Genomic DNA, 72089 nt, shown 5'->3' with positions numbered 1-72089 from the left:
TGTGATATTCTCAAGGCATTCCCTTCTCCTTCTTTATCAATTCTTTTTCTAATGCTTCTAAGTTACCTATTTATTCACCTTCATGGATTGCTTCGAAACCCGATTTCCTTCTTACCTTATTCCACAAATTTTTTTATTTTTTTGAATTGAAGGGGTTTCCACTTATGCAATCTCATGGGTTAGGGGGAACTTTTTCTTACACTTCTTGACCTCTCCTTTTCCTTTTTACCACACCCCCTACTTAGGATTTTGTCCTAAGTTGGCTATTCACTAAATAACAAATTAAGAGGATTGTAGGTAGTGGATCAAGTAAGGTCTACGGTTCATCAAGGTTCTCCCAAAGAAAGATAAGGCTCAAAGGGTGTTCAAAAGAGTTTCACACACTCACGGGTAGGCCACAAAAGAGGTATATGTCAAATTTGGCTCACACTCTTTAAAGTTGCCTAAGATCATTTCAAGAAGACACCTTTCTAAATCAATTAGACTAACAGGGAAAATTCTAGGTTTATTCATGCATGGTTCAAAGCAAGCAAATCACATAAGGCATCAACACTTAAGTCAAACTAGACTCCACACTTTCGCTAGTGTGCAACAGTCATTACAAGAGAATCAATTCGATAAATGGCTAATCAAACGAGATGCAATGAGTTCACATATTGTCTATGCAACTTCATTTGGCCTCATCATAGCCATACATTCATGTTCGTTCAATTTAGAGCACTATTCAAGTCATCGGTAGTGATCAAAATCGAGACTTAAATTATTACAAAAGAACAGCCACTTACAACTCACAAGGGGTGGAAAAAATGAGCGAAAAATTCAAAAAATTTCGGAAGGGTCAAAATCATTTTGCAATTAAAAGTAAACGGAGCCACGAACTCAAACATCCACAAAAAAGCAGTAATTAACACAACTATACACAGACAACCCAAATGTACACCAAAACACAAATCATAAACAGCACACAAAAGTGTGGCCCTCACCCTACCACTAATAAAAAGCAATTTTTCCTCAACAGCAGGTAATACGGAATCCAAAATGGAAAATATAATAAGAAAGTGCGGGAGGTAAAGAGGTGATCATGGTTAATAGGTCGCTTCATCTGTCTGGGCATCATACCCGGAGTATTGTTTGCCTCTGCCTTGGCCTCTGTAGCAAGATTAGCTGCAATCATCTGATCTATCTCATGAGCTGCTCCGAAGGCCCGTATTGCATTGACAAAACTTCGAGCCCATGAAGGCACATTAGGGTCGATGGAATTAGTCCCTTTGCTCTAGCTTCATTGGTATATTTACTTTGTCTGGCTAGCTCTGCTTTCTTTTCTTCGTTCTTGAACTCTCGTGCTCATATGTGCCAAGGTGGATCAATTCTCCCTGCGACTTTTGATCTAGCCATTACTGCAAAGACTCCGAGGATAAGTTAGATAGCTCTTCAAACAGGAGAGAAAGGGTGTTTCTGGGTGTGGAATCGCTTTGCCAAGCTAGTTGGCGAAGTACTTATCCTGTTAGGCCAATCATTGAAATAGATGTACAACTGATACAAGGGGGCAGACAAAGGGTGAGCAAGGGATCTTTCGACGAGTCGCCGAATACATTTTGCGAATTAAACTGACCGCCGAAAATCACAAATTGATTAATACATAAAGTATTCAGTTAAAGGCAGAATGGGGGCGTTAGGTGAACTGCCGAGCAGTTCGATAGATTTTGTTCATCTCACCGATCAGCTCAACGTGTCTAGTTTCAACCCATCCTTTCAAATTTCACCCCGCAACCCTAGATAGTGCAACTTACGCTTATATAACTTGATTTCAATGAAAACCCAAAGAAACTTCTGTTCTCACCACTTAAGAGTTCACTTCAAAGCAAAGTTAAATGGTAGTCCCTCAAATCATGTAGAAAATATCAAGTCTTAATCGATAATACATACATTCCTAGTGACTCAGTGACTCAACAGAGATTTTCTACTGTCAGTGATTATGCAAATGAGTAAAAATTCTAATCAAATAACTGATGAGTTTGATTACCAACCTTTGATGCCGAATTAGATAGTACTGGCTTGCTAGGCAGCAATGTGTGAGAAACATGATTGCTAAAGTGTGAGTGTGCGTTTGTGAAAAGGGACAAAGTGAAAGAAAGTGAATGAAATGGAACTTCTAAACATATGACTTGTGACCGTCCAGTTTCTGCTCGTTCGGCGATGTCAGTGGATCTCGCTCAATCACTCGGCGAAACACCGAATATTTAATGTCCTCACCGAATATAACAGAGTTTTCAGTTCAGGTGAGTAATGCATTGGTGGTCTTTATCGAGATCGCTAATTGGATTGGCGATGCGTCGACAAAATTCATACTCCGCCGAGTTTTACAAACTCAACCTTTAAGATGTATTGCATCAAATGGTGGGAATGATTGGGTGCACCAAAATCATCGGCGATCCACCAAACTGAACTGTTGCTCGCCTCCATACATCTTTTCAAGCACTTTCCTTACTCAATCTGTTCAAACAGCACATGATTATTTTATCAAGATAACAAAAATAAATGAGTAAATAGTTTTGGGTCGCTTCCTAAACAACACTTTAGTTAACGTCGCGGCACAATGCAAGTTAACCTTTAGACCTGACTCTTTGGGTTAGCCATAGTGTCACTAGGCAAACCCCCTTGTTGTCTCTGATTGAGATGAGACAACAAGTGATCCATTTGGGTCTCTAACTATTGGATTGATACTGAATGAGAGGTGACAGTCTGGCTGAGGGTAGACACATCTTCTTTTATACTTTTTAGCATTTCATCTGACCCTTCAACTTTGTTTAGGATAAGCGAGAGCATATCCTCAGACCTACCACCTTCTAAATCCTTGGGCTTCTAACGCTCGTGGGGAGGTACATATCTATCATTCTCCCCATCCTTTCAATTTGGATTACGGTCCCTCCATTCACGATCTTGATCCTTCCAGCCTTCGTCTCTAACCTATTCTTGATTACCACCCTACCTTGGGTAGTTTGAACGGTAGCCCCCTCCTTGGTTAGCTAGGAAATTTACTTCCTCGTCATATATGGCTTCAAACTTCATATCCTTAGGTTTCGCACCCTCGACTCCCACAACATTGACACCACGGGCACCAGCCCCCATGATATTTTTAGATAAAATGTCAAGCTGCGTCATGATCTTAGCCATGGTTTTGTCTCTATCATTATCTTTTTCAATCTACTCCTTGGATAGCTTAAATGTGACCGGTGAGACCTAGTCTTCTCGAGTGTACCACGCCTTGTTGATGGTTGTCATCCCATCGAGAAGTTGACCTGCTACTGCGTATGGTTAAAGCATTAAGCCTCCAGGCGAGAGTTGGTTAGCTACACCTTAGTTCACCGAGTCTAGACTCCAGTAAAAGTATTGAAAGAGCACATTATCAGGAAGACCATGGGTTAGGCATTGTAGCACCAACTTCTTAAACTGGAGCCAAGTTTTGTGAAAAGGCTCTCCATTCAGATGCTTGAAGCTTTGGATGTTATCCCGAATAGTCATCATCTTTGGAGGAGGCAAAAATCGCACATTAAATGTGGTGACCAGCTCCTCCCATGAAGTGATTGAATTTCTTGGTAAGTCATCTAGCCACTTGCAAGCTTCCCCCATCAATAAGAAAGGGAATAGTCTTACTCGAACTGATTCCTGAGAGATGTTCTTGAATGAGAAAGAACCACACACATACACAAAGTTTCGAAGATGCTCATGTTGGTCCTCATGAGCCAATCCATGGAAACACCCTTTTAGTTGCAACACGGTGCTTGTTATGTGGAACACCTCATTTCCCTCTGCTGGAGGTAGACAGATGGCTCGGACACTTCCCATGAGATGTGGATCATTGATGTTGGGCTCTAGGATATTGTTGAGGTTACCAATGTCGTCCTGATGGCCCACTTGGCTCCCATTACTACCGTTAACACTCATGCTTTCTGAAATATTTACACAATCAACAGAATAAAACCAAAAAATAAATTAGTGAAATACAACTAAGAAGAACAAAAATTCTACTAATCTAAAAAATTTCAAATAACACCACTCCCCGGTAGCGACGCCATTTTGATGCTTTCGTGACCAACGACACTGACCTACGGTATGAGTGTCTATGATCGTCGATAATGCAGTAACCCAACTAAAGGTTGGGGTCGTATCGCAAGGGAGTGGTTTTGAGAATTGACAGAAAAATAAAATTTAGCTCTAACTAATTGTAGCTAAAGATATTAACGAGAAAAAAACATGTTAAATTAAAAGGGGTGACACGAAAGTGTCAAATATGAATTTGCGGGTTTTGTCACAAGTAGTAAAAATAGCAAAAATTAACAAGAAAATAAAGTATGGGGAAATGTTCTTAGGGTGTGACCGCAATACAAGTTGAGATAAGTAGTTGGGTACATGCTTTTGAAAGGAAATTTGTAACATAATAGTGAATAGGCTAAGATTTAAATGGAAATAAGTTCCATCTCGGGCAACTTACCCCATTTCAAATGCGTTCCTCTCGGACACCCATTTGTCGCATGAAGACCAGCCTATGCCTTATCCTACTCACTCTCTCGAGCTGAGTGTTAGGATATGGGACTAGGGCTCACCCTCTCGGGCTAAACCTCATGTCGACCCACTCTTTAGGCCATCAGTCTAGTGGTCTTGGTTTCGGGACCTCCCTCTCGGGCAAGCCGAAAACACATGGGTGACTTTGTATTTGTAACTACAAACCGTTTAGATTAAACCAGAACCACTAGGTGAAATCACCATTAAACTACATCTAACCTATCAGCAAGCAAGACCCAACAATAATATCAACACATATTTGCTAAATCACACCCCAAGAATGGGGGTTTTTAGCCACACATCAAGAAATAAAAAAATACACCTAAAATGATAGTAAAATCAAATGGGTATAAGAAATTAAACCTTGATTTAAGCAAAGGAAGAAGAATGGAGAAGACCCACTTCCAACTTGGGGAAGATGAAATCCTTCTTTCTTCAAGTCTCCCTAAAACCCTCTCCAAACTTGAGAGAAAAATATCCAAAAAGTACTATTTTATTATGGAAATTAAAATAAAAGTTTGACTCCCTAAAATTAATAATTAGTTTAGTATTTATAGACTTCAGAAAATAGTGTTGGCGGATCTTTCGGCAAAGTTAGTTGATATCGCATAATGACTTCGACGATTCGCCCTTCATCTGTCTCATCGCCGTTTCGTGCTTGCCTTCCGCATGTTCACGTTCTGGACCATTGGGCAGTATAGTACTGCTTCGCGAAACTATTCGGCGAAGTGCCGACTGCTCCTTTCATCGCCTTTTTAATCCTTCTCCTACAAGGCTTCGCATACTGGAACAAATGGGGGAGTAAATCCCTTCAGCGAATCGCCAAGTGTACTTGGCGATGCTCGGGCTTCAGCTTCTTTGTTCTTTTTAGTCTTTTTGTTCCTTTTTGTGCCTAATTGTCCATGCTTTCACTGAAACTTCCAATACCTAAAACTTAAGAGTTTTCATCAGATATTTAGACAAAATAAGCATTCGAGGACACTATTCTTATCAAAATAAAGCCCTAAATGAGTCCAATTTGTGGACTCATCAAAGCATAGGCAATCACCTTACCATTTTGCATAAGCACACATCCCAACCCAACTTTAGAGGTATCACAATACACCACAAAACCATTTGTACCTTCCGGTAAGGTCAACAGCAGAGCAGAAGTAAGTCTATCTGTCAACTCTTGGAAACTTTTCTCACAAGCTTCTGACCACACAAACTTAGTCTTCTTGAGTCAAAGTCGTGTAAGGAGAATCAATGGAAGAAAACCCCTCAACAAACCTTTTATAGTAACCGGCCAAACCCAAAAACCTTCAAATGTCAATAGGAGTTAGAGGTCTAGGACAACTATTGACTGCATTCGTCTTCTTTGGATCTACCTCAATCCTCTTGCATGACACAATATGATAAAGGAAAGCTATGGACCTTAACTAAAATTCAAACTTGCTTAACTTTGGAAAAAGTTGTTGGTCCTTAAGAACTTGAAACACAATTCTCAAATGGTGCACATGTTCATTCTCACTCCTTGAATAGATCAAAATATCATTGATAAACACAATCACAAACATGTCTAGGTATTGCCTAAACTCTCTATTCATCAAATCTATAAATGTCGCTGGAGCATTTGTCAACCCAAACGACATAACCAGAAACTTGTAATGACCATACCGAGTTCGAAAAGCCGTCTTTGGGATATCTTCAACTCTCACCCTCAATTGGTGATAACCCGAATGAAGATCAATTTTAGAGAAATAACTAACCCCTTGAAATTGTTCAAACAAGTCATCAATTCTTGGAAGAGGATACTTGTTCTTAATGATCACTTTATTCAATTAGTGATAATCGATGCACATTCTAAGAGACCCATCCTTTTTTCTAATAAACAACATGGGAGCACCCCATGGAGAGATACTTAATCAGATGAAACCCTTGTCTAACAAATCCGTCAATTGTTCTTTCAACTCTTTTAACTCGGCTGGAGCCATTTTATAAGGAAGAATAGAGATGGTTGTGTATCTGGAAGAAGGTCAATACCAAAATCTATTTCCCGCTAAGGAGGAATACCAGGGAAATCATCAAGAAAAACTTTTGGGAACTCATTAACCATGGGAACCGACTCAAGAGAAGGGGTGTCAGAATCTACATCTCTCACACTAACCACATGGTAAAAATAACCTTTTGAGACCATCTTCCTAACTTGAAGGTAAGACACAAATTGACATCTAGGCATAGAATTTCCCGCTTTCCACTCTAAGATAAGCTGATTCAGAAATTGGAATTTAACCACCCGAGTTCTACAATAAATAGAGGTGTAACATGTGTGCAACCAATCCAAACTAAGAATCACATCAAAGTCTAACATGTCAAGCGGTACCAAGTCAACAAGAGTGACTCTACGGGATATGGAAACAGGACATCTTCTATAAACCCTCTTAGCCACCACAAAATCACCAACAAGAGTAGAAACAGAAAAAGGTTCTAATAACACTTCCAGAGGAACATCAAACCTCGTTGCCACATAGGGTGTCACAAAAGATAAAGTAGCACTGGGATCCAAAAAGGCATACACATCCATAAGAAAGACATTTAACATACCGGTCACTACATCCAGGGAGCTCTCTTGGTCACCTCGGGTTTGGAGAGCATAGAATCGGTTTTCCTTTGGAGCATTGAAGTTTGAATCTCTAGGAGGAGCTTGCTTGCCCTCTCTTCCTTTAGCCGTAAGCATTGGGCAATTCCTCGCTTGATGACCACTCTTACCACAACCATAGCAACAATTCGTGACGGCTAGGCACTTACCCTCATGTTGCCTTCCACATTTAGAGCAATTTGGCCTAGCCAAAGAAAAACCACCTCAATTTCCTCCGGGAGGTTTAGGGTTGGAAACCCTATCCTTGTTAACCCTTGGAGGAGTGCTAGAGGAACCTTGGTTGGAAAACCTTTGTGTAAACCTTGGTCGACCTTATCCATCTGACCTAGTATAAGAGAAGTTCCCATAACCGGTCCTAGCTCTTTGCACCTCCCTATTATTTTCCTTGAGTTTCTCTTCTTCCATTTGTTGGGCATGCACCATGAGACGTGAAATATCCATATGTGGGATAAGCATTGCCATACGACATTCTTTGACTACAATGGGGGCACTCCCATCACAAATTTATTCATCTTAGCCCTTGAATCTTCCACCATAGTTGGAGGATACTTGGATAGTTAGGTGAACTTTACAGAATACTCATTCACACTCATACCTCATTGACGAAGGTTAATGAACTCTTGCATCTTTGCTTCCCTCAACTCTATGGGAAAGAATCTATCAAGAAATATTTATTTAAATAATTCCCACTCTATGGGACCAACTCCTACCGACCTGCCCTCTTTCCATTATTTATACAACACTTGAGCAACACCTTTCAATTGGTAACTGGCTAACTCCACCTTTTCTACCGAAGTTACCCCCATAATAGCAAGTACTTATAGACCTCATCGATAAATTCTTGAGGATCTTCTTCAACATTGGAACAATAAAATTATGGGGTGTTCATTCCTGTAAAATCCCTCACTTTTGAAGTCGCAGATTTCACATTAGGGTTCATGAGAGCAATAACCTCTCTATTGGCTTGAGTCGTCACGACTTGAGCCAAAACTTGAAGAGTCACCCAAAATTCCGCATGAGTAACATTCTCAACCATAGGATCAACCAGATCTTGAGGAGGAGATCCTTGTTCCACATTGTCACCCTCCATCCTTCTATCATTAGGCCTTCTAGTATTCATATCCTGAAGAACTTAGGTCAAGGATTAGGAGAGATATCTTATAGAGTTACACTCGATGGCACGACTTAGAGTAATGAAGAAGTGGAATTTTCTAATCATCTTGTAGCCTCTCACTCATGAATGTGGCGCGCTTCATACTTATGAACAAGAATCTACCAGACGTGGCTTATGAGACATCATCCTAGGATCATTCTAAACCTTGTGCTCCGATACCAAGTTTGTGACGACTCAGGGGTACCACCTAGATGTAACATGGTGTATAGAACCCCGAAGGACTCCATAAAAGACACTTAATTCTTATAACATAAGCAATGTAATAATAAGAGTGAATACCACAATTCAAGTCTAAAAATTTTCATAAAGGAAAGCGGAATTCTGGACAGTTAGTCTCAATATAGCCATCCATTACAATCTTTTAAATGAAATATGGCTTAGCCCATACAAAATGTCCGAAAAAAGAAATTACATGAAAGGAACTACAACATAAGAGAAAATCGTCCTCAAACCATGAGGACTCACCAACAAGCTCAAAAGATACTAAAGTCCAAGTTATAGCTACTAGAACGATCACCTCGAGAAACAGACCCTACACTTGTGGAAAATATAGGGAAAGTAGGCATTAGTACAAAAATGCACTAAGTATGATAGTCATGCATAAAAACATTGAAGACATGGATAAAGGGACATTTCATTTGAAAGCATGCAATTTACCAAATTTAAATATCACCATAAAGAGATAGTTGGGAAACATAGTTCATAACATTATCTTTAATGCAAGCTAGCAACATGTTTAATGCTTTTGAACACTTACTTGATACTTCTTCAAGAATTCCTTAGTTCATTATTAAATTTCTTCTTTATGTGGGAAATAAGACTTAATCGACATGAGACCATGTGAGCTTTAACGTGGAATACAGTGGCTCCCACACAGAAAAGGGTTGGTCTACTTGCCTAAGGTAGAACCGATAACTCTTAGCTTAGGTGGATCCATTAGCTAATATCCTATGAGGGGACGTAGTTTATGGGATAAGGATATTGTTGCTAGAAGACCGGCCTATCTATTGGAGCTCTTCCATCTCAAGAGGTTGCTTCTAGAAACCAGGCCCTACTAAGGAGAGCTTCCAACTCACACAATATCCACTTGGTGCTCAGCCTTAAATTTTCACAAATTAGTTAATTCTCTATTAACGTCATTACTCATGAAAGGGTGCCCTTGACCTACTAATTCAAGATACAACATTAGAATATTTCTTTTTAGTTACACATGAAAGGGTGCACATGGCCTACCGATTCAAGGTACATCATTATGTGAGAAAACCTTTCACATCATGTTCATTATGAGTTCATGATAATAACCTTTCAATCAGACCACAACAACAACATCATCATTAACACTTCACTCTCAAAGTGTACTCATAGCATTTACATAGATTTCATTAAAACATGTATAATCTCATACTTTACCTCCTTGAAGCTCACAACTCACTTTCAATCAACACATATAGAATCTAAGCATTAGACATGGAGATAATTATAATTCAAGTAACACAATCAATACATGCATAATTTCATAACATTCTTCTTGCATCAACAAAGACCCACATCACAAATTGCAATTGAGTAATATGGGGATTTCATGGATTCTTGGGGATTCATCATAAAACCCATTGTAAATTATCAATTCATACATAATAATACATAATCGAACCATTATAATAGTTTAAGCAGGTTATTGCTTCACCACCACAAGTGGCACCATGAGGCGTGGTGACCACCATGAGCCATGAAGGCTCTTGTGGCTTGGTGAGCAGTGCGTTGGGAACTTTCGGCAACCTTAGTCCCTTTCCCTTAGCTCTTTCCCTCATGCCCTTTTCCCTAGGCCACCTTCATGACTCTAACTCTCACGTTTAGCTCTAGTTTAGCCTACTAATATCTGGGGTGTTACACTTTTGTTTTTTCAGACTGTCTTGTTTCTGTAGTCCACTTTTGGTAGTTCTACTCATTTTGTTAGTAGCTCTGTATATATATGACTACTAGGTTCTGGGAGGGATCTCTTATTTTTATGTATATTTTGTCTTATTTTCGCTCTATGATTACTGTTATTTATGTTATTGTTTTAGTTTGAGTTTAGTTTTTTGCCCTCAATCCTATTACTGGTAGTTTTGAGAAACGGGCTGGCTTGCCTACTGGTGGGTTATAGTAGGCGCCATCATAACTCAAGGAATCGGGTCGCGACAAGTTGGTATCAGATCCCCAGGTTCACCAATCTCACTTCTACAGAACTTACATCTAGTAGAGTCCTGTGGATTAGCGTAGACATGTCCTTGACCTATCTTCGGGAGGCTACTGAATGTCGTTAGAAAGATTTCTGGTTTATATCATTTTCATGAATCGTGTGTCTAATTGATTTCATAGGATATCACTTGTTTTACTGTTTCACAAGATGGCTTATACCCATGGTAGAGCGGCCAGGGTTCATGCATTGGGGCCCATAGATAAAGCCCCAGCTAGAGGAAGACCGGCGGGGATTGTCTCTTTCATGCAGGATCAACGATTGGTTGCTTTAGGTTGTCCAGCCTATTTGGTCTATATGTGAGATTTTAGTAGGGAGAGCCTTTTAGTTTAGTTAGTTCCAGTGGTTAAGGAGTTTGGAAATGTATTTTCCATAGAACTGCATGGCCTCCCTCTAGAGTGTGATATTGATTTTGTCATAGACATAGAGCTAGGTACCCGCCTATTTCTATTCCATCTTATCAGATGGCACCTCCAGAGCTCAGTGTTCAGTTTGAGGACCTCTTAGGTAAGGGGTTCATTTGCCCAAGTATATCACCTTAGGGTGTCCAATCTTGTTTGTGAAAAAGAAGGACAGCTCTATGCGGATGTGTATTGACTATAGGCAATAGAATAAGGTAGCGGTGAAAAACCGTTATCCTATACCTCGTATTGATGACCTATTTAATCATCATCAGGGTGCCACCATTTTTCTAAGATTGACTTGAGATCCGGTTAGCATCAGCTGAGGATTAGGGTAGCGAACATCCCTCAGACCGCATTTAGGACTCATTACAACCACTATCAGTTCCTAGTGTTGTCTTTTGGGTTGACTAATGGCCCTGCCATCTTCATGGACTTGATGACTCCTGTGTTCAGGCCTAACCTTGATTCCTTCATCATAGTCTTCATTGATGACATATTGGTATACTCACAAAACTGGAGTGAGAATGAGCAACATTTGAGGATAGAGCTCCAGACTTTAAGAGATGGGAAGCTTTATGCCAGGTTCTTAAAGTGAGAGTTTTGGCTTGAGAAAGTAGAATTATTGATGCACGTGGTGTCCAAGGAGGGCATTATTGTTGATCTGGCAAAGATTGAGACCGTCTGTGATAGGGACATGCCCACTTTTTGTTACTGAAGTTTGTAGCTTCATCGGGTTAGCGAGTTATTATAGACACCTTCTTAAGGGCTTCTTCACTATTGCAACACATTTGAATCGATTAAATCTCTATGAAACCCCTTTTGTGTGGTTGGAGAAGTGTGAGTTGAGCTTTCGGACGCTCAAGGAGTTGCTTACTACTGCTCCTATTTTGACTCTTCCAGTTAAAGGAAAGGGCTTAAGTGTATATTGTGATGCATCCGACATTGGTTTGGGTTGTGTATTGATGCAGCAAGGCTGGGTCATAGCTTTTGCATCTAGGTAGCTTAAGTTGCAAAGGTGCAACTACCCCACCCATGATTTGGAGTTGGTGGTGGTAGTTTTTGCACTTAAGATCTGGAGGCACTACATGTACGGAGTTTGTTGTGAGATCTATACTGATCACATGAACCTCTAGTACATTATCAACTAGAGGGACGTTAATTCGAGGCAGCATCATTGGATTGAGCTCATGAAGGACTAAAATCTTCTTATTCTCTACCATCTTGACAAAGTGAATGTAGTAGCGATGCCTTGATTTCGGAGAAGATGAGTATGAGTAGTCTAACCTTCCTTTATGTTTCAGAGCGACCTTTGGCCTTGGATATCCGGTCCAAGGTCTGAACAGTGCATTCTTCTTGACCATCAGCCTAAGGATGAAAAACAGTACTTAGGTTAACCTTCGAACCCAAGACTTTTTGGAATAACTTCCAAAACTGTGCAGTAAATTGTGCACCTCTATCTGATATAATCTAAACAGGGACTCCATGAAGTCTTACTACCTCCTGAATATATAACCTGGTATAATCCTCTGCTAAATCGGTAGTCTTTACCGGCAAAAAGTGGGCTGATTTGGTCATTCGTTCCACAATCACCCAAATAGAATCATGTTGCCTGCAAGACCTAGGCAAACCTGTGATGAAATCCATATTGATCATCTCCCACTTCCATTCTGGAAGTTCTATATTCTGAGCCGTACCACCGGGCCTTTGGTGCTCTAGTTTAACTTGTTGGCAATTTGGACACTTAGCAACAAACTCTGCAATGCCCTTCTTCATACTACTCCACCATTAGACCTCTCTCAAATCGTGATACATCTTTGTGGAACTCGGATGAATGGAATATCTGGAGCTACGTGCTTCCTCCATGATCCTTTATTGGAGTTCATCCACCCTAGGTACACACAATCTACCTTGATACCTCAATACACCATCTCCCCCTTGTTCAGAAGCCATTACTTTTTACATATGACCATTTGCCTTCAATTTAAGCAAAGTGGGATCTTGGTCTTGCTTCTCTTTTACTTGTGACACAAATGACGATTCATCCCCATTCATCACCACCACTTCTCCTTTTATGGAATCCATTAGTCGGACTCCCAAGCGTGCAAGTCTTTGCACATCTTTCGCTAACTCTCTCTTTTCTTCCTCAACATTGGCGGTACTACCCATAGACAACATGCTCAAGGCATCAGCAATAACATTAGCCTTACATGGGTGGTAAAGAATACTCATGTCATAATCTTTGAGTAATTCTAACCACCCTCTTTGTCTGAGATTAATCTCTTTCTGAATAAACACATACTGAAGGCTCTTGTGATCGGTGAACACTTCTGCAGGGACACCATATAAATAATGACGCCATATCTTCAAAGCAACCCAACTCTAAGTCATTGGTTGGGTAGTTCTTCTCATTAACTTTTAACTGTCTGGAGGCATAAACTATAATCTTTCCATTTTCCATTAATACACAACCAAACCAACTCTAGATGCATCACAATACAACACAAAATCTTGTCTACCTTCTGGTAAGGTCAAAACTGGGGCAGTAGTCAACCTCTTTTTCAGTTCCTGAAAGCTTTTCTCACAAGCTTCATGTCATTGAAACTTCACTTTCTTCTGAGTTAACTTGGTCAAAGGGGATGAAATAGATGAGAACCCCTCTATGAACCTTCTATAATTGCCAGATAAACCCAAGAAACTCCTAATATCAGTTGGAGATATGGGTCTTGGCCAATTCTACACTGCCTCTATTTTCTGAGTACCGAATTTAATTTCCTCTCTATACATAATGTGGCCTAAGAATGCCACAGACTCAAGCAAGAACTCACACTTAGAGAACTTGTCATACAACTCTTTATCTTTTAAAGTCGGGAGAACTATTCTGAGATGACTTGCATACTCTTCTTCATTCCTTGAACAGATTAGTATGTCATTAATGAAGACGATAACAAACAAATCTAAATAAGGTTTGAAAACTCTATTCATAAGGTCCATGAATGTTGCAGGCGCATTGGTCAAACCAAATGACATGACCAACAACTCATAATGACCATAACGGGTTCTGAAAGTTGTCTTTGGAATATCACATTCCCTTACTCTTATCTGATGGTAGCCAGATTTGAGATCTATCTTAGAGAAACAGGTGGCACCCTAAAGTTGATCGAAAAGATCATCAATTCTTGAATAAGTATATTTGTTCTTGATGGTAACCTTGTCCAACTGACGGTAATCTATACATATCCTAAGGGAACCATCCTTCTTTCTCACAAATAAGACCGGAGCGCCCCAAGGTGACACACTTGGTCAAATAAATCCCTTATCAAGGAGATCTTTCAACTATTCCTTAAGCTCTTTCAACTCTGTTGGTGCCATTCTGTATGGTGGAATAGATATAGGACGAGTATTTGGAAGAATATCTATACCAAAGTCTTTCTCTCTCAAGAGGGACTCCAGGAAGATCATCTGGAAAGACTTCTGGAAAGTCTCTTACTACTGAAACTGAATGAATATGAGGTATCTCAACACAAGAGTCATTAAATCGGACTAAGTGATAGACACACCCCTTAAAACCTAACTTCCTTGCCTTAAGGTACGAAATAAAACAACCCTTAGGCACTGTTGAACTGCTTTTCCAGTCTATGACTGGCTCATTTGGAAACTGAAACTTGACAACTCAAGTTCTACAATCAACTAAGGCATAACAGGGATGATGCCAGTCCATACCAAGAATGACATCAAAATCTACTATGTCTAACTCAACTAAATCAACCATGATGCTCTTGTGATTGACGAAAATGGGACAATCACGATAGACTCTCTCTGCAAGAATAGACTCACCAACAGGTGTAGAAACACTAAATGGTTCACTAAGTTGCTCAGGAATAACATCAAAATTCATTGCAACATAAGGATTTACAAAAGACAAACTCGCTTCTGGGTCTAGCAAAGCATAAACATTAGAATTAAAGACTTGGATCATACCAGTGACAACATCTAGCGAATCCTCTTGCTCTTGGCGACTGCTGATAGCATATTGGCAGTTTGATCCTCCACCAGTACCGAAAGTAGCCCCTCTAGGTGCAGCTCTATCTGGTGGAGCAACTGAAGAACACTGGGCTCTATTTCCCCCATTACCACTACCCTGCTTGTTCTTTGGACACTCTCGCATGAAATGACCATTCTGTCCACACTTGAAGCAACTAGTGGAGCCCTCATGACATGTACCTGAATGGTTCTTACCATACTTAGCGCAGGAAGAAGGGTTACTGCCCCCTTGTGCCACACTACCCTGAGAATAGGGAGGTTTGGCTCTGAAATTCTGACTATTGTACTCACTTTTGTTCTTAGGTACAAGTGCACTAGCAGATGATAGAGCAGATCCCTTATGTTTCTGTTGGAAGGATGACTTGTTGGCATTACTCTTCTACTGCCCTGACTCGTTCCCTGTCTTAGCTCTTTTGTTCTTAAACTCCTATCTATCCCTCAGCTTCCCTTCCTCAACCTGTTGCACATATACCATTAGCCTCGATATATCCATGTCCCCAATCAGCATCGCTTCCCTGCCCTCTTTTCTTGATAGACGGAACAACCCAGCAACAAATAGACTCATTCTACTCGTCATATCCGCAACCATCTCCGGAGCATAACGGGATAGTTGGGTGAACTTCAACTCATACTCATGAACACTTAGTGACTCTTGCTTAAGGGTAAGGAACTCTTGTACCTTAGCCTCTTTCAGTTCTCGAGGAAATAAATGCCCCAAGAAAGCCTCTTCAAAACAAGCCTAACTCATATGTGGTGCATCCTCAGCTCGGTTCTTCTTCCATCGATCGAACCAAATCCTAGTGACACCCTTTATTTGGTATGCAACTAGTTCCACCCTTTCAGTATCAACAACGTGCATGGCATCAAATACCTTTTGCAGCTCTTCAATAAAGTTCTCTAGATCCTCAGTAGTGCTTGAACCAGTGAAACTTGAAGGGTTCATCCTCAAAAATTCATGAATCCTCGAAGTGTCAGCCTTTTCTTGTTAATCCCCTTTTTGTTGCCCAACCTGATTAGTCACAACTTTAATTAGCATCCTAATTGCTTCCCTAAACTTACCATTGGTTACTTTTCCTTGGGGTTGCACTTCAGGTGCATTTGGTACCCCTTGCTCCTCAACATTATGCCTAGCAAGACGACCTTTGACAGCTCTTCGTGGAGGCATAATTATCTAAAAACACGCACAAGCACGAGTTAGAAGGAAACATTTTAGAGATCAAACTCTAACACACGAAATGAGTGTGAAAGAAGTGAGAAATTTTCCTAAGCATTGTAGCCTCCTAATTATAGATGTGACGCGCTTCATACCGATAACTAGGACTACAGACACGACTTCATGGACTCCCTAGGACTTTTGAAATTTGTGCTCTGATACCAAGTTTGTCACGCCCCGAGCCTACACCCTGGGTGGGACTGGCACTCGAGAACCATTGTTGGCCCTAAGCGAACCCTTGGCCTGACTTACTTACTCAGCAGAAGACTTAGACGTAAGAAAAAAATACTTTTAAAAGTAAACTGAACTGCTCAACAAACACTTAGAATGTATCAAGATAACATTCACTGGCCAAAAGTGGCAACTCAAGTCTTAACCAATAAAACAGGAAATAGAAACTCAAGAACTAACATCTGATTGTCTGTCTATGAAGCCTCTAAGCAACTGAGATGGATGTTGGGATAAAACCCACGACATCTTAATGAACTAATAATAAATCTGAGTGAAATAAAATGGGTCCTCCGAAAAGCAAAGATGCTCACCACAAGACTCTGAGTGCTCAACTGAATCAACGATATGCTGATCCTGGTTACCTGTGTCTGCATCATAATAAGATGCAGGCCAAATGGCATTAGTACATTGAATGTATGAGTATGCGAGGGGAATTCTAAAACAATGCATAAGGTTGAAAGAAATCTGAAGAACTTGCATGGCTCAACTCAATTCAACATAACTGAACTCACTTCAATATAAAGTTGTTTAAAACAAGTGCAACTTAAAGAAAAGTTGTTTAAACCATGATGTCAACTCTGTGTGTATGCAAAGATGCATATAACTCTGAAATGTATGTTAAAATACAATAAACTTTGTATGTAAGAATACAATTACTTCTATGGGAGTTTCTCTAACCCACAACCATCATGTAAGAGCTATTGTGATAATACAACATTTTGCCTCACGTTGCCAGGGCCGTCCTATACCTTGCCGAGGTTATAGAACCTACACTACTAAGTGGATCCACTAGTTTATGCTAAAAAGCACTAAAGAAATCATCTAAAACGCATGACCCTTTTCAAACCATGATGGCTACATGGTTTATGGGGGATGTGAGTTGTCTAAACTCTCCCCAATATCGGTGCTCAATACTACTCCCAAAAATACTATACTAGCTCTTATGTATAAAAACATACTTCTTTCTGTGATTTGAGAGAATTTCTCAAAGGCTATCTTGGAAATCAAAGTTTCCCTTCTTGCTTAATTGTGAAAGCATTTACTCTTTTCTGAAAACTAGCTCAAAGGCTCTTTGGAAATCTCAGTTTCCGTTCTTATTTAAATGTGAAAACATTTTAAACTCTTTGGGAATACATAGTCCCTATATACTTCTTTGAAGAAATGAACTTTAACTTTATTCTTTATTCAACTTGAACTTTAAGTCTTAAAACAAAGTTAAACACATTTGCAAAAGACTTCTTGAAAAGACTCTAAGAACTTCCTAGACTTGGCCCTTAACTTTCTTTGAATTTGAATTTATGGATTCAAGGTTATGATTCATGTTTCTTGATGATTCCTAGATGTTTAGAAGTCATTTAGAGTAGTTAGAATAAATGGAAGGTGTTAGTACACTTTAGAAGGACTTAAATAGGCTAAACGACGAAAAACTAGTGAAAAATGATGATCTGGGTGCGTCGTGGTGTGCCTCGCCAGCCCCTACTTTCTGGGCTCCTTTTGGGTGCACTGCAGGTGCGCCACCCCAACCTCTCTAGCGCTCTGGGGGCATGACGCGCCTGGCCCTCCCCAGGTGTGTCTAATGAACTTTTCAACTCATTTTCCTATCCTAAATCATTTTAAATCGATTCCTTTTCTCAATACTTTCTTAGATTCAGATACCTAAAGCATCTACACTAGAATCTAACTCAAAACAGCTCTTAACGTCGCTAAATCGTCTCAAGAAAACCCATCAATCACATGTACGTTCAAGAATGGAAACAATCCAAGAACACAACTCAAGAATATCAAATTTTAACTCTTTTATGAGGAAAATCACTAAATTGAACATTTTTAGTGCGTGGGTGAATGGACCCAACGCTATGTGATCTCACATACCTCGTAGGGATTACCCCTTGATGAAATCCACAAGCGATTCCTTACGAAGACGATGAATCTTGAACTTTCTTCTCCTTTCTCCTCTTTTCTCATTTCTCCAAGCCCTAGCATGAACTTCATCATTTCTAAACTGACTAAAATCTAATTTGACCCCAATTAATTTCCCAAAAATGAAATAAAATAATTGGGTAAGGAAAAGACCATAATGCCCTTCTAAAATCCGGATTGGACTTTCCTTATTTGAACAACCCAACTTCCAATGGGCATAACTCACTTATACGAACTCAGAATCACGCAAACTCGGTAGCATTGGAAAGATTATTCCAAGATATTTCCTATGATATCTGGAAACACACCTAAAAATCCTAAGATAGAAGGTATGGTCATTTTAAGTTGACAAAAAATCCAACTTAACATACTTAACAAAATTTCCAGATTTTATTTTCTTTCCTAAAATGACTATTTCCACTTTTTAACTTCTTTCTAGTTCTTTTTAGTTATGGGGTGTTAAAAATTGGGCACCCGTGTTGACCTTAGCATAACATTTCACCCGCAGACTGATGGTCAGTCAGAGCACACTATTCTGGTTCTTGAGGATATGTTGTGGGCCTATTATATGGATGTTCGGGGTCAATGGGACAAGTTCTTGCAATTGGCAAAGTTTTTGTACAACAACAGCTACCACTCTAGTATTTAGATGGCCCCGTTCGAGGCCTTATATAGTAGGCGTTGTCGCTCTCCGGTTGGTTGGTTTGAGTCTACAGAGACTAGGCTACATGGTACAAACTTTCTTCAGGAGGTCTTAGATCATGTGATGGTTATTCATGATAAGCTCAGGACGGCTCAGATTGGACACCAGAGTTATGTGTATCGTAGGCGTCGAGCATTGAGATTTGTCATTAGTGACAGAGTATTCCTCCTAGTATCGCCCATGAGTGGCGTGAAGAAATTTCGGAGGCGTGGGAAGCTTAGTCCCAGATATATTGGGCCTTTTGAGATTTTGAGGATATTTGGTGATGTTGCCTACCAGTTAGCTCTTCCCTCCAACATTCTCAGTTATTCATCCAGTTTTCCATATTTCGATGTTGCGCCAGTATGTCCTAGATGAGTCTCATGTGCTCCAGTATGATGGGGTTGAATTGGATGATCGTCTAACCTATATTGAGGAGCCAGTTGCCATCTTAGCTAGAGATGTGAGGCAGTTGCGATCTAAAATCATTCTTGTTATTAAGGTTTGTTGGAGTCACCGTCCAGTCGAGGAGGCTACCTTGAAGACTGAGCAGGAGATGCGGGAGCAGTTTCTCGGCTTATTTAAGCCTTCAGGTACTTTGTGACTCTTACTTTCACGGACAAAAGTGCTTTTATTAGTGGATGTTGTAATGACCCTTCAGGTCATTTTCACCTTAATGTCTTCTTTTTTTCATTTAGAGCATTCCTATAGCGACCCCAAGTCATTTATGACTTGCTGCCACTGACAGTTTGGTTGCCTGGTCGTTCGTTTGGGTTTTATGCCCGTTACCCTATTTTGGAGCTTATAAAACTTGAATAGTTGACTTTAGTCAAAACATCGGGTAAACAACCTCAAAATGGAATTCTGGTGGTTCCATCATCTCCAAAATGATCATTCTAGTCTAGTGGCATGGTCGACTCAAATCACGAGGCTTTCAGTGCGAGTTTGTGTCATTAGGCGTTTTAGATTTTAAGCTTTAGCTTAAGTTTGACCTTGGTCTGCATTCTTGATAAACATGCTCGGATTAAAATTCTGTCATCGCAGTAGCTGTGAAATGTCGAATTTGGTCTAGAAGGACCTTTAGTTCGGGTCCTAAGGATTCTGGTGTGAGTTTGAGCACTTAGATATGCTGTTGGAAAGCTTAAAGCCCTACAGTTGACTTTGGTCAACATTCGGAGAATATTTATCGTATGAGCATTTTGTCAGCGCCACAAGCTCTGGAATGTTGCATTTTGCCTAGTAGGACCTTTCGTTTGGGTCTTGAGATCTTTTTTCTGATTTTTGCGTGTCTAGATGAAAAGTTGAGTTTTAGGACTAATGGCTCCAACAAGGTTATTTCTGTCATAGCAATCTTTTTAAGGAAATCCGACAATTTTATTGAGTCTGGAATGTCAAATTTAGTGGAGTACAATATCTGGTTTATTTTTGTAGGGTCCCGAATGAATTTCGAGGGTCGATTCGAAGACTTTAAAAAAAATTAGAAAAATCTGATATCTAATGCAGGCTTTTAGCGACAAGAAAATGTATTTCTTCTACCGATCAGATCTGCCATTATTTAAAGCCAAAAATTAGCATTCAACCCTCATATTCTAAACACGATATATCTGTCATTTTAGCTCCATTTTGGGTGATTCAAAGGTTGGGTTGCTTGAAATTGGCGTGGCTACGCATTAGAGTGCTCGAGGACTGTTGGAAACCTCCATTTGAGGTAATTTTCGAATTTTAGTTCTTGTCATGTCTCCTTTTTTAGCTTTAATGGTGATTTAAATGCATGGGCTAATTTCGGGCTGTTTTGATCCCCGAATTGTGTTCCGTTTTGGGACTCAAGTTTGAGAAGTTAAAATAAGCCTTTTCGCGGAGTCAATTTTGGGATTCCCTATGGGGTTCCCACAATCCCGTTTTAGACCTAATTGTGGGTTTGTCTCCAAAAAATGCAATTTTGGTCTCCAAACGACTGTATTGATGTTGTGATTTTATTTTTGAAAGTGTGGAAGCATTCTGAGGCCATACGGAAGGGAAAAGCTCTGGCAACCTGATTTGGAGCGCGCGCAGTCGTCCTACAGTTAGGTTAGGACTTCTGTCTCCTTAGACTAAACATGCTTAAGTAATTGTATGTTGATTTGTATGAATTTGGGGTTGAATTGGTTGTTAATCATGTTAAATTCCTAAAAGCAATGCCTTAGTCCAGTTTTCGAGTATTCTGGCAGTTGAAGCATGTTTATTATATTTGTTGATAATCCTCACCTTGTGGTGTGCCTTATTTGTGATTTGGGAATATTGTTGGAGCATGTTTGGCCTTAGTCTAGGTTTAGGCTAGTGAATGCAATAGACTTGCATCCCTTTGGAGCCATTAGGCCATGTAATCTCCCCGACGTCGCTTCGAATGGTTTAGCTCCCTATACACTAATGTTGCAGACCTTAGTCTGATTGTTTAGGCCATAGCTAGGCAGCAACAGCGCTCTTGGAGCCATATATCAATAAATCTCCTATTTCCTTCATTTTTTTGTCTCAGATTCTTGGTATGGAAGCTACTTGTCGATTCTGGTTTGATATGGTTCAGGCTGGAATGATTTATTAATGGCTATCGAATTGGGGGTACTCTCCGTGATGCTGGGTTGGCCGTCGATCCTATTTCTAGATGATTCGCCTCTGTTCATGGTTCAATTCCCCCAATTCACTCCACCTGGCGTGGTTCAAGTCCACCCCTTGGTATTATAGCCTTGGTCCAAGTCCTGGCTTTCTTCAGTTGTGGCTCAAGTCCATTGCCATTTGCAGCCGCGGTTCAAGTCCACTGCCCCTTACAACTTGGTTCAAGTCCATAGCTACTCTCACCTTGGTTAAAGTCCTTGGTCATATTTATACATGGTTTGAGTCTACGATTATCCTTAGCCTTGGCTCAAGTCCTCGTTTACTCCAAATCTCGGTTCAAGTCCTTAACCCCTATCATCTCTGGACGAGCTTTAGGCATATGAATCGGTTCGGTTCAAGTCCGCAGAAAGATGTGGAAATCTTGGAAACTTCATCGAATCCTCTTATTTTATTCTAAACTCTCCCTTGTACCTATCGGGCTTATAGGAGTCCGCTCAGTTTTTACTTTTTGCTTGTGCACGAGGAACCCATCAAGGTTATGGGAGCCCGATCGGATTTAGTTAGTTATTCTCCTTTTCTTTGTGTGTTAGTACAATCGTGTTCATACCTGTTAGATTTCTCGTTCTTATTTCTGGTAGTGTTTTATATTCTCGCATTTCATATTACTTTTGTTTTTCTTGCTCAATCGGCCTATTAGTCCTACTGGGTACCTATTGTTTTGGTACTCATACTAAACTCTACATCCATTTCTGTGATGCAGATTCGAGCACCAGCTACCATCATTGACATCGAGCCTCCATCAGTTTGATCTGGAGACAGAGGTAAGCACTTGCCGTTTTGTGCCATACCAGCCTCCATCTATATATATTGACTTGTCAGTTGCTTTTTGAGACAGTCTTGTTTTTGTGGATCCGTTATGGGACTTGTACTCATTTTGTTAGTAGCTACGTACATGTGACTTTCAGGTTCTTGGATGGATCTCTTATTTGTATATATGTTTTGGCTTGATTCCGCCTCTTCATTTATGATTCCTGTTATTTATGTTATTTGTTTTAGTTTGAGTTTATTTTTCTGCCTTCAATCCAATTAATTGTAGTTCTGGGATACGGGTTGGGTTGCCTACTTGTGGGTTATAGTAGGTGTCATCATTACTCGAGGAATCGGGTCGTGAAATATATGGAGTCTATAGGAGTTAATACAGAGAAAGGGAATATGGCCACAACTTATAGAAGCACACGCCAGATGAAACAAAGAAAAGAATCGGCTCAATGACCCTTGGCACACTGCTGGCTCAGGGCTCTAGGCCTTGAACTGCTTAAGGCCAGCCTTGGCGCCTTCCTAGCGTGCCGCCCTAGGTTTCTCCCCAGCATCCCCGACGAACTGAAGTTAAATTAAGACCCCAAATTAGTTTGGATTTGGGAAATTTTCCCTAAACTCTACTTATCTTTCAAACGCAAAATCAATACATGAGAAACTTTCATACAAGTCCTTTTAAAAATAAATTTAATAAATAAATAAGGTTCATGTGATGCTAACCATAAACAATATTATAAGATTCTCAAAAACAAAGGAAATCAAAACCTCAACTCTTAAAGAACCGAATTTAATAGCAAGAACTATCAATGGATCATTTAGATGTGATGATTTCTAGCTGAAGTGAGATCTAGGGCCTGAGAAAAATTAGTACAACAATATGGGTAACCTTACTGATGAGTCAACGATTTGAACTCATTTAGGACTTTATTTGGATAGGTTTTGTGTCCTCAAATGCTTGTTTTGTGCCAATAACTGATGTAAAACCCTTGATTTCCAGGTGTTTGGATTGAGGAACAAAGCATGGACACTAACTTGCAAAACGAACGAAGCGAGCTAAAAGAGCGAAGAAATGAAGTCCTAGTGATCGCCGAATCCCTTTGGCGAGTCGCCGAATGGCCATTACCTCGCCTAAAGTTCCAGAGTGCCAATCCTTGAAGGAGAAAGTCAATTTGGCGATAGAAGGGAGCAGTCGGTGTGTCGCCGAGTGGTTCCGCGATGCAGTGTTGGATTGCCAAAGTTACAGAACTTGAGGATGTTGAAGACCAAAGGAGAAAGGCGATTAACTTGGTGAAAGGACGGATCGCCGAGTTGATCAGCAAGCCCGGCTTACTGCGCCGAATGGTCCTTCGCGACATATTTTTTGGCTACTATAAATACATTTTCAAACATTGATCTTAGGACCTTTTATCATAATCTTAGTTTCAATATTTAGAAATTTGAGTTTTGAACTCTGAGTATTGAGACTAAACTTTTCCTTAGCTTTGAAGAGTTGAAGTTTTCTATTTTTAAGAAATTGGAAGTGGCTCTTTGATATTCTTTAATTTGGACCTTTGTAAAGACGAAATTTATTTTAACCAGTTGATAGAAACACAATTTGGTAACGATTTCTATCTTTTTATGATGTCTACTTAAAAGTCCAATTCTTGGGGTGTGATTATGTCATTATGAATTGATTTAGCTTATGGGTATTGCTAATTGTTAGTTTAAATGTTGTTTAGAAGTGGTTTCATTCAGTAATTGTGGTTTAATTTAAAGGGTTGTAGTTGCAAATGCAACTCTAACTTCGTGTTTTTGGCTTGCTCGAGAGAGGGGTTTTAAAACCAAGATTACTGAATTGATGGTCTGTGGGTATTGGGTTGTCATGGGTTCAGCTTAAGAGAGTGAATCCTAAACCCTTTTACCACACATTCAGCTCGAGAGAGTGAATGGACTAAAGCGAAGGTTGTTCTTATTTGTTTGCTTGTTGGTGTTCGAGAGAAACCCACTTGATTCGGGGTAAATTGTTCGAAAGAAAATTTATCCCCACTGAAGTCTAGCTAATTCACTAATTTATAGCTATTTACTAACAGTTGCAATCACTCATTTGTCTACCTTACCTATAAAATCCTATCACATCCCAAGAACTCGTCTCATTACTTGTTAATTCGTATTATTTGTTGTTGTTGTAGCTAATAGTTGAAACCAAAACCCCCTGTTATTTGGTATTCGTATCTCCCCTAATTTGAATTATGTTTTACTCGTAAATGTATATTCATATGATTGACGTGAACATATTCGTGCTTTACTCTTGAATCTTAAACACGTACCACTCCCTATGGGATTCGACCCCAACTCATTTAGTTGGATTATTATACTTACTAGCGATCGTTGACACTTATAATTGGATGAAGTGTCCCTGATACGTTAATCACTTACATACCTAGAAAAAATAAAGGTTCTTGGTGAAATCGATGGAAACTTGAAGAACTCTTGAACCCTAGATTTTTCTCCTCTTGGAACCTTGCTCTAATTCTTCTCAGTGTTAAAGAACATGAAAAATGTTTTAACACTATTTAGACCCTTAATTAGGTGGGGAAAAACGTGGCTTAGGCCTAGAAGGGATGGGAAAATACCAAACTACCCCTTTAAAACAGTTGAGGTGCCTTACAACAAGAGGCTTCACTAAAATAGACATATCTTTTTACTCCAAATATGAAATGAAGCAAACTTGGTGGCATTTGAAAGAGGACTCAAATACCTTTAATTTGATAGGTAATGGGCCACCCAATTATTTATTTTCTCAGAGATATGATTAGTTGAACATGACCTTAAACATAAAACTGATGGGTGACTTGTACGAACCCCTCTTTAGCCCTTTATCGAAAACTGAGGTGTTACATCTATGAATAGAAATTTTTGTTTAAGCCAAAAATGGATGTCCTAATTATGTTTATTTTTAAAAAAAAATAAGATTTACTTTTGTTAAAGTAGAAACGATAATAGGTACTTCTAATAGAAACATTAAAGAAATCTTTCCGCAAAAAATAAAAAAGAGTTCTAGGTTACATAGACATGAATAGAAATGAATACGTTTAAACTGATTTTTTTATATCAAGATGAAACAAAATAGAAACCAAGCATTAAATTAATTTTTTATATCAAAGATGAAACTAATACATTGTTTAATAAACAAGATTTCAATTGGACGTCGAAATTAAAGAGAAATATTGATGTTCTATCATTTACAAACAAAAATAAATAACAATGAATGTGCAAGTACTCTAATTAAAGAAATCTAGTGAGCTTTTCTAATGTGTTTGTTATGGGTGAGATCTTCATAATGTGAAAATCTTATACCCAACTTCCTTTATTTTTTGCAAGCTAACAATCACTTTTTCTTTGTTGTCTTGAACATTCACCATTTTCTTCAACAATGAGAATATTTATGTATGTCTGGAACAATCTCTTTTTCATTGATATTTCCATGCATTATTTTGTCTTCTTCATTTTGTGGATGGAACACATCATGTGTGGATGGAAGTCATATTGTCAAATTTATCAAATTTTCAATCGAAATAGAGGCTTACATTTGTAAATACAATGGACAACATATAAAAGATAATGCTCATGATTCTAAGCATATGGCCTTCGTTAAATAGGATGAGCTGCGACTATTTTTATTTAGCAACAAAAGTTATGTCACGAATATCTATTTTATTTTTTGTTTCTATATTTTTTGTATAACTGTTATTATCGAATAGATTCCTTAATATAAGTTACCTTGTTGTTGTATATGTCATCCCAGTTCATAAGGTTGTTCCATGCATCATCGAGAAATTTTTCAGTCTCGCTCTTGTCATGATTGTGGTGTCCATTTCTTTTGTGTTTCTTTGTTGCAGATTCTCTTTCTCTTTTTTTGGATCTCTTTTCTCCAAACCCAACCTTAAAATTTAATAAGAAAATTTTGGTAAAAATAATGTAATTTTCATGGCGCCTTACTATGAGGGTAACATTTATCATTGTGTAAGCAGGGGTTATAGTGAAGTTTAAGCTAAGAAAATAATTTCTTGCATAAATAATTCAAGGCAAGAGTACATACGTAAGATGAGATTTGGATTAACCCATTTCCATACCCCTAATATTTTGAAAATGTTTTTTTTGTTAGAAATGATATTTAGAAAGGTAATTTTTGAATGTAGTAAATTAATTTGTTTTGGCTTAATCAATTTGGGAAGAATACGTTTATCAATATTACAGCAATATTTAGTGCTCAGCTAAACCTTAAAAAAGAAAGAATCTGCTTATAAAGCTTAATTCTGAAAATTCGTAACTACTATACAACGCAACAGTCTTTATTTTTTTCTTGGGAAAATGCATAAGTAGCCCCCCAGCCTATGCCCAAAATCCCTGAGACACACCGAATCTTTACTAAGGTCCTATTACCCTCCCCCCCCCCCCCGAACTTATTTTTTAATTAATTTTCTACCGCTTTTCGGCCTACGTGGCACTATCCTTGAAAAAATTGTCAACATGCGCTGGGCCCACAAGATAGTGCCACGTAGACCGAAAAGGGGTAGAAAATTATATATAAAATAAGTTCAGGGGGGTAATAGGACCTTAGTAAAGGTTAGGTGTGTCTTAGGAATTTTGGGCATATGCTGGGGGGGTACTATGCATTTTCCCTTTTTTTCTTATTATCTTCACCAAATAATTCAACTCTCTAAATAAGTAAATTCGGTTTCCCAGAAAGATAACCAAATCGGCTATCATTATCAAAGAAGATCCATGAAATATAACAACTTACCATTGACTTTGTTACTACATTGGTGTCTTGTTGAACTTCTACCTTCATGTTTTCATAACCTTGGAAAATATGTCTTCTTACATCCCCAGTAGATCGACACGTAGTGTGTTTCCTCTCATGGAAGTAAAATTGCAATTCAAGAAGAATTTCTTAATTTTCATAGAGAAATTACATTACAAATTAATAAAAAAAACATAATATAACCAAAAAAAAAAATAATTAAAATCACAAGAAACATGTTAATAATTTTGAATTCAGGCAAAACAAATGCTACCTTAATTGTTTTTGTTTAAAGACGGAAGGAAAGAGAAAATGAGCGAAACTAAATTAGCATATGCTTGAAAATGACTATCATTGCGAAGGATTACATAAAGAAAATATCATACATGTCAAAGGTACATATAAAACATTCCTTCTAAACAATAAATATAGATAGATAAATAAATAGATAAATGTGAGTGTATTTTAGGAAAGTAATAAGACAGGATATTCAGATAAAAGGAAAAAAATTATAAAAGAACATATATTACCGTTTTAGTTTTTCCATTTTGACATTGTCTCCTTTCAACTTTCCATCCATGTAGTATGTCATAATATTTGCCATTAATTCCATAGGAATCACTTGCCTCGTCTTCATCCTATTATTTGAGTCCATAATGAAATATTAAAATAGTTAGGCCTCTCCATATACTAAACATCTTCTTTTGACAATAATTTACTATAATAACTGTCAAGACCCAAAACGAGTAATGAGTGACACCCACACTTAACCTTCTAGGTTGGTGAACCAAGGAATCCAAACCATACATATATTATTTGTTAAACTTACGAAATACAAAATATAATGCGGAAGCTCAATCTTATTAAGGTAAGAAACACAAATCCACTAAACTCTACTATATGTCATTCCCAAAACATGAAAGTCATCACATCAAGGACATCTAATCTCCAAATACTATGTCTAATATTATCAAATACACCAAAATAAAAGAATAAAATAGTTTGTATCCGAAAACTTAGGACATCGTGCCTTGACCGAGAAAATCCAACATGAGCTAGACTAAATAGCTCACCTAGAACCTGAGGTGCTAGAGACTGTCTAGAGCTAAGGGCAAGTCGAAGTCGGTGGTACACTCAGTGCACTCCACAAAAGGGAAATAAAGAAAAACACAAGTAGGGCTCAATACAGGGCAACATGTACTGAGTAGATATCATCGACCGACTCAAAATAGTAAGTAATAGTATAAAATCAACTATAGCACTTAGCAGGTGATAAGCAACAAACAACATTAACAAGTGACAACGGAAGCAAGTACGTAATCAACCACAATATTAAGCACACACACGAGGACTCATGCCTCCACACCACGCTCATTTGGAAAATGGATTCATTGAGATTGAGTACATTTAGTTAATTCAATATGCTTTCCTTTAATGTTATCATGTCGGAATGTGACACCCGATCCAAAAATATCATGTCGGAACGTGACACCTAATCCAATAATACCATGTCAGAACGTGACACCCCATCCAATAATATCGTGTCGGAATGTGACAGCACATCCAATAATATACTGTTAATTCATTTGTCATTCTTTATTATCTCTTTCCACTTCCTTAAGAATATTTCACTAAGCCTTCCGTATTCAAGGCATCACTTAATAGAACAAGTTTGAGATTATTGATTTTGAGGTCTTGGGATTACAATCCAATCACAACAAAACATATATTATCCAAACCACAACAACCAAGTACATAGAAAAATTCACAATATCACTCAATGACTATCAATCACTATTAAGAGTCTATCTATCACAAAGAATAAACCATAATCTACCTCCACCAGACAACTGAAGTCAGGCAAGCTACTTCTCTAATGTTTGTGTAAATACCTTTTCCCATCATTATAGAAATGCCAATAAGGGAAAATATGGGAACGAAAAACATTTTCGTAGTATTTGTATTTTTCCCAACCTTGTCCAGATTTAGATGAAATCGGAGTCATCGAGGTGTAGGGAAATCTGGTAACAATCGGGTTAATCATTTATGATTTTGATTACATCAGTGGTTAGATAACTCGTTAAAGAATCCATACGACTTTACGGAATTGAATTCAGGTGAGTAGAACTCCTGGGATCGATCTTAGCGTAAAGGGTATTTTTTGAGCGTTGTTAGTTAGAGGTGTGTTGTGAAATGAGAATCTTGGAATTCTTGAAATAACAATTTGTCTCGTGTAACCCACTTTGGCGCTGGAATTCGCCGCTCTGGTGGGGCCGCTACAGCGGGGTGATGTCCGTTGTGGCAGGCTCGACGCGAATTAAAGTCATTTATAAACCCCTAAACAACCTCATTATGCACTTTTCAACTTTTAGAGCTAAGGAACGAACCACATGCAACTCCTACTCGTGTTTCACCATTCTTGAGGCTAAATGTAAGTTTTCACTCCCCAAATCCATTTTTCAATCTGTAGAACGTAATATAATGGATGAATATTGATGCGGGAAGGTTTTGTTATAGATTCTATGGTCGAAACAACTCTAAAATTGGATAATTGGGATCATGGGTATGATCTAGGGTTCATAGAATTGTTATAGACTTGGGTAATTAGTGATTGTTTATTGATTCACGTATTATATTGATTGTTTGTAGACCAAGAACAAACGGAACGATCCGGAAAGGGAAGGATCAAGTTTCTTAGGGTTTCAAGCTTGTTTCAAGGTAGGTGATAGTTGTGATTCTATGATCGTGTAATGTATGTTTGTTCTTGCTTCATTATGATACTTGTATATGTATGAATGTTGCAATGTTGCTCACGCTTGTCGTAAATGAGATAGATGAATGATGATTTCCATGAAATCATGACTTAAATGTATGATCTTTATGATATACTTTTGATTGTGATTGTGGTGTGTTGAATGGATCGGTTGCCACGTTCCAACATAGCTAACTTGGATCGGTTGCCACGTTCTGGCATAACTATGGGATCGGTTGCCACGTTCCGGCATAATTATTGGATCGGATACCACATTCCGGTATGCTAACTGTTTGGGTTTGGATTCCATGAGAGGACCAATGATTTGATATAAAATGTGAAGTTGTTCGTTGTCTGTAATGTTGATATATATACATGTGTTTATAATGTTGTCTAGAATTGCTTATGTTTCACTTAGTGGGATAGCTGGGTGATCCTACAAGTACACTGTGGTTGTGTACTGATACTGCACTTGGTCTTATTTTTTGTTGAGTACAGGGCATCTTCATGCGGCTATTGACAGACCTCTCTTAGGAGATCAGTGATCGTTCGAATTCAAGGGTGAGCCAATTCTTCCAAGCTGCCATGGGATTCTCTTTCGTCTATGTCCACCATTTCCGGACTTAGATATTTGTTTTAGTTAGTTCATTAGTATGGGGTTGTATCCCTTCTTGTTTAGACCTGGTTCATTGTTAGATGTTTTGGTACATTGACTTTCAACTTCTAGGTTAATTCTTCCGCATTGTTAGTTGTTAGATCTTTTGTTGAAGTTTATGAGAACTTCAGTTTTTAGCTATTATTTCTGCTTTCATATACTTAAATGCCTTAGTTTTTGTTTAGTTTCTTGGTTTGAGTTGTAGTAGTGGTTCTCCCACCGGAGAGTGAGTTTGGGTGTCAATCACGACGGTCGGGGTCGTGACAGTTTGTTCTTTCCTCAATGCCTCCGAATGTTCGCAATCTATCAAGTATGCATAATTTGTAAGTCAACGAGTCTATAGGCACCCATGTTACTATATGCCTAGCCTAGACCCGAAAATTCACCCAATTCTATAATCAATTTTCTTAAATTCAAGCCAGAGGGTAACCTTAATTCCTCCAATTAACATAAATTTAATGAAATTCATATAATATAATACACATAATATTTAATTACCTATCTCAATATGTCAAAGCTTATTTTATAATATGATAACAAAATAAAACAATTAATGTCAAACCTAGTTGATTAGTGAACCATGGCGTAATACGAAAACAAATGGCAGAACTAACATCAATCTAATGTTTAAAACTATAAGCATTACCTAACCTAATAATCAACCATAAGTAGGCATAAGGACCAATAAGAGTCGTTACTCTTAACTTTCCGAACACCACAACAGTAAGACAATTTGAAACCTTAACATTGCACTTCTACTTCCATCTTTCTTTCTCAATTCCACTAACACCTTAATAATATCATAGGATTGCTAATCATCTTCCTAATCATTATCCAACCATTATTAAATTAATGGCCATTAAAGTTTTCCCCGACATTTACGGAATTAACCCCTCGCCCCAACATTAATTGAAATCCCCTTCTTCCCAACTAACATATAATACTAGTTTTTATGCTTACATTTTATCCAATTTCACAAGAACAAAGGTCTGGCGAGATTGTACCTGATGGATTTTCCACGCCTTCTGATTGTCACCGCCCTATTTTCTATTTTCTTTTACAGATTAATTATACCCTAATTATTTCATATGAATAATTATAAAAATAGTGAAAGTGGCTCATCTAATTTTAATGCTATCTCCTTTAACCACCAAGGAAAATAATTAATAAAACTACCCCACTAAATTCATAATTGTAGTTACGAATAGTCCAAAATATCCATTTAGAATCTATCGAAAAGTATTTCATGAAATAAAAAGCTCTAGTACTCAAATCAACCAAATGGGTCGCTAAATTAGATACCAATTTACCTATCGTTCATTCTCGAATGATCAAAGGAAGGTGAGGGTAAGAAAGGGTACCTAACTCAACGTAAATATGGGGATATCTTCTGTGCATATCAGCCTCAGTCTACCAAGTGAACTCCTCAATCGGACCTTCATAGATACAATCTCCTTTGACCTCAACTCGTGAACCTCCCTTTCTAGAATCTCTACGAGCACCTCCTTATAAGACAAATTATCATCAAGTATGACCAAATCTCAACAAATAATGTAGTTTCCATCACCATGGTATTTCTTCAACATACATGAAACATCGAGTGTACTCCTGATAATATTGGAGGCAAAGCTAATTCATAGGCTACCTCTCTCGCACGCTTAAGAACTTCAAACGGTCCAATATACATTGGACTAAGCTTACCTCTCTTACCAACCCTCATCACACCCTTCATGGGTGAAAGCTTCAACAACACTTTCTCTCCCTCCATGAACTCCAAGCCCTTGACCTTTAGGTCTGCATACTTCTCCTGCAAGCTCTGAGCTGCTAGAAGCATCCCCTGAATGATATTCACCTTATCTAATAATTCCCTCAAAAGATCAGTATGCCAAGGCCTCACCTCGAGTGCATCAAAGCAATCAATTGAAAACCTACACCTTCTCTCATACAATGCCTCAAATGGGGTCATCTAAATACTTGAATGATAACTATTTTTGTAAGTAAAATCAAATAAAACAAAACTAATTTCAATAACTATCAAAGTTAATTGTACACACGTCTAAAACATGTTCTCAAGGACCTTGACACCACCTTTAGGACCAATCTTATCTCACATAACCGTAATAAAATCCTGAATTAATACTTACTACAATCAAAAGTGAACCTAAACCAACCACCAAGCACTCACAATGCACAAACTATTATAGATATTAGCAATAGTTCCTTCTCACAACATAAACTTTCCACGAACCTAAGTTATAAAAAAATTGATCTTTAGACATCACGTACCCATCAAGGGAAATCAATCTTATCTAATCCAAAGAAAGAAAATGATCAAGTAACCACCCATCGAGCTATACACCCAAGCATACAGACGCTATAACAACACTATCAAAATGTTAGATTGGTAGTTTGTGATTGTAGATAACCCTTAAGAATAGTAGAACTAGACTATATGATCCCCGCATTCAACCACATATAATCGGAACATGACTTCGACAACTAGATGAGTATTAAGAGTATCGGACAACTATAAATACCCATGGTATCACTTCGATAAAATGTCTTAAGCAAGGTGGTAAGTATAGAACCATTGGAATACTTAAACAGCTCCAAGACAACACCAAATATGTCATCTGAGATAACAAAGTATGCCCAAACATAGATAATTGAATCCTCTTTCCAATGCCATGGAATTTGCTAACATTCAATCTCAGAGTAAAAAGTTATGCTCATTTTAGTGAAGCCCTGTCGGGCAAATCATGACTGACGGACCTAAACGACGGCCTCTAGGTCAAACGACGGACCGTAGGTCCCTCCGTGGATGGGCTTCGTCAGAATTAAGTTAGGGTCATTTTGGTCCTTTCCCCTATGTGTTGCGCACTTAAACTACGTCGTTTGATGCCTGAACTACGTCATTTTACTCAGTTTAAGCCTAATAACCTAATTAGAACATAAACAAAACCTTTATTCACCAAAATTCACCAGAACTTAGAGCAAAAGAAGAGAAAGAGGCGACTCAAAATCCTTCCAAGAACGCAGCAAGTTTCATTCAGTTCCATCCTCGAAATCGAAAGATTACTCCGTGAGTTTTGTCACCAGGTATATGGTATTTCACTAGTTGGTTCCTTTCAACCATTATGTCCCTACTATTCAGTCAGATTCTTGATTCCCTTTATCTTGTTTAGATCAAGGATTTCTAGAACTTTAGAAAATTGTTGTTATTTAGCTGTTGCAGTATCCCTAATCGAAATAACATGTTTTCTTGGAAAGTTTGCTTAATTCCTTGTATAAAACTCAAAAACCTAGTTTGTGTAGATTCTTTTAGTTCATGAATTACCCTTGCTAGTTCAGTTAAACATATAATCATGCTCTAGATTTCTAAAGTCACATTATCAGTAAATAAATGTTGTATTGTCAGATTTACGTGTCTGTATTTTGAGCTATGCAGTATTTCAGTCATAATGTATCATATATATATTCAGTTGGGAGTAGGCTTAGCATAGAGTGAATTAGGGTTTCAGCGTACCCTCATAGTCCCAAAACTATGTGCCCCCATAGGTTTATTAGTCCCATCTGTTCGACATCAACTTTAGTGATCACGCCATTCATGCCTTTATACCGCTGGCAAGGTATATTAGGTCCTCTCGATGGGGCGTATACATCAGACTCCACATTTAGCTCACCTGGCTTTTATGTTAGTTAATAGTAGCTCCCACAGTTAGATTCTATTGCATTGACTAGATTAATAGTTATAGTTTACTATTCAGTTTCAGCATGTTATGAATTTGGTCATTGCATTCAATTTAGTTCATTTTCAGTATCCTCAATATATTCATCATGTTCATTTTATATCATTGCTCAGTATCCTTTGTTCAATTATGTATATTGTTCAACTTTATCCTATCATGCATGCTCAGTACCTTTCACGTACTGACGCATACTCTACGCTACATCTTCTCCAAATATAGATTCAGGTCCTGAGCATTCAGATCACGCGTAGATCGGTTCCCGATCCACATTCAGCACCTTCAGTGGTAAGTCCTCATACTTCGAAGACAATAGACATGTTTTCTACATTTAGTCTTTTTATTCAGTTTTCAGTTTTGCTAGGGTTAGCTGGGATATGTCCCAACAAATCTAGTCAATTAGAGGCTTTTTCAGACATAGTTTAGATTCATCTTCAGCATTTTAGTGATTGTTCCGTATCACTAAACTCTTATTTAGTATTTATATATTCATACTAGTTTTGGGTATTCCACACTATTAGTTATCTCATGATTTAGCTTCCGCATTAGTTTATCTTTCATAGATATATTTAGTTTTGCTTATGATATGCCAGCTCAGAGTTAGCTTGGGGTCACTCATGATCCTAGGTCTCGTGTTTACTCCCAGGGGGTAGCCTCGGGGCATGACTAACTTGGTATTAGAGCATTAGGTTTAAGAGTCCTAGGATGTCTGAAAGCCGCACTAAGTAGAGTCTTTTTGATAGGTGTGAAGTGCACCACATCTAATGAGAGGGAGGCTACGAAGTGTTTGAGGAAACCTTCACTTTCTTTGCTACTCTTAGTGTGTAAGGTATGATCCAACTTCTCATTTTTAATTCAACGTTATGCATTTCATATCATGCCTCCTCATAGAGCTTACCTAAGAAATGATAATGCATGCAATGCTAACGCAGTTCCTCCAGTCCGAGACCATAAGGTTTCAATTATGGAGTTTCGGAATGCGATTCAACTTTTGGCTCAGAGTATGACTAACCAGAACAATGAGCTAGTTTCAGTTCCTACTAATAGTAATAGTAGATATCAACATCATTCTAGGCATAGATTGGTTACATTCCTGTTATGCCTTAGTTGATTGAAGAACTAGGATCGTTTGGTTTCAGTTTCCAATGAGTCAATCTTAGAATAGAAGGGTAGTAGCTCAGTGCCTATAAGTCGAATTATCTCTTACCTTAAGGCCAGAAAGGTGATCTACAGGGTGGTGTAGCACATGTTGAGGAAAAAGGGAAAGAATTAGCAAAATATGTTCATCAACTTGCTCGCTTAGGATTTAGTCTTACGGATACATCAGATGGTGGTATGATAGTCCAGAATAGATTAGAACCTTCATTGGTAGCGGAGGTTAAAGAAAAACATGACAGTTATCTTATACTGCTTCAGTTAGAAGGTGCAGGTCATCAACAGAAAGTAGAGGTTTTCTCCAAAGGGGGAGATGGTCGGTTATGTGTTCCTAAGGTGGATGAGTAGGTGAAGCAACCTTGATTGGGCCGGATTTGGGTTATGAAACTATGGGAAAAAGTTCAGCTCATTAGAAATAGAATTAAGACAGAAGTCCAATGAAGTTGTAGGGAGAAGGAACTTAGAGTTTGAAATAGATGATTGGGATTTCCTGAAAGTATTACCTATGAAGGGGATGATGAGATTTGACATTCTACAAGGAGTCAATCCGTAGAGGAAGCTACTTGGGAAGTAGAAGCAACCATGAAGGCCAAGTATCCTCATCTCTTTCCTTCTGATTATGTTTCAGCTTAAGATAATAGTTTCCTCTCCAGTTTTACAGTTTCCTCGTCCATAAATTAAGTCTTAGTACCTTGTTCCTACAATTGTTCTTTCATTTTTAGCATATTTGCATGTTCTTGGAACTTAGTTCAGTCATATATCAATTTTTAGTACTTAGTGGTAGGGATTTCAACTCCTTCCCTCCGTACCCAGCTTGTTAAGACTTCATTCGAGGATGAATCTTCCCAAGGGAGTAATATTGTAACAGCTCAGATCTCAAAATGAAGAAAATCCTAGTTTTCAGAAGACCTGGTGCCAGTACCAACAAAACCATCCACGAACCGTAGGTGGGGTTCTATCGTTAAGGCCCAAGTCTTAGTAGTGTCTGATCCCACCCACAGTCGACCAGTATGGTCCATGCTAGGACATACGAATCGTAGGTCTGACCGTAGGTGAGGGTCAGTAGCCAATTAGAGGGAAATTAGTGATGGGTCAACTTCAAATGGTCATATCCCTTAGACCAAAATGCATTAGTTGGCCCAGACCAACCAAATGATATATAATTTAATCTTTTTTCCAACGCTATCGAATTTGCTAAAACCCGAACTCACAATAAAAAGTTATGCTTATTTTAGTGAAGCCCTGACGGGCAGATCATGACTGACGGACCCAAACGACGGCCTGTAGGTCAAAGGATGGACCGTAGGTCCTTCCGTGGATGAGCTTCGTAAGAATTAAGTTAGGGTTATTTTTGTCCTTTCCCCTATGCATTGGGCACTTAAACTACATTGTTTGATGCCTAAACTACGTTGTTTTACTCACTTTAAGCCTAATAACCTAGTCAGAACATAACCAAAACCTTTATTCACCAAAATTCACAAAAGCTTAGAACAAAAGATGAGAAAGAGGCGACTCAAAAACCCTTCCAAGAATGCATGAAGTTTCCTTCAATTCCAACCTCAAAATCGAAAGATTTCTCCGTAAGTTTCGTCACCAGGTACGTGGGATTTCACTAGTGGGTTCCTTTAACTCATTAGGTGTAACACCCCAGAAAAATTTTTGAACTAAGACTTGAACCATCCTTCGTTGTGAGTAGGATTTTACCGAGGAATTAAAATTTCTTAAGTGCTAAGTTCACTAGATGTAGCACCTTGAGTTCGAAAAAGAACTAAATTGGAAATAGCAAAATCTGAAATTTTGCAAGTTATGCTTAAGTAGGAGTTTTGGGTCGACTTCAAATGACCATAAGGCTATCATAGTGTTGGACTAGTTCGTCCTCACGCCCTACCTCTACTTTGAGATCAGTAAAAGAGTAATCTAAGATACTTTCCCTAGATTTGAGTATTCTTGAGATAAGTTGATTTTGAGTTCTTAAATTCACGTTTCTTTTAAAAGTTATAATCCTAATTATCGAATAGCTATATTGTTATTGAGATCCTTCATATCATGAATCATAACTCTTGAATTCATAATTCAAATTCAAGAGAGAGTTAAGAGTAGAGTTCAAGAAAGCCTTTGAGTTCAATTGTGAATCCTTTGAGATCAACTATCGATTTGAACTAAGTTTTGAGGAAGTAAGTCAGAGAATGAGAAGAGTCAAATACATGAGTTTCATAATGTTATGTAGACCTACAAGTCAAGTCGTTCATGCCCATAAATTCCGTATGAACTCCAGAAGTTGAGTTCCTAATCCCCTTTGAGATTATATTTCTAAGCATGGGACTATTACATGTTACCCATAAAGTCTTTGAGTTGAATTGTTCATGCCCATAATTCCGCATGAATCCTATAAGTCGAGCAGTCTTGAGAAAAGAAGTATCTTTGAGTCCTTGAGTTGGGTCGTTCATGGTCATAATTCCGCATGAACCCTCTGAGTTGAGCATTCTTGAAATGAGTAGTATTATTGAAGTTCTTAAGTTCCAAGTATTTGAGTTCTATCTGTGGTTATTGAAAACCTTGCATTGAGTCGTTCATGTTCATTATTCGACATGAACCACATTTTAAGAAGTCTTTTACAAATGTTTTACCTTTGTTTTAAGACTTAAGTTTTGAGTTCAGTAAAGAGTGAAGAGTAAAGTTTGAAGTCCTTTTCTTCAAAAGTATATGGGAACTAAGTATTCCCAAAGAGTTTATAAATGTTTTCACATTTAAATAAGAACGGAAACTGAGATTTCCAAAGGGCCTTCGGGCTAGTTTTCAGAAAAGAGTAATAGCTTTCTAAATGAAGCAAGTAGGGAAACTGAGATTTCCAAGATAGCCTTTGAGCTAAGTTTTTGAGCAATTATCTCAAATCAGCAGAAAGAAGTATGTTTTTAAAACATAAGAGCTAGTATATTTTTGGGAGTAGTATTGAGCACCGATATGGGGGAGAGTTCAGACAACTCACAGCTCCCATAAACCATGTAGCCATCATGGGTAGAAAAGGGTCATACCTTTTAGATGAACCCTTTTCACATAGACTAGTGGATCCATTAGTAGTTCAGGTCCTATACCTTTGGCCGGGTATAGGATGCGCTGGCAGCGAGAGGTAGATCGTTGTATCATCACTATAGCTCTTATGTGATGGTTGTCGGTTAAAGAAACTCCCACAGAAGTTATTGTATTTTTATATACATCAGTTTATTGTATTTTTATATACATTTCAGAGTTATGTTGTATCCTTGCATACACATAGATTTGACAGCATGTTTTTAAACAGTTTGTTTCTTTATATTGCACTTGTTTTAAATTGCTTTATATTGAAATGAGTTCAGTCATATTTAGTTGAGTATTCAAAGTTGAGTAATCAGAGTCGAATATCATATCTTTGAGTCGAATATCATATCCTTGAGTTGAGTATCTAATCTCGGAGTTGAGTATTTTATCCTTGAGTACTTCTGAGTTGAGTAAGTTTGAGTAGCTTTGAGTATTCCTTGAGTTGAGTAAGTTTGAGAAGAGGTAAGTATGTTTCATTTCTATCAAGTTTCAAGCTTATGTTTATGTTTTAGAATTCCTTTTACATGCTCGTACATTCCGCGTACTGAGCCATTTGGCCTGCATCTTCTCATGATGAAGACACAGGTATTCAGGATCATCAACAGGAGCTTCGTTGATACATCCAAGAGTTCGAGTGAGCTATGATGAGCCTTCTTGCTTTCGGAGGATTTCGTTTACCTTTCAGTTATATCAGTTGTTAGGATGTCATGGGTCTTGTCCCGACTTCCATCTTTATCAGTTAGAGGCTTCGTAGATAGTCAGTATAGTTGAGAAGTCTGGATCATTTATTTTATTAAATGTTTTAAAGACTAAAGTTGCCTTTTTATGGCGAGTTGTATATATTTTATTATATAGAGTTTTCTTTGGACTTAAAGTTTGTATTTAAGTTTTATCAACTTTTATTTCAGTTTTTAAGCTTTGTATGCTTGAATCAGTTTTCCGCTTGTAGTCAGCCAGGATGAGGGTTCGCTTGGGGACCAGCAATGGTCTTCGAGTGTCGGCCACGTCCAGGGTGTAGGCTCGGGTCGTGACATTAGGTCCCTAGAATTCAGTTAGATTCTTGATTCCGTTTATTTTTTTTAGACCTAGGGTTTCTAGAACTTTAGCAAATTGTTGTGATTTAGCTGTTGTAGTATTCTTAATTAAAATAACAGGTTTTCTTTGAAAGTTTACTTAATTCCTTGTATGAAACTCAGAACCCTAGTTTGTGTAGATTCTCTTAGTTCATGAATTACCCTTGCTAGGTCAGTTAATCAGATAATCATACTCTAGATTTCGAATGTCATATTATCAGTATATATAAATGTTGCATTCTCATATTTGCATATCAGTATTTGAGCTATTCAGTATTTTAGTATTTCAATCAAAATATATCATATACATATTCAGTTGGGAATAGGCTTAGCACCAAGTGGACTAGGGTTTCAGCATAACCTCATTATCCTAGAACTACGTGCTCGTATAGGTTTCTGAGTCCCCTCATTTGTGCATCAGCTTTAGTGATCATGCCATTCATGGTTTTATACCCATCATAAGGTATATTGGGTCCTCTCGATGAGACGTATACATCGGACTCTACGGTTAGCTCACATGGTTTTATGTCGGTTAATAGTAGCTCCCACAGTCAGATTCTATTGCATTGACCAGGTTATCAGTTACAATTTAGTATTCAGTTTCAACAAGTTATGAATTTGGTCATTGCATTCCGTTTAGTTCATTTTCAGTATCCTTAGTATATTCATCATGTTCATCTTATATCATTGCTCAGTATGCTTTGTTCAGTTATGTATATTGTTCAGCTTTATCCTATCCTACATGCTCAGTACCTTTCAAGTACTAACATATACTTTGCCCTACATCTTCTCGTGATTAGGTTCATCTCCTCAGCATTCAGATCACGCGTAGATCGGTTACCAATCCACATTCAGCAACTTCAGTGGTGAGTCCTCATTCTTCGAGGACAATAGACATGTTTTCTACATTTAATCTTTTTATTCAGTTTTCACTTTTGCTAGGGTTAGCTGGGGACATGTCCCAACAACTCTAGTTAGTTAAAGTATTTTTTGGACATAGTTTAGATTCAGCTTTAGCATTTTAATGATTGTTCAGTATCACTAAACTCTTATTCAGTATTTATATATTCATACCAGTTTTGGGTATTCCCCACTATTAGTTATCTCATGATTTAGCTTCCGCATTAGTTTATCTTTCATAGATATATTAAGTTTTGCTTATGATATGTCATTTCAGGGTTAGCTTGGGGTCACTCATGATCCTAGGTCTCGTGTTTACCCCCAGGGGTTAGACTCAGGGCATGAAAATTGAATTGAGTTAGAGTCTTTTATAACTCGGAGGTACTATAAAATTACATAGCCAGTGTAGGATAGGATAGCATTGATTCTTCATGCAAATCCTCACCACTTTTGAGAAGGCATATAGTCGGATCCATAGTCACGATATCATCCTATACCCCCGGCAAGGTGTAGGATGGGCTCTTCCAACATGCAGCGGGACGTTGTATCATTGCTAGGCTCATGGTAATGGTTGTCGGTTAGAGAAACTCCCCACAATGTAAAGTATATTATTTTCATGTTGTTTTTCATTGTATATTATATTGTAAAATTTAAATGGTTTTCATTCCATACTCATGTATTGATCTAGTTATGTTGTTTTCAGCCATTCAAGCCAGTAAGTTGTTTACTCTAGACTTATCACTTAACAGTACATTCAGTGTACTGACGTCATTTGACATGTATCATTTCATGATGCAGATATAGGTACTCAGGATCATCAACATGCGCTTCATTGAGATTCTAGCCTTTCACAGATAGATTTTGGTGAGGCCTCCTCGCTTCTAGGAGACTCCATTTCCTTTCAGTTTTGTAGTTTAGGAGGTGTCTTGGGTCTTGCCCCGATACCTACCATAAGTTGTTAGAGACTTCATAGATAGATGGTATTATATGTTTTCCATTGTTTTCTTATGATATTTTGCTATTTTATAAGTCATGTTAAGTATTTTGAAAAGGCTATGTTTTAAGACTTCTTTTGAATGTCTAAGTGTTCACCTATTTTAAGCTTCCGCATATGGTTTAGTGTCATGGATGTCATGAGCAAGGCCAAGGATTTGCTTGGGGATTAGAAATGGTTCTCGAGTGCCAGTTACGCCCAAGGTGTAGGCTCGGTGAGTTACATCTAGTGAGCTTTTCAAATGTGTTTGTGAAGGGTGAGATCTTCATAATGTGAAAATATTACTGCCAACTTCCTTTTTTTTGCAAGCTTACAATAACTTTTTCTTTGTTGTCTTGAACATTCACCATTTTATTCATCAATGAGAATATTTATGCATGTATGGAACCAAGGGCGGACCCACATGGGGCTATCCAGGTGCTCGAGCATCCATTAACCTCCTATCGAATTGTATATACTTATATCTAAATTAAGACAATATACTATAAAATAAAAGGCGAGCACCGAATGATTAAATGGCTTAGTTGGTGTAGTGGTTGTAAGTGGTTGTAGAAGGTTATTTATCTCTTGTAGCTCAAGCTTAATTCCCTGCAGCAGCAATAATTTTTTTTTAAAATCCAACTCTTTTCTTTCTACCTTTTCTTTTTCTCCTTTTCACCAACTGTTCTTTTGCTAACTTTTCTTAAACAAAATTCCTTTTTCAAGAAAAGTTTTATTTTAGTTTTTCTTATTGATTTTTTTTGCTATTATATTTAGACATAATTGTCTTTCTTATGAAAATTGTCAAATTTGTACATCTATATTTTATGATTGTTAGCTTAAAAAGTAACCACGAATTTAAAATCTTGAATCGGTCACGGCTCATGTATATTGTGCAACTTAATCTCCCAAAAAATATAAACACTCAAGGTCTTCCATGCCTATTAAATCTTTCTTTCTCATCAGTTTAATTAGAAAAAAAAATTGTTCTAGAGCATTCATTTCAGTTCTCCAATTCAAAGGAAAAAAAAATTTCCTCCTCGCTTGTTTGCCTTTTTGGTAATTACAATTGTATAAGAAGGTATATTGTTTCTCCTCCTTTTTTTCTTAAACCAAACCAAAGATTCCGATTGTCTATTTCAGTGAATTGAAAAGAAAATAATGCCTATGTTGAAGAATTTTAGCTCCCAATTACGCTCTTTGGTTGATACAAGTTTATGTTACAAATAGTGAGCACCCATAGCCGTAAGATCCTGGATCCGCCACGGTCTGGAAAAAATCTCTTTTTCATCAATATTTCCATGCATCATTTTGTGTACTTCATTTTGTGGATGGAACCCATCATCTGTGGAAAGAAGTGATATTGTCAAAATTATCAATGTTTCAACAGACATAGATGCTTACATTTGTGAATACAATGGACAACTAATAGAAAAATAAGGTTCATGGTTCTAAACATATGTCCTTCATTAAATAGGATGAGCTGCGACAATTTTAGTTTAGCAACAAAAGTTATGTCATGAATATCTATTTTATTTTTTATTTGTGCAATTTTTGTATAACTTTTATTATCTAATACTTGCCTTAACATGAGTTACCCCATTTTTGTGTATGTCATCCCAGTTCATAAGGTTGTTCCATGCATTATCGAAAAAAAATTCAGTCTCGCTCGTGTCGTTATTGTTGTGTCCATTTCTTTTGTGTTTTTTTATTGCAGATTCTCTCTCCGAGATTGAAGATTCTCTTTCTCTTTTCTTGGATTTCTTTTCTCCAACCCCAACCTTNCTTGCCTTAACATGAGTTACCTCATTTTTGTGTATGTCATCCCAGTTCATAAGGTTGTTTCATGCATTATCGAAAAAAATTTCAGTCTCGCTCGTGTCGTTATTGTTGTGTCCATTTCTTTTGTGTTTTTTTATTACAGATTCTCTCTCCGAGATTGAAGATTCTCTTTCTCTTTTCTTGGATTTCTTTTCTCCAACCCCAACCTTAAAATTCAATTAGAAAATATTGGTGAAAATAATGTAATTTTCATGGCGCCTTATAATGAGGATAAAAGTTACCATTGTGTAATTAAGGTTTTAGTAAAGTTCAAGCTATGAAACCAATTTCTTGTAGAAATAATTACAGCAAGAGTACATACATAAGACCAAATGTGGTTTAACCCTTTCCCATACCTCTAATATATTGCAAATATTTCATTTTGTTAGAAGTGATATTTAAAAAGGTAATTTTTGAATGTAGTAAATGACTTTGTGTTTGCTTAAATCAATTTGAGAAGAATACTTTATCAGTATTAGAGCAATATTTAGTGCTCGGCTAAACCTTAAAAAGGTAAGAAGCTACTTATATAGCTTAATTCTGAAAATACGTAACTACTATACTACAAAAAAGTCCTTATTTTTTCATAATATGTTGACCAAATAATTAAACTCTTTAAATAAGTATATTCAGCTTCGCAGAAACATAACCAAATCGGCTATCATTATCAAAGAAAATCTATGTAAAATAACATCTTACCATTGACTCTATTACTGCATTGTTTTCTTGTTGAACTTCTAACTTCAAGTTTTCAAAACCTTGAAAAATATGTCTTCTTACATCCCCAGTAGATCGACACATAGTGTGTCTCCTCTCATGGAAATAAAATTGCAATCCAAGAAGAATTTTCTTAATTTTCATAAAGAAATTACATTATAAAGTAATAAAAACCTAATATAACAAAAAAAATTAAAATCATAAGAAGCATGTTAATAATTTTGAATTCATGAAAAACAAATGCTACCTTAATTGTTTTTGTTTAAAGGCAATAGGAAAGAGAAAATGGGTGAAACTAAATTAGCATATACTTGGAAATGACTATCACTAAATCCAATTTCCAAGTATGACATAAAGAAAAAATCATACATGTCGAAGGTATATCTATAACATTCCTTTTAAATAATAAATATTGATAGATAAATGTGAGTGTACTCTAGGAAAGAAGTAAGACAAGTTATTCAGATAAAAGAAAAAAATTATAAAAGAGCATTTGTTACCGTTTCATATTTTCCATTTTGACGTTGTCTCCTTTCAGCTTTCCATCCATGTAGCATGTCATAATATTTGCAATTAAGTCCGTAGGGATCACTTGCCTCGTCGTCATTCTAGTATTTCAGTCCATAATAAAATATTAAAATAGATAGGCCTCTCCATATACTAAACATCCTCTTTTTAGAATATTTTACTATAATAGCCATATTTTTTAGAACTAATTTTTCATGTTATGTTATATTATATGTATTTATTACAATATTTCACTATAGTAATAATAAAAATAAAATATTCAGGCAATGGAAGATATTATAGAAATGCATAACAATATTAGTGTGTTTTACATAAAAAAAAACTTAGTAATCAAATATGCTAACCTTTTTTAGTTTAATGGTGTAAAGGTTCTGTACACCTTTAGAAGGACAATAACGAAGTCAACAAATGTATTTGCTATGACTTTGCTAGTAACTAGCCTTTTCTTCTTCCCAGTTAGTTTTTGGGTTACTTTAATTGTTCCAACATCATTCTGCACATAAGAAAATATGTTAATGTTTTGTTACTATAAATGAAAAATGAGACTCTATAGTTAAATTTGTTTTAAATATATAAAAAATATTTTTTTTGGAAAACAGGAACTAAGAAATCAAGTTCACATCAAATGAAGTAAGGGAGAAAAAAAATTTCTTAACAAGAAACTAAGAGAATTGAATCGCATGGTAGAATTGCTATAGAAAATCAATTGAATCAATAATTAGTTCTATTTACACTTATAATTTTTCAATCATCAACAAAATGTGACCATATTTGTACTCTGTGAATTTCTTCTCTTATCAAATGAATATGAAAAAGCATTAACCTCCCTCAATTTAGTCAATTTATAATGCTAGAAAATTCAAACTAATTATTATTTGAAAAAATTCCGCCTAATGTTCTATCATACTAAATAGTTGGCTCACTATGTGAAACATATCGAATATTTTTTTTATAAAAAATTGAAGAGAAAATCAACAATTATAAATATTAAATATTTAAATTTTAATTTAAAAATTTATAAATTGGCCAATTTGAGAAAACTTCACAAATATTAAAATAGTAGTGTATTTGATTATCTATTTGATTCTTTTTAATTTTGAATTAGTATAAAATTGATTCCATGATATAAATCTTGAAGGGAATGAACAATTTTAATATGATTGCAAATTAATATTCTCGACTCCAAATTAATATGAAATTCAGGTGAAAATACATGATATACCCTTCAACTTTGCAAATTAAAGTTGTTATGCCTCTCGTTAAAAAAATGGCTCACGTATATCCCTACCTTTACATAAATGAGCAGATATATCCTTTTCAGCTGAAATAACTAAAAATAATAAATCTTAAATTTATAGTAAAATAAAATCTATAGAGGGGTATATTTGACCCTCTCTCGAAAAGTTAAAGGGTATATCTAATCTAGTACACAACTTAATATATTATATCTATTTTGTTTTTTTTAAAAAAACTATATGAAGACAAAAGTCAAACGCCACCAACATCAAGTGTTATTAAATCCCTCTAAATATTTTAGTAAAACTAGAAATTAAAAATATCATTAAAAAAATAAAGAAAAAGACGACAATCATATGTTTTTTAGAACCTATAAATGAAACATATGGTTTTTAATAATATAATAAAGAAAAAAAGGTAAAGAAAATTCTATCTTTTGTATTAATTCTCTAATTTTGACTTATCTAAATAAAAGAAATGGAAACGAGTCTTTTCACAAATTTCATAATTTCTTTTGCTTTCTGAAATTGTTCATACAAAAAGGTTTTAGAGATTAGCAATGATAAAGAAAAATCAGGTAAAATAATATTAACAAAAACATAATAATTGGTGAACAATTTTTAGAAATTATAATAAGGACGGTTGTATTTTCCAAAAAACAAATGTAAAAAACTTTACCCAAAAATTTCTCAAATGATTTATGCATCTCAAGTAACAAATAAAAATTATTGAGAAATTAAACTTTGTTAGAAGACAACATACCGCAATTTGAGCACTACTAATTATAGGCACATGCGAAACTATTTCACGACAAGTGTTTATTTCAAGACTTGAGGAAGCCGTGTATATATGAAGATGTAAAGAAATCAAATTTATTCATCAAAAATCTCCCGAATGAGAGTTAAGAAGAAATTCAGCTTGAGGGATGAAATGTTGAGGCGTATGTATAGAAAACTAAATCAAGAAGAGGGAAAATATTAGGGGTGTCAAAAATGAACCCAAATATAGGTAATCCGCCCAATCAGCCCATAATTTTAAGGGTTGGGCTCAAGATAAATTGAATTGGGTTCAATCTCAACTCATTCAAGCCTAACCCATTTTAAGAGAATCCTCAATTGAGCCCAATTCAATCTTCAATTTCAACCCGTTTTAAACTCTTTACTAAGATATGTTCCAATATTAAAGGTATGAATTATTATCTATTTAACATCTTTTAAAATTTATCTATCCATTTGTTACTTTTTTTATTAAAAAAAATCTTGAGCTGAAATTCGCATTGTGATTATAAAAGTTAAATATCACTATTTAAAATTATTGATATTAATCGGGTCAAATTGGGCGGGTCAAGACCCAACCCCTTTTTTTGCCCATTTGAACCCAACTCATTTGAGCCCAAACTAAACTTGAGCGGGTCAAGACCCAACCCGATTTCTATTTCAACCCATTCTAATATATCCAATTTCAACCCAACCTGCCCATTTGACACCCCTAGAAAATATTATTGAATATAGATGATGATACATTTAATATGATCATTACTGTTGAATTTACTCTTTTAAAAGGGAAAATGCACAAGTACCCCCCCAGCCTATGCCCGAAATCTCAGAGACACACCTAACCTTTACTAAGGTCCTATTACCCCCCCGAACTTAATTTATCTATAATATTCGACCCCTTTTCGGCCTACGTGGCACTATCCTTGAAAAAATTGTCAACATGCACTGGGCCCACAAGATAGTGCCACGTAGGCCAAAAAGGGGTAGAATATTACATATAAAATAAGTTCAGGGGGGTAATAGGACCTTAGTAAAGGTTAGGTGTGTCTCTGGGATTTCGGGCATAGGCTGGGGGGGTACTTATGCATTTTCCCCTTTTAAAACTCTGATCATTGTATTTCCCATAATTGGACATTTTTAAAAATTAAATTTGGTCAATTATTATTTATTACTTTAGCATGTAGATAATATGTCAATTTCTCATAATTTCTCTTTTCATGTGAACATAATTTAGAGGTCAAGCTACAATTTACTTCTTGTCCATTTTTGTGATTACTGATAATCAAATTTTTAAAGTTGAACTTTAAGTATCTCATATGTGTTTACTTCACAATGTTCACATTAAAGACACTATAAGTTATGGGCATGTAAACTCGTATGATTTTTAGGTTGATTGTCACAATCCAGACCATCATGAGTGAGACCTACACTAACTGCCAGGTGGATAACAAATTACATACCCCAATCAAACCCATCAATCATTTTTTAGAAGCAAAATAATTACATAAACACTAGGAAAATAAATTTTAAAACAATAATAGATCAAGTTCTTATAAACTCAATCAATTATAAAAAAAAAAAAAACATTGTGGAATTAACTCCCTGGAATATGAAAGCCTTAGTACAAAAACTCTAAAGTGTAATGACCTCCAGGTCATTTATATGTTTATGCCTGTTGTTCATCGTTTAAAGCTTTCCTATAGCAACCACAAGTCATTTATGACTTGCTAAGGCTGACAGTTTGGTCATCTGGTCGTTCATTTAGTTGTATGTGAATTTTAGTATTTTGGAGCATTTAAACCTGGAACGGTCATTTTTATTAGAAGTTCATGAAGATGACCTTAAAATCCAATTATGAGAATTACATCAGCTCTTAAAGGGTCATTTTAGAATAGTAGCATAGTTGACACTACTCCTGAGGTTGTCTGTATGAGTCTATGTGAATATTGACTGCTCCATTGAGTCTAGATTATTGAATTTGGTAGGGTTGCATATATCTTTTATAATTATAGGGTTCTGAACAAATTCAGGTCACCCCGTTGGAGAATTTAGAACTTGCCAAACTAGCTTATATGCATTAGCTGGTGCGGGCTATTTTTTGTCTTTATAATCACCGGCTGAGGATCGTATTAATGAAGAACAATAAGAGTATATGTCGTATTCGCGTGAGTCTCGTCCACATTTGTGAGCCTTTGCATTTTGGGGACCTGTTCGTGTATGTGGGACCTGGACTCTGCTTGCCTTCGTGTTTGCTAGAGCTACTTTTGCATTCATGGTGGCCAACTTACCTATGATGTCGTGGTCGCGAGCCTTTTCCTACATGATCGCAATTAAGAGTCGTGTCTAGTATTTAAATAAGATATGGACATGAAGGCAACTTTGTTCTTAAATTGAATATACGATTTCTCACTCGTCTGAGCTACGATTTAAGTAATTCGATGTCCCACACATATGTAATTTTCAAGGATACGTGGTGGGTTGATTGAATTGAGTCGGTGAACCTCCGCTTAAGGTAAATTTGTCGCTAAAGTTGCTGCCTTAGCTTGGCTTTATTGTTAATTTATTGCTTGATTGTTGTTTCCACTCTTTTAGGCCTCGAATTGAGTTCATATTTGGGACACATATTCAATGCATATTATAGGACCTCTTGATGGTGACAATTCCAAAATTTCCAACACGAATCCCACAATTCTCGTTCGATTCTAAAATTGCTCCATATCGATTTTATGTGATTTTAGTGTCTGTATGAATGTATTGATATTGTGATCCTATTATTTATAGCGTGGTAGAATTAGAGGTCGTTTGGAAAGGATAAGTTTCAGCCTTGTGATTTGGAGCGCGCCTGATTGGCTTAATGGTAGGCTACGATTTCCTTTCTAAATAGGTTGAGTATGAGTGTATGAATTCATGAGGATTAGTTTGAATTGGGGGCAGGGACCAGACACCAGAGTGAGCACTTGGCATCCTGGACAGGCTTGTCTCCTTATGGACCTTGAAACTCATCTTATTCTTTTCAAGACAACTTTGTTTTGTTCCACTTTTGGGACTTCTAATCTGTTGTTAGCACAACTTATTACTTGTGACGTCAAGGTTCTGGGAGGGATGTTTATGCATATAGTTTTGGGTTACTTCTGTATGGTGACCTTGTTCAACTAGCAGTTATTGATACACATCCTAAGGGAACCATCTTTCTTCCTCACGAATAAGACCAGAGCGCCCTAAGGTTAGACATTTGGTCGGATGAAACCCTTATCAAGAAGATCTTTCAACTACTATTTTAACTCTTTTAACTCAGATGGAGTCATTCTATATGAAGAAATGGGTTGAGTATCGAGAAAAATATCTATTTCGAAGTCTAGTTCTCTCTCGAGAGGTACTCGAGGAAGATCATCAGGAAAGACCTCTGCAAAACTCACTCAAAATTGGAACTGACTTGATAGGTGCATTGTCTCAAATATAGAGTCATTAAATCGAACTAATGATAGATACACCTCTTAGAAAATAACTTTCTGGCCTTAAGGTATGAAATCAAATTACCCGTATACACTGTTGAACTACTCCTTCACTCTAAAACCTGCTTATTAGGAAACCGAAACTTGACTACTCCAGTTATATAATCAACTGAGGCATAACAAGAATGAACCCAGTCTATAACTAGAATGGCATCAAAGTCCGCCATGTCTAGCTCAACTAAGTCCGCCATGATTTCCTTGTGATAGATAGAGAAGTTACAACCACGATACACTCTTCCATCTAGGATAGACTCGTCCACATGTGTTGAAACACTAAAGGGCTCAAGAAGTTGTTCAAGAAAAACATCGAACCTCGTGGATACATAAGGAGTCACAAAAGACAAACTCGCACTTAGATCAAGTAAGGTATATATCTCAATAGAAAATACTTTAAGAATACCAGTGGCAACATCTGGCGAGCTCTCCTAATCCTGGCAACTTGATTAGCATACAAATGGTTTGAAACTCTGTTTGTTCCTGAAGTAGTACCCTTTGGTGTAGTCCTACTTGGTGGGGGTGGCAAAAAAGTTTGGGCCCTGCTGCCCCACTACCTGGTTTCACATTAGGTATTCCCTAAAAAAGTGACCCGTCATTTAACACTGGTAACAACCATTGGTACCAACAGATCATTATCCCGGCTGAAGCTTACTACACTTACCACAAAGTAGGTTGCGAGTGAACACTTGTTCCATACTTCCCTTCGACTAAAAAACTGAGCTCTAAAATTTTGGAAATTTTGGTTCCTTCAATCATTCCTGTTTTTTGGTGCACGCACACTAGCTAACAATGGATCAGGATCAGATGACCTTTGCTGAAAGGATGACCGATTTACATTCCCGGTCTTTTTCTGGCAGGACTCATGATTTGCTGTCTTAGATCTCTTACTGAAGAACTCTTCCATGTCTTTCAAATTATCTTCCTCAACCTACTGTACATGAATGATGAACCTGGCTATGTCCATGTCCCATATTAACATAGCCGCCTTACCTACCTTACACGTTAAGTGGGCTAGCCCAGACACAAACAAACTCATCCTGCTCCTCATATCAGCCACCATCTCCAGAGCATAGCATGCTAGCTGAATGAACATGAGGCTTTACTCTTGCACACTCAGAGACTCCTGCTTCATATTAATAAACTCTCTTACTTTTGCTTCCATTTGATCTTGCGAAAAAAAATGCCCCAAGAAAGCATCTTCAAACACAACCCAACTCAAAGGTGGTGCATCCGCTGCCCTGTTCTTCTTCCATTGATCATACCGCATCCTCACAACATCTTTGAGTTGTTATGAGGTTAATTCCTCATTCTTTGAACCAACAACACACTTGACCTCAAACACTTGTTAAAGTTCTTCCACAAAGTTCTTTGGATCCTCTGTGACCTTTGACCCTGTGAACTCTAGGCTATTCATCCTCAAAAACTCACGGATTTTGGATGTATCATCCACATCCTGACGACCCACTCCTTGTTGGCCAGCTTGGTTTACCACAACCTGAGTCAACATCTAGATAACATTCCTGAATTCCGCATTGGTGACATCTCCCTGAGGGGGTTGCACTTTTGGTGCATTAGGAGCTTCTTGACCTTGAGGATTAACATTCCTCCTAATAGGACGTCCTCGAACAACTCTTCACGGAGGCATGATCTGAAAAGACAAGCGTACGCATGAGTTAGAGAAAACTTTTATAGAGTTGAACTATATCACATGAACAAGAGTGAGAAGAAAGTGAAATGTTCCTAAATGTTGTATCCTCCCAATTATAGATATGACGTGCTTCACACCGAAAAAAGGACTCTACTAGATATGACTTCATAAACACCCTAGGACTCTTGAACTATGTCTTGTGATACAAAGTTTGGCACACCTAAGCCTACATCCTCGACGTGGCTGACAATCGAGAACTATTTAGGATCCCAAAACGAACCCTTGGTCTGGTTGACTACTTAGCAGAGGACTAACTCAAGTGAAAATAAGCTTAACACATACATTTATCTCAACATAAACTCAATTGGAATGTCTAAAAATATTTAATTGCAATAATAATAACACTTTACAAAATCGTGTTTAAAGGAAAGAAAGTACTGGGAAATTCCTGAACTCTAACTTCTAAGAAACCTATAATACTAGGATAGATATCGAGACAAAACCCACGACAACTCAACAATAACATGAAAATAAATGTGAAATCCGGAATGAAACGAGGCTCACCAAAGCTATCTGAAGCATAAAGTGATCTCAACTTAACACTTGTTGATGATCCTGAACACTTATATCTACATCATAATAAGATGCAGGTCGAATGACATCAGTACATTTGAATGCATGATTATGTAATATGGATGAATAAGACAATAACTGAACGGTGGGACTAAAAACAACTCAGCACTATATCAATACATGAATATGAAGTAAAAACCCTTTAACCTTTACAATAAGATATGCCATAAAATCAATATAAAAAATAATATACTTTACTTGTAGGGAGTTTCTCTAACTCAACCATTACTATGAGCCTAGCAATGATACAATGTTTCACCCACGTTGCAAGGGTCATCCTATACTTTGTCGAGGTATACGATGATATTGTGACTATGGATTTATATAGTAGGCCTTCTCAGAGGTAGTGAGGAGTCGCATGAAGAATCAGTGCTATTCTATCTTACGCTTGCTATGTAGTTTGTTTGGAATTTTGAGTTATAATAGACTCTTACCTAATTCTGCTCGATACTACTCACAAAATAATAATAAATACCAGTTATTCTCAATTTACCCTTAAAAAGAAATGGACTATTTCTTTACACGTCACTTTACTTTTCTGAAAAAAAATTCAGTACATCAACTATCCTCTTTCTCAACTATTTGACGGTACATAGGAAAACAGTTAATTCGCCTTTCAAGGATTCTATTCAAAACATGCATTTAAAACATATGCTTATGGATTTATCTTTCAAGTCCAAGATCGAAATATAAGATTAAAAAAGTCTTGTACTTTTTTTAAAATAGTGCTCTCTTTCAATATAATAATGATACATTCAGAACCCTTTAAGTTCCCTTAAACCCTTTTTCAAATTAATGCTTTCAACTTTCCTCTTATCTCACCTTATTTATAAATGTGCTCTCAAACATGTGATTAGGTTATGCAGGAACTTTCAAAGGTAAATGGAGTCTATAGGAGCTAATACACAGAAGGGGAATGTGTCCACAATGTAAAGGAGCACACGCTGGGTGAAACAAAGAAAAGAATCACCCCAACGACCCTTGGCACAGGGCGCTAGGCCCTGAACTGCCGAAGGCCAGCCTTTGCTCTTTCGTGGTGTGCTTCCCTAGGCTCCTCCCCAGCATCCTCGACGAACTTAAGTTAAATTAGGACCCCAAATTAGTTTGGATTTGGGAAATTTTCCCTAACCTCTACTTATCTTTCAAACCCAAAATCAATACATGAGAAACTTTCATACAAGTCCTTTTGAAAAAATAACTTTAATAAATCAATAGGGTTTATGTGATACTAAGTATAAACAATATTATAAGATTCTTAAAAACAAAGGAAATCAAAATCTCAACTGTTATAGAACCGAACTCAATATCAAGAACTATGAATGGATCTTTAAGATGTGATAATTTTTTACTGAATTGAGAAGTTGGGTGTGAGGAAAAACTAGTCCAACACTATGAATAGCCTTACATACCTGATAAGAACAAAGGTTCTTTGTGAAATCGATGGAAACATGAAGAATTCTTGAACCCTAGCTTTTCTCCTCTTGGAACCTTGCTCTAATTCTTCTAAGTGTTAAAGAACATGAAAAATGTTTTAACATATTTTAGACCCTAATTGGGTGGGGAAAACGTGGCCTATCCCTAGAAGGGATGGTAAAAGACCAAAATACACCTCTAAAAATGGTTGAGGTGCCTTACAATAAGAGGCTTCACTACACTAGGCATATCTTTTTACTCTGAATATGAAATTAAGCAAACTTGGTGGCGTTGTGTAACGACCTAATTTCCGTCCTTATGGAAAAGCCAATGGAGAAAGAATTGGGGTCAGAAAACTTTTTCGTAGTAATTGGATTTTTCCAACCTAGTCTAGATTTGGACAAAATCGGAGTCATTAAGGTGTAGGTAAATTTGGTAACAACTGGTTGAGTTAATTATGTTTTTGATTACATGAGTAGTTATATAACTCGTTAAAGAACCCGTACGACTTTGCAGAATTGAATTCGGGTGAGTAGAACTCCTGAAATCGATCTTAGCGCTAAGGGTATTTTATGAGCATCGTTGGTTAGAGGTATGTTGTGAAATGGGGATTTTGGAATTCTTTAAATAGCTCACTGGTTCGTGCAAACCGCTTTGGCAGGAGTTTTGGCCGCTCTAGCGAGGCCGCTGCAGCGGAGTGAGGGTCGCTGTGGCGGCTTCGTCACGACTTAACGTCATAAATAAACCCTTAAACATCTTTATTATGAACGTTTCGACTTTGAGAGGCAGGAGACGACCCCAACCGAGTTCTTGAGCATTTTTACTATTCTTGAGGCTAAATGTAAGCTTTTCACTCCCCGAATTCATTTTTCGATCCGTAGAACGTAATAGAATGGATAAATATTGATGGCAGAGGGTTTTGTGAAAGATTCTATGGTGGAAACAACCCTAAATTGGGTATTAGGGGTTTGGTCTAGGGTTATTAGGTTTGTTATAATCCAGATAATTAGACCTTTGATTGTTGATCCTTGCGTTAATTGTATGTTTTTAGACCACGAACAAGCGGAAAAAATTCGGAAAGGGAAGATTCAAGTGCCTTAGGGGATTTAAGCTTCGATTCGAGGTAGGTGATGGTTATGGGATCGGTTACCACGTTCCCACATCAATATGGGATCGATTGCCACATTTTGGCAAAAATATGGGATCGGTTACCACGTTCTGGCATAAATATGGGATCAACTGCCACATTCTAGCACACTTACTTGGATCGGGTACCACAAACCAGTATGCCAACAGTTTGGGTTTGGGTTCCATGAGAGGACCATTGAATTGAGTTCTGTGAGAGGACCATTGAATTGTGTTGTGTATCTACTTGTGATGTGTTTGTTCAAATCTAATGATGATTGATATTGGAAGACGTTATGTTGCTTTAAATTGATATAAATGTGATATGTGAGAATCGTGAAGTTGTTCATTGTTCGTATATGTTGATGATATTGTATATGTTTGACATGTGTATGTGATTATATTGTTGTATTTACTAATGTATGTTACACTTAGTAGGATAGCGGTGTGATCCTACCAGTACGCGGTGGTGGTGTACTGATACAGACCTCGCTTAGAAGATCAGTGATCGCCGATTTGAATTCAAGGGTGAGCTAGTTCTTCTGGGCTACCTTGAGTTCTCTTTTTGTTTAGTCCATCCTATTCGGACTTAGACTAGTTCTTTAGATGATTTTCTTGTTTAGACTTATGAANTGCTTCATTATGATACATGTATCTATGCCTTGAGTTCAAGGGTGAGCTAGTAGGATAGCGGTGTGATCCTACCAGTACACGGTGGTGGTGTACTGATACAGCCCTCACTTAGAAGATCAGTGATCGCCGATTTGAATTCAAGGGTGAGCTAGTTCTTCTGGGCTACCTTGAGTTCTCTTTTTGTTTAGTCCATCCTATTCGGACTTAGACTAGTTCTTTAGATGATTTTCTTGTTTAGACTTATGAATCTTGTTAGAGTTTTGGTACATTGAGTTTCAGGTTCTAGGGGTTGTTCTTCCACATTATTTTGATTAGTTGTTTGTTAAAAACCTTTGGAGTTTATGGGAACTCTATATAATTTATGCATTTAAAAACTTGCTTCCGTATCTTTAAATACATAGTTTTTGGTTAAGTGGTTTAGTCTGGGTTGTAGTAATGGTTCTCCCACAGGAGGGTTAGTGCGGGTGTCAATCACAATGGTCTGGGTCGTGACAAAGTTGGTATCAGAGCCCTAGGTTCATTGATCTCATTGTACCAAAATGAGTCTAGTAGAGTCTTGTGGAATGGTACGAAGACGTCCATACTTTTCTTCGAGAGGCTATAGGACTTTAGGAAAAACTAACTTATTTTTACTCATTCGTTCTATGGGTTGAATCCAGTTGGAATTGGGTGATATAAATTGGTATCTTTCCTCCTTCACTCTATGGTCCGAGCTAGAGCAACAACAACGGTAACACCATCACTAGCAAGAGAAGATGTGTATAGACTAGCAATAGTTGAACAGGGTCACCATTCAGAACAAGTATCCATTACCTCGGATAGATGACCTTTTTGACCAATTGCAAAGTCCATCGGTTTTCTCTAAGATTGATTTAAGGTTTGGTTACCATCAGTTAAAGATTGAGGCGGTTAAGAATTGGGTTCGATCAAGGTCTATGATTGAAATTAGCAGTTTCGTGGGGCTCGCTAGCTACTATTGTCGCTTGTGGTATGAGTTGAGTCCAATTGGTATCTCTCGATTCCAATTGGTATCTCAACGAAGTGAACTAGACGTCGTGGTCACGACTGAGGGGCCACAAGCAAAGTAAATTGTAAACTGAGAAGGTTCCAATTGGTATCTGGCCCTAGGGGTGGTGTGAATGCATGGATGATCAAGAATAGTCATCCATTGAGTGAAATAGTTAATTAAGAATTTGGACTTGTTTGTAAATTGTATCTTGGAAACTTTGAATGTGTTCGTCTAGTTGTCTGAATTAACGGCGAATGTGAAGTTGTAATTGCTTGAATATGATGAGATAATTATGTGCACAATAAATGTGTGTCTGAACTTTGATATGTACAATATGTTGGCATGGTCGTTAAAGTTATGCAAGTTGTAAATACTTGAGTATCATGAAATTCGTTGCGAAAGGAAGATTTGACTAAGGATCGTGTGAGTGTCTGGGTGTATTCTGGGGATGTGTGGGTTGTGGTGCTGAATTGACAAGAATGAATTTGTTCTTGTATCGTGGGATTGACTAGGAGTAGACAATGATTATCCTAGTTATGAGGGTTATTCTAAAAATGTGTGTGTTATAGTTGGGAACCTTTGAGGGAAATTGGGAAAGAAAAGAAACCCAGAAAAATTGTTGGCACGGATTTTGTTTTTGTTATGTTGGCCAGTGCAGAAATTTTCCCATCAAAGTGGGATGAGGCGAGGCAGAACCTCAACTTGTCTTCTCTGTTTTCCCCTAGTCACAATTATGGACACCGAATAGTACACGAACTAACCCCCACGATCTAATTCATTGTTTAGCAATCGAATATAAGTGATAAAGTGTGGAGAACCTGGGCATATGAGGAGGAAATCAGTGTGGTCGTGGAGGCCATGGAAATGGTAATGCAGATAGAGAAGTAGTGTAGCTAGGCGAGGAGGTTTCCCGTCAAGATGACAGGGCTCAGTTATATGCTTTTTCGGTCAAGACCGAGTTTGAGGTGTGTGATGCAGTGGTCACTAATATTGCTCTTGTCTATGCCCGGATGGCTATTGTTTTGTGTGGTCTGGGTTTAACTTATTTGTATGTGTCAGTTCAATTGTCTTGGGATTTGATGTGGTTTGTGATATACTTGATGCCCCCATTCATGTTTCTACCCCAGTTGAAGAGTCAGTCATAGTCACCCTTCTATATCGTGTTGTGCTGTTGTGTTTATGGATTTTCAAAGTTGGGTTGATTTTTTATGTTGGATATGACTGACTTGATATAATCTTAGACATGACTTGGTTGTTCCCCTATTATACCGGGCTTAATTGTAATACTAAGTCGGTAACTCTAGAGATCCCCGGTAGGGAAAGATTAAAGTGGGTAGGGGTGTACAAGCCTAAGCTAGCTAAGATCATATCCTCCATTCGGGCTAGGAAATTGGTTGGGCAGGACCGTTTGGCTTATTTAGCTCATGTTTGGGATGTTGAGGTTGAGTCCCCCTCTATTAAGTCTATTCCTATGGTGTCAGAATTGAGAGAGCTTAAAGCTCAAATCCAAGAGTTTCATGATAAAGGTTTCATCCGTCTTAGTGCTTCCCCGTAGGGTGCTCATGTCTTGTTTGTTAAGAAGAAGGGGGGGCGGTGTTATGAGGACTGGTGAATTTATCTTAAGCCATAAAGAAGTGGATTGATATCGAAATGACAAACTTAAGGATAAGGAAGTCCCAATGAGTATACTTGGGTGAAGGAAATTGAAGTATTTTAGTAAGAAAGTGCGTATAATTTGGGTTAGTCCTCTAAATTTGATGAGTATACCTGAGTTTGAGGTGTCGTATTAATGAAAAGGTTGACTTCGTAGTGATAGTCAAGGATGACAGAGCGTAATGGTAATAAGAGTCGTGATGGATGATGAGTCCACAAATTTGACTCATATAGGGCTTTATTTTAATAGAAATAGTGTCCTCAAATGTTTGTTTTATCTCAATACCTGATTAAAATGCTTAAGTTTCAGGTATTTGAAGTTTTACTGGAAGCATGGACAATTAGGCGCAAAAAGGGATGAAAAGAACAAGAAATGAAAGTCTGCGAATCGCCGAGTCTAACTTGGTGAGTCGCCGAATTAACATGCACCGCCCTTTGTTCCAGTACGCGAAGCCTTGAAGGAAGTGGATCAAAAGGTGAGGAAAGGAAAAGTCGGCAAGTCGCCGATTAGTTCCGCGAAGCAGTACTGTACCGCCCAATGATCCAGAATATGAGGATGTTGAAGGCAAGACACTGAAGGCGATGAGCTGATTAAAGGGCGGATCGCCGAGTTCATCGGCGATTTCGACTAATGTCGCCAAACGATCCTCTGCAGCACAATTTGTGAAAACTATAAATACTAGTTAGAGTTGTAGTATTGTGGAGAACATTTTAGAGTGAAAATTATTATTAGGCTATAGTATTTTTCTGTATTTTTCTCTCAAGTTTGGACAGGGTTTTGTGGAGACTTGAAGAAAAAAGTTCATCTTCCCCAAGTTGGAAGTGGGTCTTCTTTATTCTTCTTCCATAGCTATATTCAAGGTTTAATTTCCTATACCTAGTTGATTTCTTTATCATGTTAGGTATAATTTTTTATTTCTTGATGTGTGGCTAAAAAACCCCATTATTGGGGTGTGATTTACCAAATATGGGTTGATATTCTTGTTGGGTCATGCTTGTTGATAGGTTAGATGTATTTTAATGGTAATTTCACCTAGTGGTTGTGGTTTAATCTAAAGGGTTTGTAGTTGCAAATACAAATCCACCCATGTGTTTTCGGCTTGCCCGAGAGGGAGGTCGCGAAACCAAAACCACCATACTGATGGCCTAAGGAGTGGGTCGACATGAGGTTTAGCCCGAGAGGGTGAGCCGTAGTCCCATATCCTAACACTCAGCTCTAGAGAGTGAGTGGGGTAAGGTGTAGGCTGGTCTTCCTGTGACAAATGGGTTTCCGAGAGGAACGCATTTGAAACGGGGTAAGTTGCCCGAGAGGGAACTTATTTCCATTTAAAGCTTAGCCTAGTCAGTATTGTCTTGTAAATTTCCTATTGAAAACATGTACCCAATGATTTATCTCAACTTTTATTGCGGTCACATCCCAAGAACCTTCCCCATATTTGATTTTCTTGTTTAGTTTGCTGCTTTATCACTTCTTACAAAAACCCTTTTGATATTTGACACTTCTGTGCCACCCCCTTTAATTTACAATGTATTTTATCACAAATGTTTTTAGCTACGACTAAGTCAAATAAAATTCTAATTGGCTACTGATTCTCAAAACTGCCCCCTTGAGACACGACCCCAACCCTTGGTTGAGTTACTATATTATCGATGATTGCAGACACTCACACCGTAGGATAGTGTCATTGGTCACGATAAGCATCAAAATGGCACCACTGTCGGGGAGTGGTGTTAATTGAGAATTTGTAGTTCACTAGAATTTTCATCTTATTAATCGTAGATCATTAATTTTACTCTTAGTTTTGTTTTTCTTTGAGATTTTGATTGTATGTAATCCCAAGGATCATTGGCAAGAATTTCTATTTTCCTTAGTTTTAGATTTACTAATCTTAGTTGTAGTTTTGCTTTGTTTGTTTGAACATCATAGCAGGGAACAAACGATGGATGATCATTATGGATACCACACGAATCATCCCCTGTCAGGGACAACCTCTTAACATTTAAACAGGTAGGGGATGAAAAAATTCAGGACATGTGGCTGAAGTTTCAAGCAGTACTGCAACCATGCTCATCTCATGGGATGACGGATAAGGCACTACTGGAGTGCTTCTATAGGGGTCTTGGACCCGAGAAAAGAAGCATAGCTTATCAGATTTGCGAGGGAGGCATGCTATACCATCCCTATGAAGTCGTCGAAAAACTCCGTGATGGCATGGTAGCAACCAGCAAAAAAGCCAAAAAGAAGCAGGAGTGGCAGACACTAATTACCCAGTTGGATGATCTATCCAACCGAGTCACAGAATTGGTTGTACAAACCATGGGTAAAGAAAAGCACCTCTCACTCTGTGAGTGTAGTCACGGGAAGAAGAAGGGAGGTGTGCAAGGAGATGAAGCTCTTTTACTCATTCAAAAGAAAATGGAGGCACAAGAGGAGATGTTGAATGAGATAAAGGAAAATATCGCAATGCTAAATGAAGCATCATTCTCTCACTCCATGACCATCCAGCAGCAGGATGCTTTAATCGACAATTTGATATTAGGCCATTATCCACCATTCGCTGAAGAATTGCCTACTGACAACATGGGTGACTCCGAAGATGAAGAATAGTTGCTGATTTACGTCGTGCCACGATGTTAACTAAGGTGTTGTTTGGGAGGCAACCCAAAACTAGTTACTTGTTTTTTAATTTTCTTGATAAAATAATAGTGTTTTGTTTAAACAGGTTGAAGCTAGGGAAGTGCTTGAAAAGATGTTTGAAAGCGAGCAATAGGTTTAGTTGGCGGGTTACCGACAAGTTTGGCGAACTAAATTTCTTCCACGGTCTGACTGCAGGCATCCTCAGATGGGCTTCTATAAAGCTCAGCTGTCTAGAAAAATTACCGATGCATCGCCAACCATGTTGGAGATCTCGACAAACACCGTCGTTGGGATCCCTACATAAACTAAAAGTCCTGCTAACTTCGGCGAGGAAATTAGACATTTGGCGTGTCACCGAATGAATAGGCAAACTTGACTCACATCGCTGAACGAGCGGGAACTGGACGATTTTTGCAAGCCACAGCTTTAAAAGTCCTGTTTCACTCACTTTCTCTCATTTCTTCATCCTACCAAACTCACATCTGCACCTTAGTTTTATATTTCTTGCACTTTTGGAATATTGTGGTTCATTGATTTGTGCGCGGATTCGGATTACATTGCTGCCTGGCACTTCGTTAGCATCTATTCAGCATCTAAGGTTGGTAGTCTGAACCTCGCATTTAAAAATATTATAATTGTACTCATTTGCATAATGATGAAAGTGGTAAACCTCTGTTGAGTCTCCGAGTTACTGGAATTACATATATTTTCAATTATAATGTGGCACCTAGTGCATTATTCAAGGAGTTCCCACTTAGCTATGCTTTGAGTTGGATTGTTACTGATAGGAATAGAAGTTTCTATGTGTCTTTGTTGAAATTGAGTTATGTGCGCGTAGGCTATATTATCTGGGGTTGCTAAGTGAGATTCGAAATGCTGGGTTGATAATGGACACGTTAAGCTGATAGGCGAGGTGACCAAATTCCGCCAAACTGTTTAGCGGTTTGCCTACCAGCTCCATTTTGCTCTTAACTACGCGTTTTATCTACTGATTGGTCTGTGACTCTCGGCGGTCAGTTTGGTTCACACAATACACTCAGCGACGCGCCGAGAGAGCATTTGTTCGCCTTTTGTCTGCGCCCTTATATCATTTGTACATCAATTTCAATGATTAGCCTGACTGCTTACCTGAGAAATCCCACACATAGAAACACCATTTTTGCTCCTATGTGAATCTATATTTAACTTATCCTCGAAGTTTTTGCAGAAATGGCTAGATCAAAAATCGCAGGGAGAGATGATCCACCAAGGCACATAAGAGCACGAGAATTTAGAAAAGATGAAAAGAGAACAGAGCTAGCCAGACAAAGGAAGTACACCAAGAAGGCTAGGGAAAAGAAACTAATTCCTTTTGACCTTAATGTGCGCCCATGTGATCGAAGTTTAGTTAATGCAATACATGCCTTTAGAGCAGCTTAGGAAATAGATCAGATGATTGTAGAAAATCTTGCTACAGAGGCTAAGGCAAAAGCAAACAATGGAGACCAAAATAACAAGGCTCCAAGGACCATTGTTTTACTTCAGGAAGATGCATCGGGCACTCATGCCCCAGTAGATAGAGAAACAGTGTAGACAGGACCTTTCTCTACCCTTCTCTCTTAATTACTAGAATCTACTTTTGGATACTTATTACTTGCATTTGAGGACAACTGCTTTTATTTGTGGTGGGGTGAGCCCATCCCTTTTGTGTTGACATTCATGTTTTGTTCTGTATATATTTGGGTTGTCTACTTTAATTTGTGTTTTAAATACTATTTTTTTGTGGATGTTTGAGCTCATGGCTCCTGTTGTTCTAATTGGAAATAATTTTGATCCTTCCAAAAAAATTTATCCACCTCTTTTGTTGAAAGTGGTTGTTCTTTTGCAAAAAATTTGAGTTTCGATTTCTATCAATACCGATGACTTGAATAGTACTCCCAATTGAACAAACATGAATGCACGGCTACGACGAGGCCAAATGAAGCTACATAGACAATATGTGCACTCTTTGCATCTCGTTGTGACTAGAAATTTATCAAATTGATTTTCATGTGAGGACCGTTGCACGCTAGCGAACATGTCTAGTCTTGTTTGACTGAAGTATCGATGTCTTGTGTGATTAGCTTACTTTGAACCATGCATGAATAAACCTAGAATTTGACCCGTTAATCTAATTGATTTAGAAAGGTGTACTCTTGAGATGATCTTAGGCAACTTTTGAATAGTGTGAACCAATTTAACATATACCTTTTTTTGTGGCCTACCTGTGAGCGTGTAAAACTCTCTTGAACACCCCTTGAACCTTACCTTTCTTTGGAAGAACCTTGATGAACCCTAGACCTTGCTTGAACCACTACCTACAATCCTCTAGAGTTGTGGTTTAGCGAATAGCTAACTTAGGCCAAAAGCCTAAGTTGGGGGTGTGGTGAAAGAGAAAAGGAGAAGTCAAGAAGTGCAATAAAAGTCCCCGTTAACCCATGGTATTGCATAAAAATGGAACCCCTTCAATTCAATTCAATTAAAAAAAATGAAATGTGGAATAAAGTACGAAGGGAATCGGGTTTCAAGCAATCCATGGAGGAGAATAAAAAAAGGTGACTTAGAAGCACTAGATAAAGAATTGATAAAGGAAAGAAGGGAATGCCTTGAGAATGCCACAACTCATGAGGAAAAAGTCACTGAGCCAATGACCATACCTTTGCACTCAGCCCCATTACGAGCCTTAAAAAGACCTTTTTGATCTTGAGTAAGCCGAATCGAAAGTCAAATGGAAAATAAGGGCAAACCTATGGGTGAAGACATGCATTGTGTTCCTCTTTTTGAGTGTGAGCATTATATCTGATTTTTGATCTAAAATTGACTCATATTTGTGTGTGAATATGAAATCATTCTTTACGTGAGGGCATTTATATACTTTTGTTGAGCTTGAACTTGCACAAGTAGCAGGTATTGCGAGCATGAGAATCTTTGGTAATGATGTGTCATAATTTGAATCTTTGAGTACACAAGTGATCCTTTCATAAGTAAATTGAGTCTTGTTGTGAGCATTCATGATTTAGTCTTGTGTAGCATTGTTTGAGGCACCCTATTTGAACTGTTGAACTTGAGTTTGCTTGAGGACAAGCAAAAGTTTAAGTTGGGGTGTTGATGAGTCCACAAATTGGACTCATTTAGGGCTTTATATTTATAGGAATAGTGTCCTCGAATGCTTATTTTATCTCAATACCTGATTAAAATGCTTAAGTTTCAGGTATTTGAACTTTTACTGGAAGCAAGGACACTTAGGCACAAAACAGAGTGAAAAGAATAAGAAATGAAAGTCTGCAGATCGCCGAGTTCAACTTGGCGAGTCGCCGAATTGACATGCACCGCCCTTTGTTCCAGTAGGCGAAGCCTTGAAGGAAGTGGATCAAAAGGCGAGGAAAGGAACAGTCGGCGAGTCACCGATTAGTTCCGCGAAGCAGTATTGTACCGCCCAATGATCCAAAATATGACGATGCTGAAGGCAAGACACTGAAAGCGATGAGCTGATTAAAGGGTGGATCGCCGAGTTAATCGGCGATCTAGACTAATGTCACCGAACGATCCTCCATAGCACAATATGTGAAAACTATAAATACTAGTTAGAGTTGTAGTCTTGTGGAGAACATTTTAGAGTAAAAATTTTTATTAGTCTATAGTATTTTTCTGTATTTTTCTCTCAAGTTTGGAGATGGTTTTGTGGAAACTTGAAGAATGGAGTTCATCTTCCCGAAGTTGGAAGTGCGTCTTCTTTATTTTTCTTTTGTAGCTTAATTCAAGGTTTAATTTCCTATACCTGGTTGATTTCTTTATCATGTTAGGTATAATTTCATATTTCTTGATGTGTGGCTAAAAAACCCCATTCTTGGGGTGTGATTTANGGATCGCCGAGTTAATCGGTGATCTCGACTAATTTCACCGAACGATCCTCCATAGCACAATATGTGAAAACTATAAATACTAGTTAGAGTTGTAGTCTTGTGGAGAACATTTTAGAGTAAAAATTATTATTAGTCTATAGTATTTTTCTATATTTTTCTCTCAAGTTTGGAGATGGTTTTGTGGAAACTTGAAGAAAGGAGTTCATCTTCCCGAAGTTGGAAGTGCGTCTTCTTTATTTTTCTTTTGTAGCTTAATTCAAGGTTTAATTTCCTATACCTGGTTGATTTCTTTATCATGTTAGGTATAATTTCATATTTCTTGATGTGTGGCTAAAAAACCCCATTCTTGGGGTGTGATTTAGCAACTATAGGTTGATATTCTTGTTGGGTCTTGCTTGCTGATAGGTTAGATGTATTTTAATGGTGATTTCACCTAGTGGTTGTGGTTTAATCTAAAGGGTTTGTAGTTGCAAATACAAAGCCACCCATGTGTTTTCGGCTTGCCCGAGAGGGAGGTCGTGAAACCAAAACCATTAGACTGATGGCCTAAGGAGTGGGTCGAAATGAGGTTCAGCTCGAGAGGGTGAGCCCTAGTCCTATATCCTAACACTCAGCTCGAGAGAGTGAGTGGGGTAAGGCGTAGGCTGGTCTTCATGTGGCAAATGGGTGTCTGAGAGGAACGCATTTGAAAATGGGTAAGTTGCCCAAGAAGGAACTTATTTCTATTTAAAGCTGAGCGTAGTCACTATTGTTGTTTTATCACTTGTTACAAAACCCCTTTTGATATTTGACACTTCTATGGCACCCCCTTTAATTTACAATGTATTTTATCGCAAATATTTTTAGCTACGACAAATTCAAATGAAATTCTAATTTGCTACTGATTCTCAAAACCACTCCCTTGGGACATGATCCCAACCCTTGGTTGGGTTACTATATTATTGACGATTGTAGACACTCATACCGTAGGATAGTTTCTTTGGTCACGATAAGCATCAATGGATTGTGATGGGATGCAACTATATAATAAGATTGTTGGTTAAGCGAATTTGTGTAGTAATTACGCCTTGTGAGTACCTAAGGTTGTAGTTTTCTAATATTTGGTGAGTAACATGTTTGTATTGAAAGTTATAAGAGATGGTAGAACACCACTCGAATAGAATGTTAAAGATCTTTATAATGAAGGAAAATATAGTAGAATGTAGTACAGCCTTTAGAGAGAGGCTAGAGCAAGAATATTTTATTTGATTCTTAAGGCTAAAGAGTTATCTTTAGAGAAGTAGATAATTGGGTTCAAAGATGTGTGGTTTCATTTGTTTTGTTGTGGCTATGGTAATAGAGTCATAAGTGTGTCGGATTGGTTAAAAACTATTGAAAAAGACTTGAGAAAGGAGTGTACAGACATTAGCTTGAGTGTGATGATAAGTGCTTTGTTTTGTTTTGAGTTTAGTAATGAGTACAATTGAAGTTTAGCGAAGGAAATTGTAAGATCGATGGAGATGCGACCAATGATAAGCGAAGATCTATGAATTCATAAGAATCTTCAAGGTACAAGCTAATGTTGATAGAGAAAAGGGATTGTGTTATACAATGGAAATTACAATTCAGATTTTTCATTGTAAGTCTACATTCATGATATATTTTGTCAAGGTATGAATTGGAAAAGTAAGAAATGATCAATTGTATCCGGTATTGAGCATTTGAAAGGACTTACACCTGGGTTGAGTCGTAAGTCTATTACTATTGATTGTTAAGTACCTAAAAAAGGTTTCATTTTTAAAAGTTTTGGTTCATTATAAGTAAAATATTGAAGTGTTTATAATGGTTGTTAGTGTTGTGAGTATGATTCAATAGCTATGCTCTAGTGTGTTTTCACTTTTGTGGGTAGATCCCTAGTGGTGGATCAAGAGTACCAAATCCTGCGATGTTCTCTTGGTTTAGTGGGAAGATTGAGAAGACTAGGTTATCTCGAATGACATAATTAGTGTTGGCTTGGAGTTGTTAAAGTATCTTAGTGGTTCTACATGTACCACCTTGCTTATACGAAATTATAGAAGAGCTACCATGCGTATTTGTGGTTGTCCGGCAATTTTAATATTTCATCTTGTCATCGAGGTCATGTATCGACTATGTCTGGTTAAATGTGGGGATCATTTAATCCAATTCTACTGTTCTTAAGAGGTAATCTACAATTACTAATTCTAGCATTTTGATAGTGTTGTTGGAGGGTTTGTACGCTTGGGCATATCCCTCGATGAGTATTTGATGTCTAAGGATCAAATTTTTATAGCTTAAACTCATGGGAAATTGGTTGATTTGAGGTTGGAGATGTGAAACCCTTAGGGAGTAATGAGATTCGGTAAAAAGGGCATGTGATACAAGTATCCCCAGTAATTCGACGATTCAAATACTACTCTACCCTTGCTTTAATCAGTCTTTCCTAGTTGATCACTTAGGGACGAGTGATGGGTAAATTGGTATCTATTGTAACGACCTGATTTCCATCATTATGGAAAAGCCAATGGACAAAGAATTGGGGTCAGAAATTTTTTTTGTAGTAATTGGATTTTCCCAACCTAGTCCAGATTTGGACGAAATGGGAGTAATTAAGGGGTAGGGAAATCTGGTAGCAACTGTGTGAGTTAATTATGTTTTTTATTACATGAGTAGTTAGATAAATCGTTAAAGAACCCGTACGACTTTATGAAATTTAATTCGGGTGAGTAGAACTCCCAGAATCGATCTTAGCGCTAAGGGTATTTTCTGAGCGTCGTTGGTTAGAGGTATGTTGTGAAATGGGGATTTTGGAATTCTTTAAATAGCTCACTGGTTCGTGCAAGCCACTTTGGCGGGGGTTTTGGCCGCTCTGGCAGGGCCGCTGCAGTGGGGTGAGGGCCATTGTAGCACGTTCGACCCAACATAAAGTCGTAAATAAACCCTTAAACGTCTTTATTATGCACTTTTTGACTTTGAGGGCTAGGAGACGACCCCAGACGAGTTCTTGAGCATTTTTCACCATTCTTGAGGCTAAAGGTAAGTTTTTCACTCCTTGAATCCATTTTTCGATCTGTAGAATGTAATAGAATGGATAAATATTGATGGGGGAGGATTTTGTTAAAGATTCTATGCTAGAAAGATCCCTAAATTGGGTATTAGGATCTTGGGTTTGGTCTAGGGTTATTGGGTTTGTTATAATCAAGATAATTAGACCTTTGATTGTTTATCCTTGCGTTAATTGTATGTTTTTAGACTACGAACAAACAGGAAGAATCCGGAAAGGAAAGATTCAAGTGCCTTAGGGGATTCAAGCTTGGATTCAATGTAGGTGATGGTTGTGATTCTATGATTGTGTGATCTATGTTTGTTCTTGCTTCAGTATGATACATATATGTATGCGAATGTTGCATTATTTATCACACTTGTTGTAAATGAGGATAATTGAATAATTGTATGCCATGAATCACCTCTTGTTACATGATTCTGAGAATATACATTGTGATTGTGAGTGTGGTTTGTTGAATGGGCGGGTGTCACGANGAATCCGGAAAGGAAAGATTCAAGTGCCTTAGGGGATTCAAGCTTGGATTCAATGTAGGTGATGGTTGTGATTCTATGATTGTGTGATGTATGTTTGTTCTTGCTTCAGTATGATACATGTATGTATGCGAATGTTGCATTATTTATCACACTCGTTGTAAATGAGGATAATTGAATAATTGTATGCCATGAATCACCTCTTGTTACATGATTCTGAGAATATACATTGTGATTGTGATTGTGGTTTGTTGAATGGGCGGGTGTCACGATCCGACACACTAACTAGGATCGGTTGCCACGTTCCGACATAAATATGGGATCGGTTGCAACGTTCCAGCATAAATATGGAATTGGCTACCACGTTTTTGTACACTAACATGGATCGGGTACTACGAACCGGTATGCTAACAGTTTGGGGTTGGGTTCCATGAGAGGACCATTGAATTGGGTTCCGTGAGAGGACCATTGAATTGTGTTGTGTATCTACTTGTGATGAGTTCGTTCATATCTAATGATGATTGATATTGGAAAACGGTATGTTGCTCTAAATTGATATAACTGTGATATGTGAGAATCGTGAAGTTGTTCATTGTTCGTATATGTGAATGCTATTATATATGTTCGATATGTGTATGTGATTATATTGTTGTATTTACTAATATATGTTACACATAGTGGGATAGCCGCGTGGTCCTACCAGTACACGGTGGTTGTTTACTGATACTGCACTTACTCTTATTTTTGTTGAGTACAATGCATCTTTCGGCGGTTATTGACAAACCTCGCTTAGAAGATCAGTGATCGCCGATTCGAATTCAAGGGTGAGCCAGTTCTTCTGGGCTGCCTTGAGTTCTCCTTTTGTTTAGTCCATCCTATTCGGACATAGACTAGTTCTTTAGATGATTTTCTTATTTAGACTTATAAATCTTGTTAAAGTGTCGGGACATTGACTTTCAGGTTCTAGGGGTTGTTCTTCCGCATTAGTTTGATTAGTTGTTTGTTAAAACCTTTGGAGTTTATGGGAACTCTATATAATTTCTGCATTTAAAAACTTGCTTATGTTTCTTTAAATGTATAGTTTTATGTTAACTGGTTTAGTCTGGGTTGTAGTAATGGTTCTCCCACTGGAGGGTTAGTGTGGGTGTCAATCACGACTGTCTGGGTCGTGACACGTTGGAAAGAAGACTCAAAGACGTTTAATTTTGTAGGTAATGATCCACCTAATTATTTATGTTCTCAGAGATATGATTATTTGAAACTGACCTTAGACATAAAACTGATGGGTGACTTGTACGAATCCCTCTTTAGCCCTTTTTCAAAGTTCGATGTGTTTAAGCCAAAAATGGATGCCCTAGTTACTTTTATTGAAAAAAAGATTCACTTGCCTTAAAGTAGAAATAAGAATAGGTATTTTTAATAGAAACATTAAAGAAATCTTTCCACAAAAAAATATGAGTTCTAGGTGACATAGACATGAATAGAAATGCAAACGATTAAAATGATTTTTTTATATCAAGATGAAACTAAAACAAACACAATGCACTGAATTATTTTTTTATATGAAGATGAAACTAATCCATTGTTGAAAAAACAAGATTTCAATTGGACTTCCAAATTAAAGAGAAATATTGATGTTCTATCAGTTATAAAAAATAACAATAAATGTGCGAGTAGAAATTAAAGAAATCTAGTGAACTTTTTGAATGTAATTGTTAAGGGTGAGATCTTTATAATGTGAAAATCTTATAGCCAACTTCCTTTTTTTTGCAAGCTTACAATTACTTTTTCTTTGTTGTGTTGAACATTCACCATTTTCATCATCAATAAGAATATTTATGCATGTCTGGAACAATCTCTTTTTCATCAATATTACTATGCATTATTTCGTGTACTTCATTTTGTGGATTGAACCAATCGTCCGCGGAAGGAAGTCATATTGTCAAATATATCAATGTTTCAACAGACGTAGATGCTTACATTTGTAAATACAATGGACAACTAATACAAAAATAAGGCTCACGATTCTAAACTGTCCTTCATTAAATAGGATGAGTTGCGACTATTTTTGTATAGCAACAAAAGTTATGTCACGAATATCTATTTTATTTTTATTTGTGTAATTTTTGTTTAACTGTTATTATCTAATAGTTGCCTTAACATGAGTTACCTTGTTGTTGTGTATGTCATCCTAGTTCATCAGATTGTTCAATGCATCATCGAGAAATTTTTGAGTCTCGCTCTTGTCATGATTGTAGTGTCCATTTCTTTTATGTTTCTTTGGTGCAGATTCTCTCTTTGAGATTGAAGATTCTCTTTCTCTTTTCTTGGATTTATTTTCTCCAACCCCAACCTTAAAATTTAATTAGAAAATCTTGGTAAAAATAATATCATTTTCATGGCGCCTTAACATGAGGATAACATTTACCATTGTGTAAGCAGGAGTTATAGTGAAGGTCAAGCTATGAAAACAATTTTTTGCAGACATAATTTAAGGCATGAGAACATAAATAAGATCAAATGTGGTTAAACCTTTCTCATACCCCTAATATATTGAAAATGTTTCTTTTTGTAAGAAGTGATATTTAAAAAGGTAATTTTTGAATATAGTAAATTAATTTATGTTTGGTTAATCAATTTGAGAAGAATACTTTTATCAAGGAGCAATATTTAGTTCTCGGCTAAACCTTAAAAAAATAAAAAGCTACTTATATAGCTTAATTTAGAAAATCCGTAACTACTATACTTCACAAAAGTCCTTATTTTTTCTTAATATCTTGAAAAATAATTCTAACCTGTAAATTCGGTTTCCCAGAAAGATTACCAAATCGGCTATTATTATCAAAGAAAATCCATGCAATATAATAAATTACCATTGACAATATTACTGCATTGGTTTCTTGTTGAACTTCTACCTTCAACTTTTCATAACCTTGAAAAATATGTCTTCTTACATTCCCAGTAGATCGACACATAGTGTGTTTCCTCTCATGGAAGTAAAACTGCAATCCAAGAAGAATTATTTTAATTTCCATATAGAAATTACATTACAAAGTAATAAAAAAAATGTAATATAAACAAACAAAAATAATTAAAATCACAAGAAACATGTTAATAATTTTGAATTCATGGAAAACAAATGCTACCTTAATTGGTTTTGTTTAAAGACAGAAGGAAAGAGAAAATGAATCTAAATAAACTAGCATATGCTTGGAAATTACTATCACTAAACCCAATTGCCAAGTATGACATAAAGAAAAAATTATACATGTTGAAGGTACATCTAAAACATTCCTTCTAAACAATAAATATAGATAGATAAATATGAGTGTACTTTAGGAAAGTAGTAAGACTGGATATTCAAAATTTATAAAGGAACATCTATTACCGTTCACATTTTCCATTTTGACGTTGTCTCCTTTCGGCTTTCCATCCATGTATCATGTCATAATATTTGTGATTAAGTCCGTAGGGATCAGTTGCCTCGTCTTCATTCTATTATTTCAGTCCATAATAAAATATTAAAATAATTAGGCCTCTCCATAATATAAATATCCTCTTTTTACAATATTTTACTATAAAAATCATATTTTTTAGAACTAATTCTTAATGTTTTGTTACATTATACGTTTTTAGAATAAAATATTTCACTATAGTAATAATAATAAAATATCAAGGCAAAGGAAGCTATTATAGAAATGTATAACAATATT

The 72089-nt window shown here is 37.2% G+C and overlaps 1 protein-coding gene across 1 annotated transcript; it reads left to right on the top strand.

Moving 5' to 3' along the window:
- The first annotated feature begins 19072 nt into the window (after positions 1-19072).
- LOC125855004 (uncharacterized) lies at positions 19073-22502 on the top strand. The gene is made up of 4 exons (XM_049534636.1): positions 19073-19388; positions 19432-19698; positions 21666-21814; positions 22455-22502. Exons 1-4 carry the CDS (start codon positions 19073-19075, stop codon positions 22500-22502), a joined length of 780 nt encoding a protein of 259 aa, XP_049390593.1.
- Positions 22503-72089: the final 49587 nt, after the last annotated feature.

Source organism: Solanum stenotomum, chromosome 1, assembly GCF_019186545.1.
Source record: "Solanum stenotomum isolate F172 chromosome 1, ASM1918654v1, whole genome shotgun sequence".
NCBI lineage: Eukaryota > Viridiplantae > Streptophyta > Magnoliopsida > Solanales > Solanaceae > Solanum > Solanum stenotomum.
The sequence above is the reverse complement of the archived record's forward strand: the minus strand, read 5'-3'. Positions and strand labels throughout refer to the sequence as shown.

What these genes read in the sequence shown, in the direction of transcription:
- LOC125855004 (XM_049534636.1), top strand. Translation starts at nt 19,073, where the DNA reads ATGGCCCCGTTCGAGGCCTTATATAGTAGGCGTTGTCGCTCTCCGGTT. An exon ending in CGGCTTATTTAAGCCTTCAG is followed by an intron (nt 19,699 to 21,665) that starts GTACTTTGTGAC and finishes GATATGGTTCAG; the next exon opens with GCTGGAATGATTTATTAATG. An exon ending in TGGTTCAAGTCCACCCCTTG is followed by an intron (nt 21,815 to 22,454) that starts GTATTATAGCCT and finishes TCTGTGATGCAG; the next exon opens with ATTCGAGCACCAGCTACCAT.